This window comes from Quercus robur, chromosome 9, assembly GCF_932294415.1.
Source record: "Quercus robur chromosome 9, dhQueRobu3.1, whole genome shotgun sequence".
Lineage (NCBI taxonomy): Eukaryota > Viridiplantae > Streptophyta > Magnoliopsida > Fagales > Fagaceae > Quercus > Quercus robur.
In genome coordinates, this window is record NC_065542.1 from 34,178,868 (window position 1) to 34,250,956 (window position 72,089).

General features: G+C 35.2%; 4 protein-coding genes across 7 annotated transcripts; 2 read left to right on the plus strand and 2 right to left on the minus strand.

Moving 5' to 3' along the window:
* Positions 1–16,192: 16,192 nt before the first annotated feature.
* LOC126698176 (nitrate regulatory gene2 protein-like) lies at positions 16,193–23,602 on the plus strand. Of its 2 annotated transcripts, XM_050395202.1 has the most exons (6): positions 16,193–16,520; positions 16,759–18,325; positions 19,496–19,710; positions 21,396–21,619; positions 22,274–22,386; positions 22,558–23,602. In XM_050395202.1, exons 2-6 carry the CDS (start codon positions 16,831–16,833, stop codon positions 23,067–23,069), a joined length of 2,559 nt encoding a protein of 852 aa, XP_050251159.1. In that variant the 5' UTR covers positions 16,193–16,520; positions 16,759–16,830; the 3' UTR covers positions 23,070–23,602. The 2 variants fall into 2 exon arrangements, with proteins under 2 accessions (XP_050251159.1, XP_050251158.1); XM_050395201.1 differs by having other exon boundaries at positions 16,194–16,520; positions 22,274–23,602.
* Positions 23,603–42,590: 18,988 nt separating this feature from the next.
* Positions 42,591–44,741, minus strand: LOC126700996 (uncharacterized). The gene is made up of 3 exons (XM_050399146.1): positions 44,697–44,741; positions 44,004–44,279; positions 42,591–43,118 (listed from the first exon to the last, which is right to left on the minus strand). Exons 1-3 carry the CDS (start codon positions 44,739–44,741, stop codon positions 42,591–42,593), a joined length of 849 nt encoding a protein of 282 aa, XP_050255103.1.
* Positions 44,742–51,510: 6,769 nt separating this feature from the next.
* LOC126698177 (protein disulfide-isomerase-like) lies at positions 51,511–59,154 on the plus strand. 2 transcript variants are annotated; one of them, XM_050395203.1, is made up of 11 exons: positions 51,511–51,768; positions 52,893–52,923; positions 53,047–53,334; positions 53,443–53,631; positions 53,746–53,871; positions 54,716–54,853; positions 54,942–55,061; positions 55,377–55,494; positions 56,758–56,870; positions 57,871–58,100; positions 58,863–59,154. In XM_050395203.1, exons 1-10 carry the CDS (start codon positions 51,584–51,586, stop codon positions 58,093–58,095), a joined length of 1,533 nt encoding a protein of 510 aa, XP_050251160.1. In that variant the 5' UTR covers positions 51,511–51,583; the 3' UTR covers positions 58,096–58,100; positions 58,863–59,154. The 2 variants fall into 2 exon arrangements, with proteins under 2 accessions (XP_050251160.1, XP_050251161.1); XM_050395204.1 differs by having other exon boundaries at positions 58,868–59,154.
* A 4,639-nt stretch (positions 59,155–63,793) lies between these two features.
* On the minus strand, positions 63,794–66,564 carry LOC126698180 (two-component response regulator ORR9-like). Of its 2 annotated transcripts, none has more exons than XM_050395211.1 (5): positions 66,288–66,564; positions 65,964–66,085; positions 65,224–65,301; positions 64,545–64,618; positions 63,794–64,215 (listed from the first exon to the last, which is right to left on the minus strand). In XM_050395211.1, exons 1-5 carry the CDS (start codon positions 66,430–66,432, stop codon positions 63,972–63,974), a joined length of 663 nt encoding a protein of 220 aa, XP_050251168.1. In that variant the 5' UTR covers positions 66,433–66,564; the 3' UTR covers positions 63,794–63,971. The 2 variants fall into 2 exon arrangements, with proteins under 2 accessions (XP_050251168.1, XP_050251169.1); XM_050395212.1 differs by having other exon boundaries at positions 65,964–66,082; positions 66,288–66,556.
* Positions 66,565–72,089: the final 5,525 nt, after the last annotated feature.

Consider the following 72,089-nt stretch of genomic DNA (forward strand, 5'->3'; position numbering starts at 1 on the left):
AGGGGGAAATGTATAAAATAATAAATAAATAAATAAAAGAGAGGCAAGTTTACAACTTGGTTTCATATTAGATACAAGGTTTATAATTTTGTTAATAAAAATCCAAAACTTTTCCTTCTCCCAAAAAAAACTTGAAATCTAATCTAAAATCAGGTATAAACTCTAGACTTTTTTTATGTAATTTTGTTTCATATAGTTTTGACTTTGTATTTTAACACAATATAATAAAAACAAAAATAATTAGCAGTTTTTTTTTTTAATAATAATTCGATAATTATAATGGAAAATGAAGAGAGAGGATTTGAACCCTAAGAATGTCTCAAACATATCAGGATGTCCCAATCAATTGGACTACAACAAGGCTTTTGGCAAATACTAATAAAAGGTGAAATTTATTGTAACTCATGCATTTAGGACATTAATTAACCAAATCCTTGTAAATTTACAATGATCCTGTCATTGTCCACATTCCAGTTCCAAATGCTAGAAAGCCAACTACCCCTCCGCCTCTACTACTTGGCAAAAGGGTCATTTTTTTAGGATTAAGATCTTCTAGATTTCTTAGGATACTCTAGTAAATAAATTTCCTTAAATCTTAACTATTCTTTAATGATTTAGGGTGCGTTTGAATTGACTTCAAACTAATTCCGGAAATGATTTTCCGGAGAGAGAGAGAGAAGAGAGAGCCCAGATCAGAGAGAGAGAGGGACGATCGCGCCGACGAGCGGCGCGATCGACGATCGCGCCTCTTGTCCGACGATCGCACCGCGCCGACGAGCGGCGCGGTGCACGATCGCGATCGTCGATCGAGCGGCGCGATCGACGATCGCGATCGTCTCTCGTCGATCGACGAGCGCGATCGACGAGCGCGCTCGTCTCTCGTCGATCGACGATCGCGATCGACGAGCGCGTTCGTCGATCGCGATCGTCAACGAACGATCGCGATCGTCGATCGACGATCGCGATCGTTCGTCGATCTCGCCTTCGCGATCGTTCGCGCCGGCGAGATCGCGATCTCGCGAACGCGATCGCGAAGGCGATCTATCTCGCCTTCGCGATCGTTCGCGCCGGCGAGATCGCGATCGCGCCGGCGAGATCGCGATCTCGCGAACGCGATCGCGCCGGCGAGATCGCCTTCGCGCCGGTGAATCGCCTTCGCGCCGGCGGGTTTTCTGGATGTGTTTTCTGAGTTGTGTTTTCTGATTTGTGTTTTCCTTTCTTCTTTTCCAAACACTAGAAAATATTTTCTGGAAAATTTTTTGAAATGCAACCAAACACACAGAAATATTTTCCTTTTCCAGAAATTAGCATTTCCAGAAAATATGTATTTTCCGGAAAACGTTTTACGGCAACCAAACACAGCCTTAATGGTCTAAATTTTACCATGTCATCATTCTACTAACAATAATCTTAATTATTTTGTTTGCAACATTATTTTATTATTTTAAGAATATTGTCAGTGGAATGCTGACATGACAGAATCTAGACCATTAGATCATTAACGTGTGGTTGAGATTTAAGTAAATCTATTGATAAAGTGCCCTAGAAAATCTAGAGGATCTGAATCCTTTTTTTATATGTCTTTCATGAGGAAAGCTTGTCAGTCATAAAACCATGATTATGGTTATGAATGTAATTGTCACCCTGAAGTTTAATTTGAATTTAAACTTTAATTATAGAGTGGTTGGACACTAATCAATACGTAAACAAGTACTGGAGTTGGAAAAAAGATGAGAGACAAGGCAATATTGGATAGAGGGGGGGGGGGGGGAGTGGAGGGGAGTATAGTAGAGTTGACTGAAAATAAACTAATTTTGGGCCAAATCTACTCAACTCTACTCTATTTCCTCTCCCTCCCCTCAATCCAAACGAATCATTAGAGATTTGCTAATGCTGTCTTGTTATTACACTTCTAAAACTAATCTCATACTCAAAAATTATTCCCAAAGCATTTGGTTAGCCCAATTTTCGTAATTGATTACAACTTTTTATCATAAAAGTTTTTATTTTTTTTTAGTTACAATGGTTAATGGGATAGGGATATCTTAGATGTTTTCAAAATGTGTCAATTAAATTACAAAACTCTTGACTATTATAGAGTATTGAACACTAAATAGTTTTCAAATGATTCATCCATCCCAAATGAAAACTGAGTGATAATCTAAGCATAGAGCAATTTAGGGGTATCCGTTCGTACCTAATGGTGTTGGTTTTTATTTGTTTAACTAAAAAATACATTGTTTCACACATGACACACCTACCATTACTAATGCATTTTGGTATAACTTTCTAGAAGGCATTGGTATAAGTAACACAAAATGTTGAACACAAATACTTGAAATAATCTAAACAATTCTTTTACAACCACATTATTTGTCCCAATTGATCACATCAGAGTTATGGTAAAAATTTTGGTACAAAAGTTGTATCCTTAAACTTTTTGTAATCAAAATCTATTGCTACCTCAATAAAGAGTTTTGTAACTTAACTGACATTTCTTAGTATTTTCAACGAAGACGTTCAAATTTCAAATTCTTTTCTCTCAATGATCGAATTATAAAATAAAAATAAAAAAAACAAAAAAACAAAAAAACAAAAAACAAAAAAGATCTAAAAGATAAAAAGAAAAATTGATAGATGCAAAGTACAGGAATCTTATTCTCATTTCTGATACACACAGATGAGAAAGGAGCAACGGGAAATTTGTAAAGTTTTGGATAGGGTTATTGCATGGGATGCAATTATGGATAGGAAGGGAAGGGGTAAAAGTTAAAAAAGTTAACTTTTCTTCTTAGTTGTCTGATATAATTTTTTCTTTTTTAAAGGTTTTTATCTGGATCTCGAGGTCTAGCATGTCCAATGAGTTCCCAACTTTAATTTCAACTCTTTTTATCACGACTTGTATCACGACTTGTATCATGCAAAGGCTCAAAACTTGTATCACGACTCAAATCCAAGAATAAAGTTTATTTCTTTGTTTAAAAAAAAAAAGAAAAAAAGAAAAGGATAATTACATAAGAGGTCTCAAATTTGACTGTCATGTCAAATTAAAAGTGTTAAATAAAAAAAAAAAAAAAAAAAAAAAAGTAAAGTACACATAAGTCATCTTTTAGACCTATGTGTACACTAAAAAAATCTTTAGATAAATTATACTTCAAACTCAATAATTAGGGATGGTTATAAATTGAACCCCACACTTGCAAAAATTTTAAATTAATCCCTACATCTTTGAAAATGTGTTAATTCAAACCATACTCATAACTCATTCATGACAATTTTGGTAAAAGAAATGACACCGTCTGATTGTTTCCAAATATATGTGATGCATTTATTATATATGAACATTATTTCATTCTATGCCACATAATTTAATTATGTTAAAGTATTTTCCTTTTCTCAAAAAAAAAAAAAAAAATAAAAGTATTTTCCATAACAGCATCACACAAAATGGGTTTATACTTTATAGTTTGGATTGAAACCTCTTTGAATGTGTAAGGTTTAGTTTAAACTCCGAGGCTCTGCTTGGGAGGAGAGAATGAAATGGAATGGAAAGGAATAAAAAGAATAATTTTAGAATATTCTTCCTTTTTCTTGTTTGAGAGTTTTAATGGAGGGAATGGAAAGTTCATTCCCTTATTTGAGAGTTTAAGTGAGAGGGAATAAAATGGGTAGGAGGGAATACCCATTCCTCTCTATTCCCTTAAAATCTCAAATTTTCATTCCCCCAAAATTGGGAGGAATGGGAGAGAATGGATTTAGATTTAATGATTTTTTTACTAAAACTCCCAAAATACCCCTATATATTCAACCATTTATTTTAAAATAGGGGTCTAATAGTAATATTGTCATAAAATGATTCTATTCCATTCTTTCCATGTTGCTCCTAAACAAGATTACTTACATTTCATTCATTTTCATTCATTTATTTTAAAACATCCAATCAAGGTTACTTAATTTCATTTCATTCCATTCTTTTCAATTTCTTTCCCTTAGTTAAATACATTCCATTCCATTCCATTCCTTTCCATTCATTTATGACCATTCCATTTCATTCATTTATGAACTCCCAAGCGAAGCCTGAAAGTGTTATATTTAATTTGGAATCACCTTTAGGGTTCTTCATGGGAATCCTTTCTATAATAACTTGGTGTGTATGGGATGAGAGGATTGTATGCTCTCAATGAAATATTCAAATATTTGAAGAGGTTTGGCTACCCTCGCTTGTCAAATTTTTTTTTTTTGAAAAGGTAAATTACCCAAATCTTTTTACATGAGTATTAAGCAATATTGTTTTTGTGCAAAAAGATAAAATTGGCAACAAGATGGTTTTTTTTTTTTTTTTTGGGATAGTAATTAAGGATATAGAATTGAATAACTAAACAGAAGATATAAAATTATCAAAAAAAAAAAAAAGTATAAGGCCAATCGATACAAACTGTTAAATTACCGATTGTCCAAAAAACTTAAACTGTTAGGAAATGATGAATTTAATCACTTAACCGTAATTCTAACACTTTCCCTCACTTGTGGGCCTAAACTTCCACTTAATAAGTGGGGGCCCAAAAAGTGAGAATTTAACATTTTAAATGGGAGATAGAGTGAATATAAGGATCGAACTCAGGATCTTTTGCTCTGATACTATGTTAAATAACCAATTGTCTTAAAAGTTTAAACTTTTAGGACAATTAGTAATTTAACATCATCCACTAGTTAAGGCTTGTAGTGTTTCTATTTGTTTCTCTAAACACATGGAATGTTCATTAGTTTGTATCTAACATCTATTAATGTTTTCACACATAAATAAGTAATTTTATAAGATTTTCAATGGTGCCAAAATATCACATGTAAATCTCATGGGGAGAATTTTGTATTTAAAGAAGTCCTGAGTACCCCTGAGCGCAATTTCACATGAAGTTCTATGTTTTTTTTTGAAATGGCGGTGCAATTAGGCAATTACTCAAAACACATCTGATTCCCTTTTGGCAAAAGCAAAAAAAGTAAAAAGCCACGGTCTTTTATAAAATCTGGGTAGTTATCAAATCCTTGATTTTCCAAGCTCCATCTTTTTCAAGGAATACAATTCTATTTGACGCGTTTACGGTGTTGACAATAGAATCAGGAATCTAGAGACGTAAGGAATTTGATATTTTGAATTGTTGTTTGGGAAATTGACAGGTGTTCAAACTTCAAAGCTTTGAAATATTTTCATATTTTCTTGCCTTGACGTCCAAGTTTTCGACTACCCTTGTCTGTACGGTAGTTCCTAGGAATTTTTGAATCATATGAAGACATAAAAATACCCTTTTAGAAGAAATGCAAAAGACACGTTTTTATTATTTGTTCAAGTGAAAATTTATTTTTGGTTTTTACATTAAAAATACAATTTTATCTATATATATATATAGAGGTAAAGCTGAGAGAAAATTCAATTAAGTTTTAAATTGAATTTCAATTGTTATCTAATTTTACGCCACATGTCCTATTTAAGTTTTTTTAATTTTTGTTCTAGGTGAGTTAATGAAAGTTTAATATAAATAAATCTTCAAAAACTCAATAAACCAAAAAAGAAATAGTAAACTCATGTATATATCCAAAAAAAAAGAAAAAAGAGAGAGAGAGAGTATAATTTGAATCCATATATGTGTGTAATTGTAAATTTTTTTAATTGTACTGTACATATGCACGAATTATATATACACTAGTTGTCTATAATTAATAGTTTATCACTTTTAAAAGTTATGACAAAAAAAAAAAAAAAAGTATAAACAAAGTTGTATCTATTAAACCATTTTTTAAGACCCGATAATGAAAATATCAATGAGTTTAAAGTAATATGTGAAAAACATCCATGAGTTTAAAATCTTATTGGGAAAAAACAAACAAATCACCTATGGTTGTCCCATCTGTATCTATGACAATCAAAATTAAAAGAACCCTAACAATTAAAAAAAAAGGGGGGGGGGGGGGGGGTGGTTGTTCTCAAGCAATTATAATCAAAGCCCCAGTAAATGAAGAAGTGGGGGCCATATTAGCATTTCTATTTACATCAGATAAATTCTAACAACAAAAGAGGGAAGTAACTTTGAACAAAAAAAAAAAAAGAAGAAGATGGAAGTAACTAATATTGATAGCATCAATGGGAGGTATGAAACATTCACAGCAACAACCTTAAGAATTATATTGGTGATACCTTTTCCCATAGCCTCAATAACATTGAGTTATTAATAGTTACCAATTGTATGCTTTATGATTATATATGTCTATAAAAGTGTCCAATAGTTACAGATACAATATTTTTTTTTTGTCGAAAAAGGAGAATGATAAGCCATCATTTACACCTGCAGAGATGCAAGTTGTCGTGGTCGCCTCACCAAATTTTCAATGCGTTGCATATTACCTTGGGCATTGTGAGAAGGATCATCCCATCTATACCTTTCGGTTCCTTTTATTTTTTTTTTAGTAAATTCATTTCATTTAATTTGCTTTTCAACTAAACAAAGTAAATTTAAATTCATTTCACTTTTTCATCCTTTTAACGAAACATAAATGATGAAAAAAACTATTTTATTTTATCTTATCAACTTTTTTATTTTCTCCCTTTCATGTTTTTTTTTTTAAGAGATAATTATAACATGCTGCTAACTTTGTAATTCGAACTTTTTCTCTCCTAGGCCTCCAAACACTTTGTGTATAAGGAGTTGTCAATTCAGTTACAAAACCTTTAACTTTTTCATCTCATAGTTATGTGTGGAACTTTCATGTGAATTTTTTTCAAAATTATTATATAAAGTTACAAACACTTATTTCGTAAGTCTTTTGAATAAGACCTAGATTCTAATTAACTAAAATTGATAAAATCTTTTATCCTAATAATAAAGAGTAATGCTTTTATTTTTATGTTTTTGTTGAATATAAAGGGTAATCATGAATTTGAAATGAAACGTTTGTTTTAAGATATGATGAGATAAAGCAAAAGAAATTAATTATGGAATGGAATATGTTTTATTTTAAAACCAGCCCTACATATAAATGATGATATAATTATTCCTATTGTTTTTCCTAATTGATTCTGATTTCTTACTTGCATAAAGATTCACATACAAATATAGAATAAATATTTTTATACAATTTATCAAAATAACATTACTTTCGCACGAATGCGTTAAGATCATTTTATTAGAGCATTTACATCCAACTCTTCTTCCAATTCGTTTTGAGCTTAAATTAGTCAGCATCATAGTAAAAAACCTACACAAAAAAGCTCTCACATATACCTGGCTGGATATACAAAGTACTACAGCTTTTTGCAATATTTTTTCTTCTTTTTTATTCACCTTTTTCTCGCACTCTCTGTCCATTGGTCTCACTGTTTTTCTCTCTCCTGCATTGTGGGTTGATATCATGGTTTACAATGGTTGATCTAGAGCCAATAATGGTTGTGGATCGCTGTATTGGACGTTGATGCGTCTGGTGGTCGTAGGTCACTCAATGTAGGTAACCATGAGAGAATTTAGAAAGAAAATATATAGAGAATTGAGATGTTAACACTTATATAAACTAACTATAGATAAAATTTAGGCGTATTCTTAGGTACAAAACATCAGTATCCAATTAATTTTTTTTTTAATCTTATATTTTATAATTTAATATAATCATTTTTATTTGAATTTAATTAAAAATTTTAATGCCCTCACATCATTTGTACATTGTTCCAAAGATTTTAAATCAAATGAGCTATCATAGTGAAATAAAACAAACAGAGCATTTTAGGTTTGAAAAATTTGAAGACTACAACTAATCTAACATTTATTTTCACAATTATTTGAGGTTAATAGTAAATGATGAGTTCGTATAAAAGTGACGGTCAACCAAATACTTATGAAGAAGAGCATGAAATTAATTGTGTATTGAAATAACTCGATTAATATCATCTTATACATATCACCGAATACTCTTAAGATGATAATCACTCCACAAACACAAAGATTTTGTGAAATGAAAGAGATAGACTGCAATTCAAATATTTAGAAAGGATATACTTTATCTTAAAATAAAATTTTTATCTTGTAAAAAAAATAAAAACTCATACATCGTGTGTGTCACTATCTCACTTGAGCACAACTGCAGAAGCGGGGTCATTGTAATAAATGGGTTGTGTGCAATGCGCATGCAGGGTGATGATGATCACAAGATTCACAATTCTCAAGCTCACAATTGCACTGTTCAGGTCTTTATTGGACAGTAGAGTGTAGAGTAGGCCTTTCTCTGATCAGAATTCTGCCTAAATTGTCTAAAAGTCAAAAGTAGGTCCCTTCTCTCATTATCATTAATACCGCTTTCTTCATCGATCTACGTCATTTACCACATAAAGTTCTGCTACTTTGCACTTGCAGCCCAGAGTTGTAACTTTTATTTACGGCACACTCACTCATCAGGACACCACCCCCCCCACCCCCCCGGGGCCCGCGTGCGTGGCTCTAGTCTGACAGACCTCTTTTTTTTCTTTTCAGAATCAGGAGTACTAGCATGGGGCTCAAAGTCACGGCTAAAAATGACCTCCTCTGTTTGGTTCATGCGTGCAGGACCTGCAGGTAGAACCCATAAAATCTACAGCTACACCACATATTTGTTTGCTCTAACTTTTTCAGAAGTACTCAAAAAAATTTAGTATTGACAAAATAAAATATTAAGGGCAGAAAAAAAAACAAAATGTGAGTTAATGTGGGAGTGACAAACACTTAATTATAATCTTGTGAATTTGTTTGTACTAATACTAATATAGTAGAAGAACTCTTATGATTCTAATGCAACATATTATAAATGGTAGATCAATATAAAAATAATATGCAATCAATTATAATTTAGATATATAGTCGTAGAAAATGATGCAGTAAATATTGTGATCCAAATTAGAGATGGAACAACGTTTGGATTGAGGAGCCATGGCCTCTCCAAATTTTAAAATTTTTTTGACTTTTGTATGTATATAAACAAAAATTTTAAGCTATGGTCCCAAAATTTATACACATGGCCCCCCTCTACAAAAAAAAAAAAAAAAAAAAAAAAAAAAAAAAAAAAAAAAAAAATTTACAAATTGACCCATGGAAGCCAAATAGAAAAAATATCTGACCTACCCTTTTACCCAGTTGTCCCAAAAATAACTCAAAAAAATCAATCAAACAAATCACAAATCTAGATAACAAGAATACCCTTTAGGCAGTATAGTAGATCAAGCTCTTCCTTCTCTAATCTGGCCTCTCTATTCTCTGAAATCTTTCATCAGTCCCCTGCTCTACTCTTTCTAAGATTTGTTGTGTGAACCTGTGAGGCAGATCACTTTGGGTAGAGGGGTTTGTGGCACGTGTTTGCTATAGTGCTAGATGGAGTATATAGGTGTCAAATTTTGGTTCAAAAGATAAGTAACTAATAATAAAAAGTGTACTCATCCAAAAAAAAGAAAAAAAAGATGGTGTAAGCCATGTCTAAATAACACATGAAGAGTACTCATTCTACTATTTATTTAATTAATTTTGAGATACTTCATTATTTCCCTATCTTATAAATCCATTGTTCCAAAAATTAGACCCAAACAAAACCAAATAAACATTAATTTTTACATCGGATAAAATCTCATGACTCTTTAAGTCAAGAAATTATTTGAATGTTATATAAATGTAAAATAAATTCTTATAAATTATATAACTTTTATATGATTTGTAGATAGTGGGAAAGTCAACTACAATGTTTGATTTTTTTGAAAGAAAATACAAATAAATTAGAAGTCATTACTGATATCCTATTTTCTGAAAATCATGAACAACATTTTGAAGAATCGCTATTGATGAAATAAGTCTCAGTTCATTGCAACATGATCATAGATTCCATCCATAAATATGGGATTAAGATGTTAATGGACGTTATGAAATTCAACAAACTTATATTAAGCTTCCCCCCTCCCAACTTTGAATCCTAGTTCCGTACTTGGTTCAAATAACTAGATTAGAATTTCAACTCCTCCATCCCACTATCTCCTTACCAAAAAAAGAGAAAACATTATGCATGGATTTGGCTTATATCTTATGTTCCAGAATATTAAGGCCCCATTTGGTAGAGTATTTTAGCAATATGTTTTCAGTTTTTAAACAACATTACATGTATTTTCACACACTTTTTCACCCACATGTATTTCAAAAAAATACAAACAACATTACTCAAACTTCTCTACCAAACGGGCCATAAATCTGACATAAGCAAGTGTCCAAAATTAGTCAAATGCTCTTTATTGTGTATGTGTAGCATGTTTTTGAAACTTGCACTATTTGAAGAACCGAAAAATAAAGAAGTTTAAGGTTTTTAAGGTTGGATCGAGATTTAATTGAGGACAAACCGTATGTGTCATTTGATACTTAAATTGTCTTTATATTTATTAGTTTTTCATTTCTAACCAACAAGATGTGTGTGGCTCAATAGTTTGCACGTTAAACATGTCATCTCGAAAGTAAAACAAATGCTCTTTAAAATAAAAGTGGTTCAGCTACTTATAAAAGCCAATCAACTACTATAAAATTCAACATTAATAAATGCTATAGGACACTCATTAACCGAAAATAAACTAATAAAGTGTCATACCCAAAATCCAAACAATAAACAACCCTATACCCACAACCTTCCTTCAACATGATAAAATCTTTTAAGTTGTATAGTCCATATTTCCCAAATACCAATTACTAATAAATTAAGAGGTAAAGTATTGAACTTGAAAATGATTCTACTTTTCGAATTCTAAGGGAAAATTACACGATCAGATCAAATACCCATAAGCATAACACTTAATTAGGGTGCCAATGTCAAGTCTAAAGCAGTAAGCAAATGAAGTGAAACAATCCCAATCAACCCAAGTTCAAAATGGAGGGAGTCAATTCCACTACCCACTTTGGAAAATGCTAGTTGTTCAAACTTCAAAGTAAGTAGGGCCGTAAACAAGCGAATTGAGCTACGTATTATTTATTTATTTTGCTAAACGTCGTTCTAAGTATTAAGAATTTAGAAATATTATTCATTTAATTTTATTTTAAATATGATCCAAGCTTGAGCTCATTACCAAATATTATTACATGTTTATTCATTTTTTTGTCGGATAAGCTCGAGTTTATTCACAAATTAATGGATTGATTAATTTATTATTTTCTCATATAGTAACATCATGACCAACTATTTTATCCATTCATAAATCTATGGTGATTATAGTTGAAAATTTATTATTTTGGTTAATTATTTTCTTTTATGAATTTATAAAGAAATTTATTTACCAACTTTTTATTATAAAAAATTATATATAATTTTAACTATGATTTTACTATTCATATTATCAATAAAATACAAATAATAATTTGATATCGTATGAATGTATTTTCAAATTTACACAATATAATATAATCTCAAGTCTCTGTGAAGTATATTTTTAGACAATAATACATAAAAAATGTTACATTATATAAACTTAAATCAAGATCAAGTCTCATGTTCACGAGTATTATCATAAACACATTATTATATCTGAGCTTGACTTGTTTAATGGTAAAGCCTAAAGTACTTGGGCTTGAGCTTAAGTTGCTTATGAACTACTCTGCTCATTTATAGCCTTAATAGCAAGAAGACATTCAAAGACACAAACCCACAAGAAAGGGAAACCAAACCAAAAATGAGTAATTCATATATTCACTCAATGATTATACAATAGAATAGAGAAATAGAATGAGATGATGAAGGAGAGAGAGATAGACTATTTGTACCACCACGCACAAACACTTCTAAGGATATGAAGTTTTCTATATAAGATTGGGAAATTATACACTATTCAAATAATCTATTCACATATCGGAATTGGGCTTAGAATGAGCGAGATGTTGTAAGCTTGCAGGGAAATTGCTCAAACACTAAGTTTGAAATTTTTTTACTAGATAGTGTCACAAAGTTTGACTTTAATTAGACCATAGTCAAATTAGGTTAAATTACATCGAATTAACATGAACTGGATCAACACCGTTATAAACAGTATATGGAAAAAGTTTTAACTGGATGAGTTTCAAGTAAATAAATTAAAAAGGAGCCACTTGACCTCATAAACACATGAAAAAGGAAAATTTTGATCAAAACTAGTTTAGGTTGCTACATTTCCGTGCTTGTAACTTTTAATATCATTAGGATGGTTCAAGCATAGGCTTAATACTGTTAAAAAAAATTAGCATTGTAAACTTTCCAGTTACACCTAATTTGAGCCAAACTTAATTGAGTCATTGAAATTTCATATCAAAATTTTCTTATCAACTAATTAACTAACTTCCCGAGGCTGTAACATTTTGTTTCCTTGGGCCAACAATTGTATGCGTAGCTTGGTAATGGAGCTTATGGAGCTGAACTTTAGCTTGCTAAACCAATAAACCACACTTTGATCAAGCCCTTAATCATGTTTGGAAAAGCTCTATACATATAATCTATTCAAAATGCCTTATTGCTTAATTTTATGGTTCGTTTGGATTGAAAGAGAGGGAGAGGGAGAGGGAGAGGGAAGGGGAGTAGAGTAGAGTAGAGTAGAGTAGAGTAAATTAAGTAGAATTAGCCAAAAATTAGTTTATTTTCAGCCAATTCTATTTTCCTCCCTTCTACTCCCCTTTCAATCCAAACAAGCCCTTAATTTTCCAAGTGGCCAAATGGGTCTTTCATATGGTTGACCCAATAATATTTTTGACAAATTAATTAATCACATTAAATTGTTTTCTTTATTTCCTAATTGTGAGAAGATTGGATTAGTTCTCCTTGTATCATATTTTTGATTTTCTAGTGGTTTATTTGTACGTGTTATAACTTATAATACAATTTTCTTAGATGCTAAGATTTGGTCCCACAATACGTTACTAAACTTTATGCATGACAGCAATCAATTTTCACTAACACGAGTAAAAGGATTTGAAAAAGGAAAAAGAGAGAGTAGAAAACAAAAGTTCAATCAAAACAAAAGAAAGGAAAGTGAAAGTAGTAGTAGTAGATCGAAGAAGAAGAAGAAGGAGGAAAAGGCTCCCCCTTAAAGGATAAAGATGACAAGGCCGGGGTCAAATTTAACTTTGTACCACCTACCTAGTAAAGCAGGTATTGGTTGGTTAGAATCAGGCCAACGCATTACGAATTATGAAGCTACAAAAATGAGGCACTCATTGGATACAACAAGCTGCAAACCTATACTTAACAACTAATAACTATTTAATTATCTTAATTTTGTACACGTCCCTTTACACAAACAACTACCCCTTTTCCCTAACCTCTATTGCCTTATAAAAATATTCACATCAATCGCAACCAATTTTATACCCATTTTTTTAACAATTTATTTGTGATTGACGTCTCTGAGTGGTGAAAAAAAATGATGAGCTTATATAAAATTGATAAATAATTAATCATAATTTATTATATAAAATAATTGTGAAAATGAGAATATGATAACTCATTGTATTACACTCAACCCATATTTTTAGCTCTCTTGAGTCAAAAGAAATTGCACATGCATATATAACTGTGATAAACTAATGCAATAATGTACGTTGTTTTGTATACTTCTGTTGTGCGAGATTTACCAAAGTGCCCACGGAAGGAGTTGTTGTGATGGTGGTGTTAAGTTAAATTAATCAGCGTGCGTGTGTTTTACTCTTCCCGATCCCAGCTTTGAGCATGTTATGGGGGAGAAAACTAATTAGGGGTCATCATAATAACGACATTCTGCTTACCAAACAATATGCAAGTTCACATAAAAAAAAAGAAATTAAAAAAAAAGAAAAAAAGGGTGAGTTCTATCATGTTTCAAGAGCAACACCTACACTAGTCTCAAAAGGCAAAAAAGAAAAGAAAAGAAAAGAAAAAGATGAGTCCTTCTTTATTTTAATTAGGACGAAGGAAATTAAATAAGACACAAAACTAAAATAGGGAGATGATTTATCTTATCTTTTTTTTTTGGGGGGGGGGGGGGGGTGTATAATGTGGAAATTTAATCAACAGGATTACAGCTATAAACTTAGTCTCTTCTCTTGGAGTCTTAATGCTGCTAGCATTTCCACATGTGTGAGAGAGAGGGGATTTAAAAAAAAAAAAAAAAAATTAAAAGTTTAGATTTCCAAATATACATAGTTCCCTTTCAAGAATTAAGTTAATCCAACAAAATAGTTACCAACTAACACACACCTAAACCAACCCCCACCCCCTCCTAGAAAATTATCAGTTAAGAAATACCTAAACTTAATAGATGGATTCTTAATTTAAAACATTAATCACCTTAAGAAGGGTTGCTAACTCGACCACGGATCACCAGTACCTTGAGGTACCTTGTTCATCCACACATCTCTTGGAAATTTTTTTTTTTTTAATAAATTTTTGGAACAATCTTATTAATGATTTTGTTTTATCGACTACAAAATGCTTAAATATTGGGATTGGAAAATATATTTCTTTTAATTTTCTTTAATTTTCCTACTTATATGGTTATATTACTATTCTCAATTATTCGAATCAAAGAAGAAAAAAATATAAAGAAGAGAAAAAAAAATGAAGTTTAAATATATTTACATTTTTTTTGTGGAGAAAATCTACGTGTTTGGTTGTTGATATAGTAAATAAAAATAAAAATAATTTTAAATTTTTTTTCTTTGCAGTTTAGCGAATAAAACATTATATTGAGTATGTCGATAGAGTCAAATTAAAATATCTATTTTTCATGTTAATTTTTTTTTGCAAATTTTTATATTTCTTTATCATCATCATAGTCATCAATTCATCATTTTGTTATGAAAGATAATTACATATATATATATTTATATATAATATTTTGTTTTTGGAATTAGGTGCTAGGTAGGATATGACAACATAAATTTTGTTTATATAAGAGAATTTAGGGTACCCTCTTGCTTTCCTGGAAATAGAATGTGTAAGATTCTTAAGATTCAAAAGAATATTGAGTTATATTTGCATAGATGTTTGCATAAATGATTAAGTTGAAATGCATTTAAAAAATAATTAGTGTCTTTTCTTTTATATATATATATATATATATATATATTTTAACATTGAATATATTCTAGTTTTATTTTCACATATTAATTTAGTCTTGAATCTTTATATAAATCTCATTCTTAAATGGTGATTTTTTTGTTGTTGTTGTTCATTCTTTGGCGTCCTTTTAAATGAAAGATTAATTCCGTCATTGGTGATTGCCATGTTAGGTTGCTCTCTCTTTCTCTCTATAAACCAACCCCTCTAATAGGAAAAAGTATTTCATGAGACGGGTTTATGAAATATGTCTTTTATAACATAGATTAATTCTTAGATACTCCGAAATATGGAGAATAATGCTCCATCTTCTTACATTTATGGTGAGGTCTACTCATTAAAATATGAAAGAAGGGAGTACTATTTCTCCATATTTCGAGAGTACTTAATAATTTTCCCATAATATGTGGGATACATTTTTATGAGCCTTACACATATTGTGAGAGATAAATCTTATAAAATTGCGTCACCTCATAAGATAAATTGTGATCAAGTTAGAAGTGGGGAGGGGCAAGTACCCAAGAAATGTGGTTTTAACTGTCATCCCTGTCTAAAACATTGGTTTCTTGGTTTCAATCGTCATCCCTATCTCTCTAAAACATTGTGAAAGTTAGTGTAAATAATCTTATCAAGCTATTAATGAAAAATAAATAAAAAGAAGCATGCAATAACATGACAAATACATAAATTTTAAAATTAAATAATAACATACTCCTATAAGAATTAGGGAATCGTTAATTATTGATTGCCGAAATTAAAATATTCTCTTTTACGACAATTGAGGTCGTAATTATTATTACTATTATTTTTTTGACAAAATGTCGTAATTATAGAATGAGAAAAACGGTGAAATTTTGAGGCAGCGGGGTGGTAATAATAATATAAAGACAAAGTTGACTCGCAAAGGTCTGAATTAACTTTACGAGTTTACGGCGAACGAAAACAAAAAACAGAATCGGGGGAAGGGGCCTGAGTTGAAAAAAGAGGAACAGTGTCGACAAAAGCGCGTAACCAGTGGCAGGTTCCACGACCCTTCTTTTTTACCACTACTAGTAAATAGTACTACTAAAATTCTTCTCCTTCTTCTTTCTCTGTTCTTTATTCTTTCGCTGCTTCTAAATTCTTCTTTTTTTTTTCTCTCTCTCTCTGTGAAACAAATTTTGAAAGAGACAGAGACAGAGTCAGAGGCACAATACAAATCCCTAAAAACATCACAAATCTCCAGGTCTTTTTTAATTACTACTACTATTCCGAACCCATTAATTAATAAAATAATAACTAAATTCCAAAAAAGAAACAGAACTCATATATCTCAGTCTCAGAGTCTCTCTCAGATTCATCAATTTCAATTTCAAAAAAACAATACACGATTTGCTCTCTGATTCCCTCGGCGCATGGACGGTTCTTATTCATCTCCATCGATCTCAACGGTCAGATTTCCTCCTCCCCTCCTCTCTCTCACTTATTCTCATGCACCACTCTCTCTCTCTCTCTCTTCATCAATTACACCACAAAAAAATTAATTACTCACTGCACACATGGATATCAGCACCATCATCATCTTTGTTCTGCGCAACTCTGCTTGCTAGGGTTTATATTTACTACTCCTACTATAATTTTAATTTATTCCTTAAAAGCAATTTGGTTACAATGCCTTTGTGCAAACAGGGCTGGGCATTATGAGTTGTTATCGCAACAACAAACTCGACTCGTCGTTGTCGTCTCCGCGTTTTAGTTATCATGGGCTGCGGACCCTCCAAGGTTGACGACCTGCCGTTGGTCACTCTCTGCAAGGAACGGAGGGACTTCATCAAAACGGCGTCGCATCACCGCTATGCTCTCGCGGCTTCGCACGTCGCCTACTTCCAGTCCCTCAAGAACATCGGCGACGCCTTGCGTCAATTCGTCGACGAAGAGCTCGTCATCGGCACCGACTCTCCCGGTTCTCCGGTCCTCACATTGCCCTCCGACCAAGGCAAGAAGAAAAAGTCCAAAAAACTAAACGACTCGTCGTCGACTTCGATTTCTCTCAGCCACAGTCCCAAAGACGACGACGACGACGACATTGACATTGACATTCACGATTCGCATTTGCACTTATCGTCGGATTCGGATCAGGATTCCGGGTCGGGTCATATCCACATTCACGATCACACTAGCCCAGAAGAAGAACAAGAACAACAGCAGCAACCGGGTTTTTATTACTCACCTCCTCCCACGAATTATTGGGCTCCGCCTGAAGATTATCAGTACCCGTATCCTGCTGCTGCTCCGAATTGGGGTCCGACCGGGTCGACTTCTTATGCGTATTACATGAAAAGCTCCGCCCCGCAAGTACAGTCTGTGGTGATGGAGGACCCGGAGAGATACCCGGTGTCAAATGGGCAATTTTCCGATTCGGGTTACGGGTATTCGGGTTATGGGAATAATGGGTTTTTCGGGTTTTCGATGGGTGGTTCGCCGGCGAATGATCCTCGGAATAATCGGGATCAGCAACCGAGTAAGCCGGCTCCTCCGCCTTCGCCGCCGAGGGTTTCCACTTGGGATTTCCTCAACGTGTTTGATAGTTATGATAATAGTGGTTACCCGGCTTATTATCCCCAGGCCCGGTTCGGATTCGGGTCGTCCACGAGTAGTCCGGACTCGAAGGAAGTGAGGGCAAGAGAGGGGATTCCTGATTTGGAAGATGAAATGGAGCCAGAAGTAGTTAAGGAAGTTCATAAGGAGAGGAAGAAGATGAAAGAGGAAGTTAATATGACTAATAGGAATGTGAATTTGAATAATAAGAATAATAGGAATAAGAATAGGAATATGAATGTGAATGCTGGTGAAGGAACTTCAAGGGGTGTGCCATTGCCATCACATGTTGGTTCAGGAAGCTCAAGCACAATACCATTACATAGTAGTGGTGATAGTTCACTACACTCGAGCTCGGCCCAAGGAAAAGATGTGAAGAGTAGTAGTCCTGATACAATCGTGTCGATATCATCCGAACCCGAGTCTTCGGGAAAGAAAGGAGTGAGATTTGGTGTTGATGAAGCATCCCCGATAGATGCAGGGTCTTCCAAGATAAGTAGCTTGACCACATTGTCGAACCATGGCTCGAGGGACCTTCGGGAAGTTGTGAGGGAAATCAGGGATGAATTTGAGACTGCCTCTAGTTATGGGAAAGAGGTTGCCCTGTTGCTTGAGGTGGGCAAGCTGCCTTACCAGACTAAAGGCACTGCACTTAAAGGTATTCTAGTAATTGTTCATCTTAGTAGCTTATCATATATTTCTTGATTTAGTGTTCAATAGTTTTGTGTGTGTAATTACATTCACTCTAGAGCATTTTTGGTTTCTGTTGTTGGGAATGTCATTTACAGGTTGCTTGTCAAATGCACTGTGTTAGCTATCAATATTTGTTAAGAGAGTTTATTTAGATGCTCTATTATACTAGTGATCACAAATTCAAGTAGGTTGGAAAAACTTTTTCGTCTCTGCACTGCACCTTGTTGGGCTGCATGGGCAAGATCATGTAAGTAGGTCAAAGAAAATGGCTCATTCTCCTGAGTAGAAATTATGTAAATCGAAATTTTGTATAAAAAAAAAAAATCCACATGTTTGGTATTTGGCCTCAAAATATTTGAAGCACCTTCCTAAGCTATTTACATAGAGTAGTTGCTTATGTTTGTTGCATTTTATTTTTAATTCAATTTCTGGTACAGTATTGCTAATGGTTTAGCCACTTATAAATTAAATAATCTTCTTAATTTTACTAACACTAGAGCCTTGGCCTAGACTATCATTTTGTTGAGACTGGTTTGCCATTTTTGACCCAGTTCTACACACCAATTCATCTAAATTAAATTTGATAGCAGTAGGGGCTTAAGATGAATGAATCACTGGAGGATTTTAATTGCAAATCAATTTGGGAAGCAGATTGAATCATTCACCATATCAAGTAGAATAAGATAAAACATGCACAATTGACCAAAATACATTCATCTGCTGAGCACTGAATATATTTGTTGAAAACATCATTTGTATGGGTCTTCTTCCTGTTTTCCTGACCCCATAATATAGGTGGATTGTCGTGTAAGCAACTATCTAAATCTTTTTTTTTTTTTTTTAAATGAAAGGAAATAAGATAAGGTTTTTCAGATTATAATTCCCTGACAATGAGATTTTCATCAAGAGTACTCATTTATAAGATGCGGGAAGACAAGACCACCACTGTGCGACATTCTCACATAAGTTGAATCATTAAGCATGAATGTTATGTGAATATTAGTATTTTTTTAGGAAGTCAATACCATATTTGCTTCATGGTTTTTGTGGGCTAATGCCTATCATATTCAAAGTTTGAGTTCTCTTGGGTGATGAGGTTTAATTTTTAGCTCCTGAAACTTGTGTCTTTATGTAGTGATCTTTTCTAGGATCTGCTATCTGGTTGCACCATCCATGTTTTCTTCACAACCTCCGACCAGATCATCAGTAAGAATATCTAAAAGGACTATGAAAATGGCGAAAGCATACTATGGGGAATCTGTGAAGGACTTCAACATGAAGCCTGGAAACCTTTCATCAACTTTGGATAAACTTTACGCCTGGGAGAAGAAGCTATATAAGGAAGTTAAGGTATGGGTGCATTAAAATATACATTAAGGCTTTCACCTGTTAAAAGTCTGTAGAAGAGTTTGCTTTTTGGAGACCTTGTGTATCCTAGTTGTTTGAAGGTGGATATATCAAATTCCGATCTTTTTACTTCCTTCCACTATCTTCTCTTTATTATTCAATTTAGTTAAGGATGGTGGGTTAATTTAGGCTTTGAGATTGGGTTTTATTCCTTTATAGATGCATTCCTATAGCACTTGTAGAAGGAATTTCAAGTTCATGCGCATGCCCGCATGCACACACACACAAAATACACTGATAGTATGATGGGCTTTTGTGATGTTTAAATTTCTTGAGTAATTCATGAGATTTTCAATATTGTGATACTATTCTTAAGCCGCTATGCATTGAAACAGTCCCCTTCTTCCTTTTTATTTATTTTAATAATAAGTAAAGAATGAAAACTTTCCTCTCAAATGGTAATACTTTTAAAGGAAATTGTATCTGGTACAAATATCTCTTCTATCCCAATAAGAGTCCACAATATCAGAGATTTATTTATTTTTGATAAGTCCACAGTATCAGAGATGATGCCAAATGCTTCTTGATCGTTACCGCATAGGTTCATTAGCAACCTTTACTGGCATTGATCTAAAATGATGAATTCTATCATTCAAAATTTTCTTAACTGATCTTTATCAGTTTTCATGGTTTGTTAATCATCTACTCTACCTTGTGAAATTTGTTCTCTCATTCTCTAACTCAGACACAAGTGCACAAAAAGCCCACTCAGACACTACCTATTCCACCTAGCCCTTTCCAACCCTCATGTATGTATGTATGTATGTAGTTATTATGTGGTACTGGTCATTGGTTTCAAAATTTGAAATCATCAATTTGTTTCTTTAGCTCATTTTCACGTCTTTTCTTTGTTTTTTTAATAGCACCATTTGTTCATGTTGCACTTGAGCGTGATATTGATTACACACTGAAGAAGATATTGTTCTGAGTTTAGGATTTTTCACGCATGTGTATGTGTGTTGCTAAGCTTAAAAACAGTCTGGCCACAATGGTTAGGGAAACTTCTTCAATTTCCTGGCAAATGTATATTTTTCACATACTCACTTTGTCTTGAGTGGCTCAATCTGCATTTTTCCCTGTCCCACAATGATTAATTTCTCACATTACCCTTTGTTATATATGAATATATGTGCCTCAATCTGTGTGTTGATTGCTTCTAAAGGATTTAAATGTTAGTTTTTCCTTAAAAGTTGTGCATTTGGAAACTGAGCCACTCATTATGGAACAGGAGTATTTGTTCTGGGTTGTTCCTTTTCAGAGTTCATATTCATGTTCTTTTGTAGAGCTTTTTGGATGTATGACTCAAAAAATCCTACACTAGATTTTATATCAATGCATTTGTACAACGACATTTTTGGGTAAACATATGTCATATTTGCGTTCAAGTGATTGTTTCTCACTGGTTTAGAATAGTTTAAAATCTAATCCAGATCTGAGGATATTATAATTATGTAATATCAAGTAAGTCCTTTAAAAAAAAAACTGAGATGTCAAGTATGACCTGGACATTTCAAGGCTTCAACGATTCTTTAATTTATAAAATCGTTCCATTAAGGATCCATGCACTTTAAATATTTGTTCTTGCTCTATAACTTTATCACATGTTTTATTATTTGCTCTAATTCTAGGATGAAGAAAGGCTGCGGCTCACTTACGAAAAAAAGTGCAAGAGACTAAAATTTCTAGATGACCGAGGAGCGGAGACCGGTAAGATTGATGCTGCTCAGGCTTCAATAAGAAAGTTGCTGACAAAAATCAATGTTTGTATAAGAGCTGTTGATTCTATCTCAAGCAGAATAAATAAGTTGAGAGATGAAGAACTCCAGCCCCAACTCACTCAATTGATTCATGGGTATGAAATTGCTTTCCCTTTCGGTCTAGTTAATGGTTATCATTTTGGTGCTTGGTTAGTACTTCTTGCATGGATACACAATAATGGAAAAGTTGTGAAAGGGTATTCCTATACATGTCTGGCCTGTGTGCATATCTTCCGAAGATAATCTTCTCACACTCATCTCCTTTTTTATTTCTTTTTCCTAAATTTTATAGAGAATAGAGCTCAGAATGGTTTTTTGGAAATCTTACTTTTAAAAGGGCTAATCTTGTTATACACTAATAGTTAGGGGTTTGTGGTGATTATCATACTGACAAAATGATCTTCCTATTTTTATTACATTCTAAAATGTTTTGTTTCCATACCCTGATGAAGTCTTGACTAACTGAAGTTTTTACTGAGATCTCATTTGAATATGTATTTACCTCTCACCAGCTGGGAATTGGTTGGTTATTTTTGAAAACTATTAATGACTTGCTGGTGAGTGGTGATGGATATGTCAAAGGCTTGCAAATCATTTACATGCCCTTGGTTTCTAGGTGGGGATTTTGTAGAAAAGATGGAAAGATTAAAAGATTATCCACTATTTTGTGGGAAGTGACAAGCAATTGAACTTTATTTGTATGCTACGTTGCTTTCATTTGATATGATTAGTAGCCTTTTTATTTGCAGATTGATAAAAATGTGGAAGTCCATGCTTAAGTGCCACCAGAAACAGTTCCAAGCTATCATGGAGAGCAAAGTTCGCTCTCTTAAAGCGAACACAAGCTCCCACAGAGATTCAGGTTTGAAAGCTACTCTTGAACTTGAAATGGAGCTTCTGAATTGGTGCTCCCGCTTTAACAATTGGATTAACACCCAGAAATCTTATGTCAAGTCCTTAAATGGGTGGCTTTTAAGGTGCCTTAACCAAGAACAAGAAGAAACACCTGATGGACCTGCCCCTTTTTCCCCAGGCCGAATTGGAGCTCCTCCAGTTTTCATAATTTGCAATGATTGGTACCAGGCAATGGAAGGAATTTCAGAAATAAAAGTAGCAAATTCCATGCATGGATTTGCCGTAAGCTTACGCCAGTTATGGGAAAGGCAAAATGAGGAGCAACGCCAGAAGATTGAAGCAGAATTTCTCTCAAAAGATTTTGAGAAACAGCTTAGAACCTTACGCATGGAGACAGGGAAGATGGAGCTTGACCATGACACAGTGTCGGATAAAACTGCTGTGTCAAAGGTTCCTTCCGAAAGTGGAATTTCACCTTTGGATGATTTAAAGGTGGATTTGGATTCGATGAAGAAAAAACTTTATGAAGAGAGAGCCAAGCATAAGGAAACCATTAGATGGGTTCACGATGCAGCTTCTAATAGTGTAAAAGCAGGTTTGGTTCCAATTTTTGAGGCTTTGGAGAATTTCACTTCGAAGGCTTTGAAAGCTCATGAGCAGGTCAGACTTCCAAATGCTGGTGGTTCTTAAGGGAATGTGTACTTCTATGTATTACCTTCAGACACAGAAGTTGGGTCCTAATTGGGAGTGAGTCCGGCCTCTTTATGTACAGTTGTTGCCATGAAATCATGCACGTTTAGAATGGTTAGGTTGTCAGGGAGAGAGAGAGAGAGAGAGGTGTTATACAACTGAATGTTAGGCACAGTAGGAAGCAACTTTGAGAACATGCTGAAAAGTGAGGGCTTGTAGAATTGGTAACAATGTGAAATGGTTGGTAGAAAAAAAGTTTGTGTGGTGGATCCTTGGAAATGCTTCGAACATGTTACTCATGTTGAATTTTGGTTCTGCAATAACCCCTAAATAGATAGGTAGGAATTTTGTACAGAAATTTATTTATTGGTTGATTGGTTATCGGTGGCTGTATTGATTGTTTTTGGAATGTCTAGGAGGAGGTTATCAATTAGGTTTACTGGATAAAAGTATTGAATGATCTGTCTCGTAATGAATATAATCTTATTATGAATTATCTATCTTATAATGAATGGAAGTCTGTTTTCTCATTACCAATTGATTACCATGTTTCTTCTACTTTGCTGGCTGATCCTTATTTTTCTTTGGGGAATTTCTAGGTCATTATTAAAATTTAGTTGATTGTTCTGCCACTCAAAACTTGGGGCACCTGGTTCTGTTTTAGTGTTTTGGATGTCAAAAATTCATGGTTTTAGTTTGGTGGTGGGATTTAAAAAAAAAAATTAATTAATTCTTTTTGAGATCAAGCGGTAGATGATCTTTGATATAATGAAAGTCTGTATATAAAATGTTTTGAAGGCATGGAGGGCTTAACTCTAACCAAATCAGAGGGCCCTCAATGACTTGAGCATGCTTAGCTAAAGCATCAGAAGCAACATTGCAAGATGTACTAATCCTAAACAATGACACTTCTAGAAAGTTATCCATCATGCCTTTGACATCCTCAAGCTAGGATCTTTACAATCAATCTCCACCTTCCAAAAGCTTGCTTCAAAGCAGAAAATAAATGCTTTGTGTAGGACCAAAACATGGAGGAGATTTGGGTGAGGTGGTGTATTCATAATGTCACAATACGCAGCCAACACCACTCTCCACTCCTTCACAATCTCAGACCACAACACCCAATATCCATTGATGTTCGTTCATGAGTCTCACCCCTGCAAAATTAAGCTTGGCCATGTCTTGTGTGGTGAGGGTGTCCAGACAGCTCATATCCGGAGATGAGAATTGCAGTCGAACATCAGCACATAAATCTTGAAATGAAACTGGATTTGTGTTCAGCTTTGCTAGCGACAATTGGCACTCTGCCGGGACAGCTCTTGCAATTGGACAATCCCACAAATACAATGAAGACTCAAGATCTTCCAGGCATAACTCACATGTGATGGATGATATGATTCCTTTCTTAAACAGTGCTCTTCGAGATGGAAACCATCTACCAGATTTAATTGTCACACTCCCACCATTCCTAATCCTTTTATCCCATGTTAATTACCTCCTTGCCTAGACCAATACTTCACCAAATATATGAAGAGGTTCTTGGGACTGGAGCATCTATAAAGGTGGAATTAGGAAAATACTTAGCCTTATAAACTCGAAATACCAAAGAGTGAGTATTGTGAAGCAACCTAAACCCTTTTTTCGCCAATAACCCCATCCCACCAAGACATTTTTTTTTTCCTATTTAGCTTATCCCATCTTAGCCAATGAATTTTTCCTCTCCTTCTCCCATCTCCCCCACCAAAATCTAATAATCATTGCTTGTATCTTTGTGCACATCCCATTTGAAATTTTGAAGCAGTTCATAACATAATTAGGGAATAGCTAAGGCTACTACGTTAACTAAAATCTCTTTGCCAGCTTGTAAGAGGAGCTTTCCTTTCCATTCTTGAATTTTCTTCCAGATGTGGGTTTTAATATCCTCAAAAACATGTCTTTTATTCTGTCCAATTAAAGATGTTAAACCCAAAAATTTCCCAAAATTTGTCATTGTAGATACCCCCAACAAACTTGGTAACCTCCATCCTCATCGATGGCACAATATTGTGGCTACAGAAGAGATTGGATTTCTTATAGTTGAGCTTCTAACTCGATGCTTGTTCACAAATACTCAAAATATCCCTTACCACACAACAATCCTCTATATTGGTTTTGCAGAAAGCAAACTATCATCATCAAACAATAAATGAATAATCTGTATTCTCCCTCTACTAATCATTACACATCGAGGGGGTGTTTGGTTCATTGTGATGTGTCATTGATGTGATGTACATTACGATGATATGACATTAATGTTTTTGATTTATTTTATTTTTTCTAATATTACCATAATTAAAAATTACAAAATATATCACATTATCTTCTTAAACAATATAATGTTGTATTTTTATATTGAGATTATATTAATGTAAAATTACAATAATATAATATTACAGTGTAATATAACATCACGACGAACCAAATGCTCTCTAAATGAGTTGTTTCATTTTAGCATCCCTATTTAATGAATAAATGCCCTCAACACAAGAGAAAATGGTAAGGCACAGTCTCCTACTCGGTCTCACATAGCCATGGGGTTTGCCATTAATCACAACTGAATAGCAAACTGTCCTTAAGCACTCCATCACTAATGCAATCAAACTAATCATTTCATACAAAACTAAATAGAAAACTATTTAAAAGATTAGCTTGGTTTATTTTGGATTTTGGAACTCAATTTATTTATTTTTTGGTTAGATTAGTTTGGTAGTTTGAGACTTAGTTTTAGTGAAATTGAAATACTAGTTAAATTGTAAATTGTAATCAATTATTTGAATAATGTATTTAAATAGTTGAATGAAAAATCCAATTTATTTTTTTGTTATGTTTAATAAAATGACCTTTACTTATTTAGTCATTTATACATATATGGATTAGGTTGGTTTTAGAATTACTGAAAGTTGGGTTTAAGATCTCTCAACCTAAAAATATTGAAATAAATTGAAAAATAACTAAAATCCAACTCAAGCAGAGCCCTATCACTCTCATACCTTACTATAGGGATGATAATGGGGGTAGAGTTAGATCAGTTCATGAGTGTTCCATCCTTGCCCCACACATTAGTGCATGTTGCCCTACCCCACGGGACCCCACCCCACGTCTATTACAATCATATTAAATTAAGCTTAAAATTGCAATTAAATTGATCACATCAAATCAAACTAATTTTTACTAAGAAACTCAATAATATATATCAAAGTATTTAACATGACAATAAATTTTTTTTCTTGAATATCCAAGCATTTTACTACTTAATAATATTGGTAAATACTGAGTTAGTTTTTTTTTTTTGGAAATATAAATAAAATAAATGATATTTTGTAAATATATGCCTCGGGATATGGGGCAAAAATCTCACTTCATTTTGCCCCCACCACCTTTGTGGGGCAAAAAAAATCCACTTGGAACGGGTTAAATACTAAGAAGTTAGAATGAATAAGTGTGGACGAAATCAAAATGTTTGGTGACCTTAGCTCCATTTTAAGACTATCCCATGATAAATATATAATTTCAAATTCTCTTCTAATTTATGCATTGTGAATCTAAGTGATGTGCAATTAAATTAGTTGTGTAAGTGAATTCGGTTTAAAAAAAAAATGTATTAAATTAAATTGTATGCAAATAAATAAAATATTTTATTAATAAGCTTGAAATTATATTAGTAATTGGCAAATCACTTTGAAAATTTTAGTAGAGTTTAAATCTTCACTAACACTTAAACTTAAACCCAACATGTAACATCAAGTATGCAACACAGCGTTTCTCTGTCACTAGTGAAAGTTAGGGCTCCTAACTTCTCCTAGGCTGTAGAATTTTTTGTCCCTTCTTCTTGAATGCTAGCTTGTCCCTTTAGTAAACTTTTATTTGCTTTAGGCTTGTGGGGTTTTTTCTACGTGGGGTTTGGGAAACACTGTCACTTTGTCACTTGTCTTTCTGATGGAAGAAATCACGGAGGGTTGGGGTCGTTTATCCCTACAAGGTCCGAAGGAAGATGGTTTCAGATTACGCTCTGAGATGGGATTTGAGGAGTTCATTTTGGCTACTAAATTCTTTACCAAGTGAGTTTTAAACACTGATGCTATTGCATGAAATTTTTCACAGCTTTGGCGTTCACGCAATGGTTTTAAGGTTAAGGATTTGGGAAACTACATTATACTATTTATCTTTGATAATAAACTTGAATCAAATAGGGTCTTAACCAGCCAACCCTGGAGTTTTGATAAACATTTGGTGGCTATCCAACGTTATGAAAGAAGTTCACATACACAAGATTTTATGTTTTGAAAGAGTTCTTTTTTGGGTCCAAGTGTATGATATTCCTATACGGTTTATGAATAAGGTGGTTGCTGATGGCATTTGCTCAGGTATTGGGGAGGTTTGTCTTTCTGACCCTTATGAGATGGAGGGAGGGAATTTCATGAGGGGTCGAGTTGTAATTGATATCTCCAAACCCCTCATGCGTGGTTGAAAAATTACTCTTGAGGATGGTTCTGTTGGGTGGGTTTCTTTTAAATTCGAGAGGTTACCCAACATTTGTTACTAGTGTGGAAGTTTGACACACGGGGACAAAGATTGTGATTTGTGGTTGGATAGCGAAGGTACATTATCTGTTGAAGATCATCAATATGGAGCATGGATGCTTGCTCCTTTGTTCAAAGCTACTGTGATTGTTCCTGGTTTTTATGCCAATAGAAGTACATCTCAGAAGCAAACCCCTGGTGGCGGTGGTAAGCCAGCTAAAGCGCAAAAACCACTAGAAAAATAAACACCTCCAGCTGCCCCTCTACATAAGGTAAGTCCTGGACCTTCGTCTGTTTTTAATGCTGATGCTATTTTGGTGGAAGATTCTAGGGATTGTGAAGATTTTCCTCCGGGATTTGAGGGTCAACAACTTGAAAAAGGAAGTTTTGCTAAGCAATTAAAAGAGATTAATGATGAGTTGTCAAGATTTGATGATATGGAAGGGATTGATACAAATCAGGAGGTCTTACCGTTTAAGGAGTCTTGCTCTGCAAATATTCTGGATTTCTCTAATACTCACGTTTTTGCTCCTCCCAATATTTCAGCAAACCATGGTTTTTCCCCCACTGAAAAAGTTACCAGGTCAGTTGAAAATTCATTAAAAGATATTACAAATTAGAAGGGAGCTCCTAGCCAGGTCATACATCCATCTGGAACTAAGTAGATATGTATTACTCGGCCTGATTCAGGAAGTATTGAAGCTGTGGGAATTCTTATAGGTAACAAAAGGTTTCAACATCAATTTCTAGATCACTGTGGTATACCTAAGAAAACAAAATTGGTTTCCCAAGGTGATAACGAAAACAATATTAGATTCGCGGAGGCTGGTTTCTAGCCCCGCCAGGAACCATGAATCTCTTATGTTGGAATTGCCGGGGGTTTGGGAACTAGCAAACAGTTCAAGAGCTCGGAAATTTAGTTCGGGCACAAGATCCTAGAATTGTGTTTTTAACCAAGACATGGCTGGATAAAGCTAGGCTAGTTGGTATTCGTGATTCTCTTTAATTTGGTCATCATCATGGTGTGTCAAAAATAACTCGTGGTGGTGGTTTGGCCCTATTTTGGAAGGACTTTGATTTACATGTTGAATCTTCCTCACAAAATCATACCGATGCTTTGATTGATAAAGGAAAAGATAATGTTTGGCGTTTTACAGGCTTCTATGGAGTGCCTGAAACTCATCTCAGATTTGAGTCGTGGGATCTGTTACGTAGCTTACATAGGCAGTTTGCAGTACCATGGCTATATGCAGGCAACTTTAATGAGCTCCTCAAGTCTCATGAAAAATTGGGGGGTTGCTTACGACCCTATGGTCAGATGGAAAGATTTCTGGAAGCTCCTGATGAATGTGGTTTGTTAGATTTGGGATTTGTTAGTAACAAATTTACTTGGTTGAAAAATTATCCAAATGGAGGGATAGTGTGGGAACGGTTGGACAGGGTTGTGAGCACGGTGGAGTGGTTCGACTGTTTTCCAGTAACAAAGGTCCACACATTGGCATGTACTTCTTCAGATCACAATCCACACGTTGGCATGTAACAAATTTATTGAAAAGACTCAAAGACCTTGGCGATTTAAGCAGTTGTGGCTGTCATGACATAGTAGAAAGGGTTTCAAGGATGGCATCTTCGGATTCACTTATGGCAGATGTGATGTCAAAAATTGAAGCTTGTCAAAGGCAGCTAACACAGTGGAGTAAAAATTCAGTTTGTAATGTGTCTAAGACGTTGAAGGAGAAGACTCATTTGTTGAAGAATGTCGAAGTAGCAGTAGCTAAAGGTAAAAAAATTTGATTTTTACCTTAATCTAAAATCTGAGATCTGTGATTTGCTTCAGCTAGAGGAAAAGATATGGCAGCAGAGGAGCCATGATCACTGGATGGTTTCAGGGGATAGAAACTCAAAATACTTTCACAATCGGGCTTCTCAATGTTTTCGAAGAAATAAAATCTTTGAACTTCAAAATTTGGATGGAGTTTTAGTGTCAGGAGATGATAATGTTGCTGCCGTGGTGGTTGATTATTATTCAAAGCTCTTTACCACCTCTGACCCGTGCAATATTGAGGAGGTTGTGCAGCTCACAAAGTGGGTTGTATCAGATGAAATGAATTCCAATTTGATTGGGAATTTTTCAAAGGAAGAAGTAGAGTCAGCCCTAAAGCAAATGGCCCCTTTGAAAGCCCCGGGGCCTGATGACATGCCCCTTATATTTTTTCAACATTACTGGGCAAGCATAGTTGATGATATGGTCGAGGCTGTTCTGTCATGCCTTAATTCAAGAAAAATATTACTAGGTTTGAATCACACCTTCATCTCTCTTATTCCTAAAGTGAAAAGTCTTGAATTTATTTCTGAATTCTGTCCTATTGCTTTTTGTAATATTTTGTATGAGCTTGTTTCTAAAGCGTTGGCAAACAGATTAAAGAAAGTCCTGCCTTTTATTATTTCTGAACCTCAAAGTGCATTCCAATAAGATAAAGCAATCTCAGACAACATTCTTATGGCATTTGAGACTCTCCATCACATGAAGTTGAATAAAACGGATATTTGGGTGGGTTGGATTTTAGAGTGTATTTGATCAGTTACTTATTTTGTGTTGGTAAATGGAAATTCAAAAGGACATATTATTCCAACAAGGGGGATTCGTCAATGTGATCCCCTTTCTCCTTATTTGTTCCTTTTGTGTTTAGAAGGCCTAAATGGTTTGATTGAGCAAGCAGTAGAGGGTAAGGATGTTGAGGGGTTCTCTCTTTGCAGAACCAGTCCAAAAATATCACACCTTTTTTTTTTTTTTGGCAGATGATAGCCTTCTTTTTTGTTGGGCTTGAGTGGAGGATGTCAGAAAAATCCAGGAAATTTTAGCAATATATGAGATAGCCTCGGGAAAAAAAAATTATGACAAAACTACTCTTTTCTTTTTTTGTTTTTTTGTTTTGTTTTTTTTTTTTTTTGTTTTTTCCAGTAGGAATGTATCTTAGTCGGCGAAAGATTTAATAAAACATTTGTTAGGGGTTTCGGAAATAAAAGAGTATGAAAAATATTTAGGCTTACCAGTTGTGGTTGGAAGAAATAAAAAGGCGAGCTTAAATTACATTAAAGATTGAGTTTAAGGAAAATTACAAGGAGGAAGGAGAAATTACTTTCTCAAGCCGGAAAAGAAATTCTTTTGAAGGCGGTAGTCCAAGCTATTCCCACCTTTGCCATGAGTTGTTTTAGACTCTCTATTGGCCTTTGTCTAGACATAGAAATGCTTATTCACAAATTTTGGTGGAGGCAGAGGGTAGATAGGCAAAAAATCCATTGGAGCAAATGGGAAGTATTGTGTAAACCAAAAATGGAAGGCGGACTCGGCTTTAAAGATCTTTGCAAGTTCAATGAAGCTATATTGGCTAAGCAGGTTTGGCGGCTGATCCATGATACGGGGTCTTTGTTTAATAAGGTGTTTAATTAAGGCTAAGTATTTTCCCAATTGTACTATTTTTGAAGCTAACTCTTCTTCAGGTTCTTTTGCTTGGAAGAGTATCCTTTGTTCAAGAAATCTGATTAATAGAGGGGAGAGATGGAGAATAGGTAATGGTTAGTCTGTATTGATCTTCCAAGATGCCTAGTTGTTAAATACTACAGATGGCAAAATCTCTTCGTCTTCATCTATCTTGGACCCTAATGCTTACGTGAAGGACCTGATTAATCAAGAAGCAGGTTGGTGGAATACCAATCTTATTGATCGATGTTTTTATCCACCCGATGCTCTTCACATAAAATCTATGTCTCTATGCTCAATCCCTCAACCCGATTTACTAATTTGGCCTAAAGAAAAATTGGGTAATTGTTCTGTAAAATTAGGTTACAAGCTCCTTTGTGAATGGCATGATGTTGAATCCACCAGACCTCTAGTTTCTGATCAGTAAAAGTGTTTTTAGAGGGGTGTATGGAAGATCAAGGTGCCGGGGAAGATAAAGCACTTTATGCGGAAGGCTTGCTCAAATTCTCTGCCAACCAAGGAAAACCTGGCGAGATGAAAAATTCTGTAGGAATCCTTGTGTTCCCCCTACAACAGGGTTTCAGAAGATGTGTTTCATGCTTTATGGAGTTGCACCAAACTTCATTCAATGTGAGCTTTGGAATTCAGGTGGGTGGATAGGTCCAGAATTTCTTCAGGTTCTTTTTTTGAGTTGCTGCAGGTGATCCATGAACGACCTCAGTCAGTGGCTTTATTTGCTGCAATAGCGTGGTCAATCTGGTACCACAAAAATAAAGCTCGCCTTGATGACGCTTCTTTGTCGCTAGAAAAAATTTCTGGTTTTGCTCGAGATTATTTCCAAGATTTTAAGAAACTAGTCAAGGTCCCTCCTAGCATTTGTCGAAGTGTCCAAAAGAAGTGGTGTCCTCCTGTTTTGGATTTGGTGAAGATAAACTTCGATGGAGCAATGCTTGGTGAATCTGATGAGGCGGGTCTTGGAGTAGTGGTTTGAAACTCTAAGGGTGAGGTATTGGCTACCAAAAATGAAAAAAATTAGAAAAAGCCGTCTCAAAAAGATAGTTGTCTACTCTGAAAAAGTTTGTAAAATAATAGAATGAAACGGAGCCTAGTAAGTAGCACAATTAACGGGGGTGGGGGAAATGCAAGTTTTATGATAATGGACATTTTACAAAATAAGTTATAATTTGGGAATTTCCATGAAAATCCAGCAAATCCATTTTTCTTAATAAAATGACAAGAATGATTAAAAGAATGTAGCACCAAGCTTTTTCAAAGTATTCCAACATGAAACCACGTATTATTTATTGTGAGCTATCAAAACACCCTTTTAAAACTTGAAAATCCAATCCAAGGTCACATGACAAGCAGCCATAAAGATGTTGGGTATGCCATAAAGACTTCAAGTTATGCCATAAAGACATCAATCCGACACAAAGACATCAATTCGCCACAAAGACGGGGTGCCAAGATACCAATGTTACAAAGACTACGGCATCTAGTTGGGTAATCACTGGTTAATTACATGTCATGGCCCAAGGGTAAAAACATGAAGACCGCACAGTTTACATGAAATCAAAACACGGTTCAATTTCAAGTATTTTCACAAAAACCCTTGAAATACCCAATATATTCACAAGGTTCTCAAATTTTCCAAAATCATTTCTTGTTAATAACATTTTCTATCAATTTCTCAAATATCACAAGTCAGGATAAAATATTTTTAGAATTTGCAGATAATGCAATAAATCCATAAAATCCATTATCAAGAATTATATCAAAGATGCTTATCTCTTCCGTACTAACAAATCATGCATTTCCCCATATGCAATCTTAAACATGATGTGTTTTTCATATATAATCATATATAACAGGATCACAACACAATACCTTTTAAAAAAACATAGTTCCACAAATAATTTTCCAAAATGTGTTTGACCCAAAAACAAAGTTTATGCAACATAATTATTTTCCAAAAAATCCCATTAAAAGCTACTTATCTTGCAACCTGCAAAAAGACCTAATTCACCAAGCTCCAAATAAGATTAGCTAGAGCCTAAACAATATCAAGCAAACTTATCACAATAGGCGTAAAGCTTGACATTGCATCTAGCTATGAATTAGAAATTGCTAACTAAGAAATTAATTAGGCAAGCCTAGCATTTAACCTCACAAATAATGTATTCCACTTCCAAGTTTCTCAACAATTTCACTACAAGGCATAGACTCCAACTTATCATCATGTCATTCCAAGCTTCACCTTTACCATAAGAGATCCTAACACTTTACGAATTTCTTCCTCAATATACATGTCATTTTCAAGAGACCCACAAAACAACAACATATATAACAATACCCACCATTACAAACCCCAAATGTAAATCCTCCACTAGCTCCAAATACACAATAAAAATTAGATTTATCAACTATTTCACATTAGAAAGCCAAAACTCCCAAATCTTCACCACTTAGCTAACCACCATTGCAAAAACCATAAACCCACTCATCAAATACATTCACGTAGACCAAAACCCATACATAAAAACACATAAATATCATTTCTAATGCTCATAAATCACATGGGTATTATTATTAAAGTTTAGATAAACATCACCTCAAGCAAAAGCGTATAAACCCACAAAAAGATTAGAAATTTTTACTTCAAATAATAGAGGTGAGTGAGCCTTACCGTTTTCCTATGGAGTTTCTAGTGATCTTGCCAGAAAAAATGGTGGTAGAAGAGGTGAGGAGTGGTACCGGTTGGAGAGTGAGGGAGTTATGAGAGAGGAGTGTTGTGTAAAAAGAAAAGAAAGAAAACAAAATAGGAACAAGAGGGATAGCTGGCCAAAGAGGGAGAGAGGAAGATATTTTGCAAGATGTGTCATTGGGAATGGGTGGGGTAGGCACATGTGACACTAAAAAAAATCTGGCCCTTTTCTTTTTTTCTTTCTTTCCTTCTTTTTTCTTCTTTTTTTTTTTTTTATTATTAAAAAGGTGGGCTGGGGCATTACACCAACCACGGTGGAAGTCTTGGAAAGTCTTGTTGCCAAGTGAGCTGTGAGCTTTTCCCTTGAGTCAAGCTATAAAAAATTAGCGATTAAAGGGGATTCCGAGTTGGTGATCAGGGGCGTTAGGGTGTGGGGTTTGGAAAAATTCTCACGGTGGTCATCTCATCAATGATATTTTATTCTCTGTAAACTCTTTTCAGAGTATTTCTTTCTCTCATGTTGTTCAACAAGGTAATGCAGTTGCACATGCCTTAGCCCAAAGAGCTAAACAGTCTTTTCCTTTTCTTGTCTAGAAGGAGCATGTTCCTCCGGATGTGTGGTCTTTTGTTTTGTCTAATTTTCCTCATTCTTGATTAATAAAGCAAAATTGCATCTCTTTCTTTAAAAAAAAAAAAAAAAATTGTAATGATGCCTTAATAATATATATATTTTTTCCTTTTCTAGTTATGGTCCTAATATCTTAAGTATAGTTTTCAAAATCAGATTGGATTGCCTGGTTCGATTGGGCATGAGTCCGATTTGGTTCTTATTGAAAACCTAAAATTAAAGAATGTAACTAAAACCGAAAATCGTTGCTTTGATCGTAAAAATAGTGAACCCTTTGTTGAACCAGTTCTTGAGCAGTTGTGAAGGAATAAAGTAAGCATGGCTTTTCTCTCTTCTCAAGTAAGTCCCACCCCCACTCTTTGATTCGGCTACTAACAACACCACCCCGAGACCTTTCTCTTCTTTGATTCTCAAAAAAACCCAACCAGTTTGGAATAAAAAAACTTAGATCTGGAATGAAATGAGTTTTGAAGAAAATCTCATGTGTGTGAAATGAGATTGAGGAAACTCAGATACATGGGAGTGAATGAAATGAAGGAGAACAATATTTTTGTTGGATATATATATATATATATATATATGTATATATAAATTGGCGCAATCACGACTTCTAAACCTAACATTTATTAACACTAGGATAAAATGTAAAATATAGTAATATACATCAAGCGTAATATTTATTTATTTTGTTTTGTTGTTGATTAAACTCCATACTACTCTGTAGAAGAATACGTGGCCACAGAAACATAACTTTGAAACTCTCTTTCTCTTTTTAATTTTTTTACATCACTATTATAAGGGAAAGAGTCTGGCCTAAAATTAATAATTGGAATGATACTTTTTTTGTGATAAAGTGTGAATTCCAAATTTAATTCAACTTCTAACATTTTAAAGAAACTTGGACTAAGTTATCTAAGAACAAAGTTTGGTTACAAACTTAATTGTAGCCTAAGGCTACAATTCTTACTAAAAATTTATATAATTTAAAATTTTAATTGATGAATTACATGTTTTTTATGTACTTAACACACATGTCAAATTTTATGCTATTAGGTGTTATTTATTGTCAAATTTTGTGCTATCAGATGTTATTTACTATTTGTTCCATAAACTTATTGTAAGGACCAGACTTGAGTTTCTAGCCCAGCACGTGGACGGACTTAGGCCCAAGAAGCCCAAAACAATGAATTTGTAGAGGAATGGATTGGAAAACTGGGTTTTAGTTGATCAAACAACGATCTAGATAGGCTTGATGACAAAAAGATAAAAATTGACAATTATGAAATGAAGGCGAAATTCGAGGACAATAGTTCCAATATAATGTTCTTAGATCACATTACAAATTTGATTGTGGATTGATACAATATTTCTTGTCTCTCTTTTCCCCCCCTCTTCTCTTGTTTTTCCCTTCTTCTTTTATACTCTCCTCCCTTTTCACCTCCACCGTCCACCTGTATGTTAGATGGTTAGGGCTAATACTTGTCCCATCAGCCATTCTCATAAGTTCTCAAGTAGTAGCTGTAAGGCTGAAATACACTATTCATGTATCACTTCTACATTAATGCGGCCAGGGGATTAGCTGCAGTGCATTTAATGTGGAGGCAGCAGTTTTCTCCCCAGATATTTTGGGGCTCATCCTTATCTTATTTCTCTACAGTGCTTGTCTGCCCCAAATGAATTTTAGGGATTGTCATCCTTATCGTCAATCCATTTTCCAGGACCTCGGCCAAGTTCGGCTAATGAAGTTTTCATCCTTGGCACACTTTCTAGAGCCTTTAGGACCAAACCCCACCTTTTATTCATCAGGGCAATCTCCTTTGACGAAGACATCTCATCCTCGGATGGATCTTCATTCTCGGCTTGGGTCATAGGCCCAATATATGAATAAATAATGAACTTCTGGGCCCAAGGACCTATGAGAGATAGCGCCCTCGGCCTGTTTTTATGGGATGTTAGGCCAAACCCATGTGAATAGGTGGAGTCGTGTTATTGCCTCTTAAAATGGAGATCCGACTAGTTATATTTTCCCCTTTAAATTAAGGGTTTTACAATGGAGTCGCCACTTATTTAATTATTGGAATAAATAAGAAAACCAAAATTGGAAAATTCCTCATTTTATTAATTTGTAATTAAATTTACATTGATCATAGGAAAATTACATAGTTTTGGTCCTAGATACCATCTAAGATAAAGTACATGGCTTTATTTCCTAGTTACAATCTAAAAATCGAAAATTACATGGATAAGCATTTGATTTACTAACCCTTGATCTAAGCTGGGAGGCTGGGAAGGTGTTAGGCACCCATCTTGCCCAGTGAAACCGGTCTTCTAGACTATGGTGACCAACATTCATATCACATCATCCAATATGTTATCAATCAATTTGTATGTTGAATTTAAAGTGTGTGTATGTGATAAATCCTAATTCAATTTATTAAGCATTACATTTAGATTGAAAGATAAATTCTAGTAAATGTGTGTGGATGGTGATATCCTAAATTCAAGAATTTAAAAGAATTATTAAACATACATATTTTTCATGTTTTTTATGTGTATTTAAGATCGAAACTAATGTTATACATGAACATGTGATGAACAACCAAGAACATATGAAAAACACATAAGAACATGTAAAAACATTCAAACATATTCAAGAGAATTTAAATAGTTACTATCATGTTTTAATCTTAAATTCTCATCATGGCTACACAAAAAACAAGTTAGGGAAATGGATTATACCTTCACGCGAGATTCATATGGTGGAGGAGGAGACTCTTGGTAGATGTCCTAAGGATGGAGGAAAAGAAGAGTTACGAGAGGAAGAGTGAGTCTCACTCAATACTTTGAGTTTCAGGAAGACCAAGATATGACAAGACTATTCAACTTCACTAGAACTTAAGAGAGGGGAAGAGAGGAGGTTTTTTTGTGCTTTGAAATGAAGGAGGAGGGTTTATATAGTAGTGATGGAGGAAATATGAATGGAGGGCTATTTAATAAGGGTTGAAAAAGAATCATGAACCTAGACCTCATTTTAGCCTTTGGGGAAATTTGGTGCATTAAATGTGGAGATTGATGAGAGTGAGGAGCAAGCAAAGTTCGGTTTTCCCGTAGCTGCTGTAACAGCCTGTAGAGTCAATTTCGAAAAATCATATCTGACTCAATTCTGATCGGAATTGTCTCATTCTTATGCTCAAATTGAAGCCCCAGATGTCTAGTTTATGGGAAAATTAACCTCATTCATAGATTAAAAATATTCTGAGCGACATCGATGAAATGGTGAGCAGAGGTCATTTGTTAGAAAATGGTTTCAGTATAATTAACATTAATAGGTCCCAAATTAGCTCCCAATTAACATTAAATGGCTCCAATCACTCCCATTTCAGACTTAATTGGTTCCAAATTTACTCTAATTAAAAGATAATTGCACAAATTACTCATTAAATAATTAATGTTTAACTATCTAGTTAATTAGGTGTGTGCAACCCTATCATATAATGTAGTCCTAACTAATCAAATTATGACACATCATTGATCTCAAATTGATTATACTTATAACCAATTGAAATTAATTGGTCATAATCACATATAGCAGACTCAATTTGTGATGGTGCATCTCAGCCATTAAAACTTGATTTGATGATAACTTTCAATCTGGTGGTCCGATTTGAGCTTATGACCAGTCGATTTGATCGTTACAACATCAAAATCATTTTGGTGAAATAAGATTAAGGATCTAATGACCAGAATTAAGATGCATATTTTTAAGGTGAAATTACCCTTTTACCCTCCATGTGAGGTTAAATGTGGATTGCAAAATAGGGTGTCAACAGGACCCTACAATAGCCCCTCGAAGTTCCCCTTTCTGGCTCCTCGGGAAGAAATGAGGATTTTGATGTCTCTAAATTAGCTCCATGCCTATTTCGCTCTTCCTCTGCTTATGAAGACACATTTTTTTCTGCCTAAAACGTGCTTCTAGCGCTACAGCATTTGAGGCATGTCCTTATTAAATTTTGGCGACTCTTTGTCCTCGACGTTCTACGGCATGATGCGAATCGTAAGGTTGAGGGCTTCATTGGGAATTAAGTGGGAACTTTCCCACTTTCTGCTCTCTCCTTGGAATAAATACCTATTAAATCAACTTTTTTTCCTCACTTTAGCATTCATTTCGTTCTAGCGCTCATACCTTGAACCTGCACACTTATTCAACCTTCCTGAGCCCTTATAAATACTAAGGACCCGTCCGAGGACACCTTTACTCTTCCCGTAAGTCTTCTTAAACTTTTGCTCTTTAATTTTCTACATCCTCCTCTTTTCTTCACGTTCTTTCTTTTTCAATCTCTTTAGTTTTCCCAGCCTCTTCTAGAAATGGGTAGATTTAAGAGTTTAGTAGATTCCGAGGAGGGGATAGAAAGCTTTAGGGCTTGTTATAGTATTCCTTCAGGAGTAGGAATTAGATACTGTGATGAGATCTAATGGCACGAGGATAGGCAAGTCGGGGAGGTAGTAATCTCGATGATTGCATTCATAGAGGGAGGGATGAAAATCCCCATAGGTGGAGTCACTAGAGACTACCTTAGAGCTCATAGGTTGGCTCTCATTTAGTGTACCCCTAATATGTTTAGGATCCTAGGCTCCGTGGATGCCCTCAATGAAAAGATGGGTTTAGGTCTAACCCACCACGATGTCAATTAGGTTTATAATCTTCACCGCCTAAAGGGACAGGGATACTACTTGAAATCAAGGTATCCCGAGGTTAGGCTCATTCAATGCCTCCTCGAATCCAACAAGGGGCTGAACAAAGACTTCTTGATCTTGTTAGGGGGATGGAGTGATGGTCTCCCTTGCCCGACGAGAGAAGGAGAACCAGGTGGGGTACTAGGCCTAGGGTATTCATCTATAAGTCCTTTCTTTGATTTATTGTATTTTTATATTTGACAAAATTTTATTTCATTGATGGATTTGCAGACAGACGCGTTGCTGAGTCGAATTTCAACTTGGTCAACAAGGATAGCCTAGACAAAATCCTTAAGGCCAAGGTATTTGTGAATTTGAATGGCCAGTTATGAGCAGCTCATTTGATCCTAGAATACACGCCAATCTCGTCCAGCTTCCAAGCTTCGAAGTGCATCATAAGAGCTAGAGATCCCCGCCTACATCGGATAAGCGTAGCTGCTCCAGGTTTCCCTCTTCCTGGCCCTAAAGTAGAGATCGAAGAAATCACAACCCCTATTCCTGAAGGTATACCAATAGTAAGGGCCTCGTCGCTACAACAGACAACCAATGCGACCACTTCATCTTACCCCTCCAGCATACAAGAAGAAGAAGTGGTAGAAGTAGCTGATTTCAAGGACGAGTTTGAAGTTTTCAACTGAGTATTGTCCCTGGAAGCTTCAAATCCTGATCTCGACCCTCCATTCTCACCAATAATTAATGAGATGGGGATACAGCACAAACCAAAGTCCAGTTTGCTTGACTTAATAGAGTCTCAACCTGGGAAGGCTGCCCAGGCTAAGCTTCCCACTCCATCCCAGACTAGACTTCCCACTCCTCCACCTACCTTGGTCTCTCAAGTGGCAGAACTAAAGAGGAAAAGAGAACCAAAAGGGAAGGAGGTGGTCGGAGCTGGACAAATCCTTCCTCCCCGAAAGGACGAGGTTTAAAGAGCCCCTAAACAAGCTAAGACAGGCCAAACTGGAGCCGAGAAGAGAAGCGATCCTCAGATGGGGCCCTCAGCCTAGCTCCCTGCCCCAATGTTGGATGGGGAACCTCTGCTTGCTGATGCTTCTATCCGTGATTTTTAAGGAGGAATGGCCTGCTACGTTACAAACACGGTGGAGCAGGCTTTGCTCCTCCCCGGGGATATGGCCGAGCTGCGAGGCATGAGGAGACATGTGGTCTTTCTTAGCCTTAAAAGATACCTCGCCATGGTACATTCTTTTCCTATATCCTTAGTTTATTTTCTTTATCTTCTTTCATTAATCCTTGTTAAATTCTTTGGCAGGCTATTCAGGCCTCCTTCCGGGCAGAGGAGATTACCAATTCCTGTCATAGGCAAATGGAGGAAGAAGAGGAGAGGCGCATCGCCGCCGTGGAATTTTTTCAAGTAGCTGATAAGAGCCTCCAGGAGCTTAAAAAGAGGCTACAAGAGGAGGAAAAAGAAAGAAAGTATGGGGCCGCCGCTCTTGAAAGCGCCAAAAAGCAGGCCGAGAGCCAAAGGCTACCGAGGAACAGTTGACCTCTTCCAAGACCCAAGTTGCCGCGCTAAAAAAGAAATTGGAGGAGGTTGAGAAAGCTAAAGCTCTAGTTGAAAAGGCCAAGGATAAGGCAGAGAAAGCCAAGGATGAGGCAGAGAAAGCCAGAGATGAAGCAGAGCAGCATGGGTACGATGTTGGGGTGGCTGAGACTGAGGACGCCCTTAGGGCCGAGGTCCTTGCCGTTTGTAGGACTTACTGTGCCCTGGTATGGGATGAAGCCCTCAACCAAGCTGGGGTTGAGGTTTCGTCTATACTTAGGAAACTAGAAAGTATTTACTATCCCTTAGCCATTCGTCCTTCAAGCTCTTCAGGCTCCCAGGCTGATCCTGTGTCCTCAGAGGCTGGTGAAATTCAGGGCAGCCCATCTAAAATTCCTCCTGCAGCTAACACTTCCTCAAAGGGGGCGAAACTGGCCGAGGACGCCTCAGGAATGAGGGATGCCAATAAAGAAGCAGTCCAAAGCATCGAACTGCCTCCCCCTATCCCGAAGGACCACCCCCTGAAAAAAAGGACTTCTCAGGGTATGGAGTTGGTGTTGGCAACTCTTGCCATACCACCAAAAGAGGATCACAAGGACAAGGGCCATAAGTCTACTACGGCAGCAAATACCTAACTTCCTAAGGATACAAAAGAGAAACTTGTAATAAAAATGAAAAAATAGGTCACTCCCTTCTTTTTATTTTTTATTTTTGTTGGCAATCTACCTTTTTGTACTTGATCTGCCTTATTTAAGGCTTTTATTAATGAAACTTATGAGTATTTTCCTTTTTCTTCACTGTGGTTTATATATTGGAGTTAATATGATTTTGGTTCTATCTGACATTTAACGAAAGCAGTGATAAAATGGAATTTCCCTCATTAATTCACACAAGGGACATAAAATTTCGCCCATTTCACATGATCCGCAGCCATAATAAGTAAAATTTAACAAGTCTATCACCTTGGCAAGGGATCATTCCAAATTCCGAAACATACTTTACCACAATATTTGCACATAGTTCCAGATATGAATTGTTTCCCTACTTATTGGTAATTTCCAAGGAGCAAAACGATAATTATCTCTTTAATGAATATGAATAATCCTACAAATGCTTCAGGTGACGCTTATGAGCATTTCATTGTGACTCTCGTTGTAGTGAAAATCATTACAATTCAAAGTGGTTTTTCTTGACACTGAGGTCATCAATAAGGGATACTGACTTACCTTAAATTTACAATCCAAGGAGTCTTCAATAACTAAGGCTTTGCCCTGACCCTTAGCAATTTAAATAGAAAACGCTGATTTAACCGAAATATGTGGTCCGAGGATTCAGGCACATGCAAGGTTCACTTTGATACTTTGATAGATGCCAAAGAGCATTAATTTTCCCAAAGCAGATGGTTCAAGGAACTAGGCAAAGCTAAGGTTCTGTTTAATACTTAGAATAAATAAAGTTATTAATTTTCCCAAGGCATGTGGTTCGAGGATCCAGGCATATCCAAGGATCAGTTTGATACTTTGATAGATGCCAAAGAGTATTAATTTTCCCAAAGTAGATGGTCCGAGGAACTAGGCATAGCTAAGGTTCTGTTTAATACTTAGAATAAATAAAGTTATCAATTTTCCCAAGGCATGTGGTTCGAGGAGCCAAGCATAGCCAAGGTTCAGTTTGATACTTTGATAGATGCCAAAGAGTATTAATTTTCTCAAAGCAGATGGTTCGAGGAATCAGGCATAGCTAAGGTTCTGTTTAATACTTAGAATAAATAAAGTTATCAATTTTCCCAAGGCATGTGGTTCGAGGGGCCAGGCATGGCCAATGTTCAGTTTGATACTTAGATAGATGCCAAAGACACATAACAAGCCCAAAATGGGGTGGAGAGAATCTCCATTAATAATAATATCTCCTCAGGTTCTATACATTCCAGGGGCGTGGTACTGCCTTTTCTTCTAGATCTTCTAGATAATAAGCACCAATCCCAGCCACTGATGTAATACGATAGGACCTTTCCCAATTAGGTCCCAACTTCCCCCATGTTGGGTTCTTGGAAATCCCCATAACTTTTCTTAGAACCAAATCTCCAGGTGCCAGTGGCCTTAGCTTCACGTTAGCATCATATCTTTGTTTGAGCTTGTGTTGGTAATAAGCTAATTGGACCCTGGCATTTTCTCTCTGTTCTTCAATTAAGTCCAGGCTCTTTTCCAACAGCCCTTCGTTGCCGCCCGGAGCGAAAGAACTTGTTCTAAGTGTGGGGAACCCAGTCTCCAAAGGAATGACAGCTTTGGCACCATAGGTCATTGAGAAAGGCGTCTTTCCAGTAGATCTACAATGTCTAGTCCGGTAGGTCCAAAGGACATGTAGTAATTCTTCTACCCATTTCCCTTTTGCGTCGTCTAGTCTTTTTTTGAGTCCACTCACTATAATCTTGTTGACAACCTCAGCCTGCCCATTTCTTTATGGATAGGCCGTAGTGGAATACCTATTCTTTATTCCCAAATCGCAGCAATACCTCTTAAAGGTTTTATTATCAAATTGAAGCCCATTATCTGAGATAAGGGTATAAGGAATTCCAAACCAAGTGACAATATTCTTCCAAACAAATTTTTTGGCGTCCACATCTCTAATGTTTGGTAGGGGTTCAGCTCGACCCATTTAGTAAAGTAATCCGTGCCGACCAACAAATACTTCTTATTCCCTGCTACCTTAGGGAAAGGCCCTACAATATTTAAGCCCCCACTAAGTGAAAGGCCAAGGACTGGTCAAGGGATTAAGGACTCCTCCAGGTTGGTGAATGTTTGGTGCAAATCTTTGGCATTGATCACATTTCTCTACATAGTCTTGAGCTTCCCTTTGCATGTTTGGCCACCAATAGCCTTGTGTGAGGGCCATGTGAGACAGAGATCTACCTCCCGTGTGGCTTCCACAGATTCTTTCATGCAATTCTTCTAGGAGCAGCTCCACTGCTTCAAGGTGCACGCACAACAGATACGGGCCAGAAAAAGATCTCTTATACAGTTTTTGATCCTCGGACAGCCAGAACCGAGGTGCTTTTCTTCGCACCATGTCAGCTTTGGATTTACTCTTGGGTAAAACATCTTCTTTAAGGAACATCACAATAGGGTCCATCCAGCTAGGCCCCACCTTTACTTGGTGAACTTGAATCACATTCCTTACCTTTTTAGAAGGTTTGTGCAAGTCTTCCATTACTCAGGGTAAGTCCTGTGCTGAGGAGGTTGCCAATGTGGCAAGAGAATCCGCATGTGCATTCCTACTTCTAGGAACTTGTAATAAAACAAAAGACTCAAATCCAGATTGCAAGTGTCTAACCTGGCTCAAATACTCCTGCATTCTAGGATCCCTTGCCTCCAACTCCCCTTGGACCTGACCTACCACCAGCCTTGAATCAGAAAACATCTCCACTGCTTTTCCACCCATTTTTTGAACCATGGTCATCCCTACTAAGAGGGCTTCGTACTCAGCCTCATTGTTTGTAGCCGAGAATCCCAATCTCAAGCATTTCTTGATTGTGATCCTTTCTGGGGATATTAGGACTAGCCCCACTCCAGATCTTCTGTAGTTAGCTACACCATCAACGTAAACCTTCTAGGACAAAGGTTCTCGTAAGGAGATTATGCCAACCGATTTTTCATCCATGTTTTGCTCTTCTAATTTATCTTCTGATGGGGTCTCGGCGAACTCAACTACCAAATCGGCGAGGACTTGACTTTTGACCAAAGTGCGGGGCATATATTTGATATCGAAAGTCCCTAGAATCATGCTCCACTTCGCAATTCTCCTTGTGTAATCGACACTCCGAAGCAGGGATCTGAGCAGGAGTTGAGTTAAAACAACAACCTTGTGTGATTGGAAATAGTAAGGGAGCTTACGTGTGCCATGCACCACCGCCAAAATTGCCTTTTCAAGTGGTAAGTACTAGACCTCAGCTTCATGTAATGACTTGCTTATGTAATAGATTGGTTTCTGCACGCCACAGTCGACACGAATCAAAACTAGACTTACTGCATGAGTGGCCACAGCAAGGTAAGCGAACAGAACCTCATCCATCTCGGGCCTTGACATAATTGGTGGTCGAGAAAGGTATTCTTTCAACTGCTGAAAAGCCCAGGCACATTCATCGGTCCATTCAAACCTTTTCTACTTATTTAACAATTTAAAGAAAGGTCTACACTTGTCAATTGACCGAGAGATGAACTGGTTCAGGGCAGCGGTCATTCCCGTAAGCTTCTGGATCTCCTTCAGATTCCGAGGTGGTTGTAGGTTGTTGATCGCCTTAATCTGGTCGGGATTGACTTCAATTCCGTGGTGTGTGACTATGTAGCCCAAAAACTTGCCCGACCCGACACCAAAAGAACACTTGGAAGTGTTAAGTCATAGTTTGTGCTTCCTTAAGATATCAAAAATATTCCCAAGATCATTAACATGCTTGGACTCCGCCTTACTTTTTACTGCCATATTGTCGATATAAATCTCAATGTTTTTTCCTAACTGTGGTTTAAACATCCTGGTCATCATCCTTTAGAGGTAGCCTCTGCATTCTTCAAATCAAAGGGCATCACTTTGTAATGATAGTTTCCTATAGCGGTGACAAAAGCTGTTCTCTCTTGATCATCTAGGGCTAGAGGTATCTGATGATACTCTTGAAAGGCATCCAGAAAGCTTATTCGAGGGTGGCCCACAGTGGCGTCCACCAACTGATCAATCTGAGGCATAGGGAAAGGGTCCTTTGGGCAGGCTTTGTTCAAGTCTGTAAAATCTACGCATACACACCACTTTCCTATATTCTTCTTAACCACTACGGTGTTAACCAGCCATTCAGGGTAAAAAACCTCTTTAATAGCCCCGGCTCGCTTAAGTTTCATCACCTCATCCTTTACAGCATCTGAATGCTCCTTGGATGAACGCCGAGGTGGTTGTTTCTTGGGGATGACAGATGGATTGATATTCAAATGGTGGTAGATGAAGCTCGGATCCACTCCCAGAGCCTCGTAAGCATTCCAAGCGAATACATCAATGTTGTTCTTAAGAAAAACTACCAACTCTTCCTTCTCCCAAGATGGAAGCTGAGCCCCAACCTAAAAAGTTTTTTCTGGATCGTCACCAATGGGGAATTTCTCCAAATCCTCACATTTGGCATCCTCGGCAGGCCCCCTCATTGGTAATTCTGGAGACATTGACTGCTATAAACCTTCTTTGATTATGGCCGAGGATTCAGCTGCTAGTTGATGCAAAATTGCAGATACGAGACACTACCTAGCCATAGTTTGGTTCCCTACTAATTCCTCAACCTAGTCTCTAGATAGATACTTAACCTTCTGATGTAGAGTTAAAGAAACGGCACCCAAGGTATGAAGCCAAGGTCTGGCAACAATGACCGTGTAGGGGGAGTATGCATCCACTACTATGAAGTCCACTTCCACTACTTTTGAACCGGCCTATACTGGTAACCTAATTTGACCATTTGGGGCAACTAGCTTTCCATCAAAACTCGCCAGAGGCAAATTGTAAGCTGTCAGGTATTCAGGTTTCAAGTTCAATCCTCTGTATAGGTCGGGATACATGGCTTCTACACAACTGTCTTGATCCACCATTACCCTCTTCACATCATACCCCCCCTATTTGAAATGTGACCACTAAAGTGTCACGATGTGGTTGGATAGTTTTGATCTTGTCTTCATCCAAGAAACTCAATGATGGTCGGATCTCTAATTTAGCTCTCTTCGGCTCGGAGTTTGGGTCCTCGGCTAGCAACCTGGCCACAGACATCACCTTGGCAGGTTGAGAGCCAGTCCTTCCAGGCGCAGCAAATATGACATTCATTGTGCCTAATGGGGGCCTTGAAGAAGCACTCCCCTAGCCCTGTGACCTTGACTGGTCTCCTTGTCCATTGAGTCGGTACAGAAATTGTTGCAGCTTCCCCTCCTTAACCAATTGTTCCAAATGGTTCCACAATGTTTGACAATCTTCAATGGTATGTCCTCAGTCCTGATGATACTGGCAATGGAGGCTTTGGTTACGCCTTGAAGGATCTCCACTCATCTTATGCGGCCATTTAAAATACGGCTTGTTCTTGATCTTCTCTAAAACTTGATGCACCGGTTCTCGAAACACAGTATTTACTACTTGTGGGGTTATAGGTCCAGATTATCCAGCAAAATCTCGCCAGGGTTTGTTATTGTTGTAATGTTCCAACCTGAAATCTCTTCTTTCTTAAGGGATAACCTTGCCCTTCCCCTTATCTTGCAATTGGTCTTCCTCAACCCTTTTATACTTGTCAATCCGATCCATTAGTTGATGAATACTGATAACAGGTTTTCCTGTCAAAGACTTCCTTAGACCGTGCTCTGCAGGCAAGCCGAGCTTGAAAGTACTGATGGCCACGTCCTTAAAATCACCTTCTATCTCGTTGAACATCTCCCAATATCGGTCCGAGTATGTTTTCAGAGTTTCACCCTCTCTTATGGACAAAGATAGCAAAGAAGCCAAAGAACGAGGCGCTCTACTGCACGTAATAAAATGGGACCCAAACGTTTGGGTGAAATCTTTAAAGGAACTGATGGATCCTGCCTTCAGACCATCAAACCACCTCATCGCCATAGGCCCCAAATTGGATGGAAAAACCTTGCACATCTAGGCTTCGTTCTTAGAATGTATCACCATCTTTTGATTAAAGTGCCTAACATGTTCAACAGGGTCTGTTCTACCATTATACAAGGTGAAAGTGGGTTGAGTGAACCATCGAGGAAATCTTCCTTCCTCAATCCAACGGGTGAAGAGTGATTTAGAAACTTGGTTGAGTGCTTTATTTATAGCCTCATTTACCAGGCCTCTCGAAGATGAATTGCTGTTTCTGCGACTACGGTATTAATCTTCGTCATACAAAAAAGATTCACTGGGGGGAGTTCTTGATATTTGCCTATAGTCTTGATCCTCCTCATCATCACAAGAGTAGTCAGAATTGGAGGGAGCTTGCCTTCTGCGCTCGTGGCGTAAGCTTCTCTTTAGGTGATCAATCTCCTTCTGTATGTTTCTGGAATTTTCCTCATAAGAGATATGGTTTTTACCTCGAGACTGACTTTTGTTGGTGTGTGTACTGCGCACACTTCCCTCCTGGTCTCTCTTTCGCTCAAGTTCATGGAAATGATCTTGATGCTGAGAGCCCATAGATTCTGCTGGATTTGGACCTGATCCTACCATCGTTGAGCATCTAACTCACTATCGCACTAGTAATTCCCCACGTACGGCACCAATTGTAAGGATCAGACTTGAGTTCCTAGCCCAGCACATGGACGAACTTGGGCCCAAGAAGCCCAAAACAATGAATTTGTAGAGGAATGGGTTGGAAAACTGGGCTTTAGTTGAACAAACAACGATCTAGATAGGCTTGATGACAAAAAGATAAAAATGTACAATTATGAAATGAAGAAAGAACGTCCTCGGCGAAATTTGAGGACAATAGTTCCAATATAATGTTCTTAGATCACGTTACAAATTTGATTGTGGATTGATACAGTATTTCTTGTCTCTCTTCCCCCCCCCCCTTTTTCTTGTTTTTCCCTTCTTCTTTTATACTCTCCTCCCTTTTCACCTCCATCGTCCACCTGTATACTAGATGGTTAGGGCTGATACTTGTCCCATCAGCCCTTCTCATAAGTCCTCAAGTAGTAGCTGTAAGGCTGAAATACATTATTTAGGTGTCACTTCTACATTAATGCGGCCAGAGGATTAGCTGCAGTGCATTTAATGCGGAGGCAGCAGCTTTCTCTCCAGATATTTTGGGGCTCATCCTTATCTTATATCTCTGCAGTGCTTGTCTGCTCCAAATGAATTTCAGGGATTGTCATTCTTGCCGTCAATCCATTTTCCAGGACCTCGGCCAAGTTCGGCTGATGAAGTTTTCATCCTCGGCACACTTTCTGGAGCTTTTAGGACCAAACCCCACCTTTTATTCATCAGCACAATCTTCTCTAATGAACTTTTGGGCCCAAAGACTCTACACTTATTTTTTATACATAATTTTAAACTATAAAGACTTAAAATTTAAATATTTTATTGATGACATAGATATTAATTTTTGATATTTTGAAAATTTTGTAAGCATGAATGATATAAGAAGAAAATATAATCAAATGGTGGATTTGTCAAAATTCATGTTAAATAATATATATATATATATATATATTGAGTGATGTTGTAGTCTTAGACTACAACCAAGTTTGTTGCCAAATTTTGTCATTTATCTGATAAGTTCATGTTTAAGAAGAAGTAAATAATCGTCCTTTTCATCTAAATTAATTGTCTTATCCTTGACGTGATGGTCATTCTACAAGTATAATTGCTTGTAAGGTGTAGGGGGGAAAGGGCCAGAGTTCAAGTTTATAGAAGGGAGTTTCACGCATATATACACTTAGATTAGGCTATAATAGAATTTCTATCTTGTATAAAAAAAAATTTGAATGACTAATTTTTTCCAATTAAGGTTTTATGTATATCCAATAAATTAAGGTTTTATGTATATCCAATAAAAGCCATGTATTTTGCTTAAAGAAAATTATTAAGCCGTGTATTATATTTTTTGTGGATTTTAAATGGATAATTAGATTTAAAAAAAAACAATAGAATTAGAGTTCCACGTAAATTTGTTTGTTGCAAGTTCTTGATGATGGGATCTAGATTATTACCAAAAAAAAAAAAAAAAAAAAGTTGATAATAACAAAGAGTCTTGAATTAAAAGGAAAAAAAAAAATGATTCATTGGCATGATAGATGCAGTAATGAAATCTCAAAATCAAGTATCTACCCCAAAAACAAAAAGAACTCAAGATCAAAATTAAGAACTCATTTGCACAAATGCCGTAACGAAATAAAGGTAATAATCTAACTTATTTGTCACGCATATAAATTTTTTTTTTGGAAAGAAAACAGGTGTTGTGATTTTTTTTTAGAAAGTAGTTTTAATCTATGACATCAATGACAAAAGACTTTATCTATTGAGTATGTATATCCAATAAATTAAGATTTTATGTATATCCAATAAAACCCAAGTATTTTGCTTAAAGAAAATTAATAAGCCGTGTATCATATTTCTTGTGGATTTTAAATGGATAATTAGATTTAAAAAAAGAAAACAAGAGAGTTAGAGTTCCACGTAAACTTGTTTGTTGCAAATTCTTGATTATGGGATCTAGATTATTACAAACAAAAATAAAAGTTGATAGGAACAAAGAGTCTTGAATTAAAAGGAAAAAGAGGATTCATTTGTATGATAGATGCAGTAATGAAATCTCAAAATAAAGTATTTACCCAAAAAGCAAAAAAAGAATTCTCAAAATCAAAGTTATGAACTCATTTGCACAGATGCCGTAACGAAACAAAGGTAATAATCCAACTTATTTGTCATACATATAATTTTTTTTTTGGAGAGAAAACAGACGTCGTGATTTTTTTTTTTTTTAGAAATAGTTTTCACATTTGACGTCAATGACAAGAAACTTTACCTATTGAGCTAATTAGAACCCATAACTGTGACACAACAAATACGGTAATTTAATAATAGTATTTCCATACTATTCTGTTTTATAAAAGTCCTAATTTCCAAAAAGTAATTGCACAAGAGGTCTTGAGCCATGTAAGGAAAAATAGTTTTATTGCTATTCAAAGTAACCACACACTCTTGATGCGATGGTCATTTCACAAGTATAAGTGCTTGTGGGATGTGGGGGGGGTAAATGTCAGGGTTCAAGTTTCCAAGAGGGAGTTTTATATACATATACACTTAAATTATGTTAGAATAGAATTCTATCTTGTAAAAAAAAAAAAAAAAAAAAAGTATTTCAAACCCATTAGATTTCCCGTCGGAATTATTATTAGTTGAATGCACCATGACATAAAAGGTAGGATATGGAAATATACATAAAGCGTAATTACTTGGTGCATATTAAAAAATTGTCTTACTTCAACGTAAATTAATGGTCTAACTAATTAACAATTAAGGCTTTATTTATATCCAATAAGCCGTTTATTTTGCTTAAAAAATTAATAAGCCATATATTGTACTTCTTGTGGATGTTAAATGGATAATTATATATATTTTTAAAAATAGTGCGGACAAAATCGAAATGGTGGGTGACCTCAGTTCCATTTTTATAGTCTTCCTGTTTCTCAAAAAAAAAAAAAAAATTTATAGTCTTCCATAATTTTATATGTATATATTATATGGTTTTTGAGATTAGTAAGAAATATTTATTAAATAATCCCCACCCCAGCCCCCATAATCTTAATACTAATTGCAATGAAATTAATACTAGTTAATACCCTAGACAATCGTAGCCGTTTCTTGAGGTCAAAAACCATTTAACCAAAAAAAAAAGAAAAAAGAAAAAAGAAAAAAAAAAAATCAAAACCAAAGAAAAAGGTCAAAAATGAAAAGTCGAGAAATTGTGTACGCAAGAGCAAGAAAACCAAAGGCGACGCAGAAGCGGTCAAATCGAAACGCAACCTCGTCTTAAAAACTAAAAAGTCACACTTATCCGACGTGGCGAAATCTAATTGGTCAAGCTTACTCAACCTTAGCACGCCTTTCAGTACTCTAAAACACACACACACACTCTGTACTCTCCCCATCTCAAAACGACACTTACCTAAATAGCATACGTGTGACGAGCTCCGACCAATAAAAACCCTCCACGTCGACAATCGACCACCCTTGGAGCGAGTAGATTCGTCACACCAGAACTCAGCGCGAGTAGGAAATGAAAAAAAAAAATCTCACGTGCTTGGCACTTCCATGTTTGTCTCGCTCCTTCTCTACTCTTTTGCTGTGCCTTAAAAAACCCCCAAATCTCTCACTCTTTTTCAGCACAAACGCGCGCACACACAGAGAATTCAGCAATGGCGATTAGGGTTTCGATTTGCTTTTTTCTGTTTGCTTTGACGATCTTTGCTTCTTCGTCGTTTACTAGAATCAGCGCTGAAGAAGCGGAATCGAAGGAGTTTGTTCTCACCTTGGACCACACCAACTTCTCCGACATTGTTAGCAAGCAAGACTTCATCGTTGTTGAGTTCTACGCCCCATGGTATAATTACAATTCTAGTTTTTTCATAGATCTGCGATGTAGTTCTAATCTGTTCTAATTGTTTCCATTTTTTATTTGAATTCTCAAATGTGATTGGAACATTTCTGAATCAATTTTTCAATTTGCTTTTGCATATGAATTTAAGACTTGGTTTTTGTGAATTTATGCTCAAGTTGACTGCTTTTCCTGCATGTAGTGTTTAGATTAACGTATAATATAATGAGGATTTTAACATTTGATTTAAATCGGAAAGTTAAGATTTTTTTTTTATACATACTTTTTGTCTTGATTATTTGTGACAATTTTAGATTGGAAATGTTAAGAAATTAGGGGAATTATAATCTCAAAGTAAGAGTTGGTTTTTCTGAATTCAAGATCGAGTTGACTACTTTTTCTGCATATAGTGTTTAGATTAATTTATAATATATTTATATATAAAGAGTTGAGGATTTTTTTTATACATGCTTTTTGTCTGTATATCTGTTTTTAATATTTGGGTATCTTTAAATAAAAGAGATTGGATCTGAGATTGAATCTTGCCTTTACCAAAGTTAGTTACTATTATACAGATATGATCACAGGTCCAATGGGCCCTTTAAACTATAGATGGTCAATGCTTCCAAGCGAATTCGAATTTGAAGTTCTAATTTTTTTTTTTTTTTTTTTGGGTTTGAAATTTGAATTTATATATGAATATTTAATTTAATTCCATCAATTCGATATGGTAATTTGCTTTGGTGAAAATTGAATCAATTTTACTATGATAGCTATCATTGATTAGTTGGTATTATAGTAAAGTCAATTTTAGCGGACTTTTGTGTATCAATTACAGGCCATTGGTTATGAGGATTCAATTTCCACTATTTTGTATGCAATGCCTATCTTAATTTGATGCAATGTTTATGTAGAAGTTACATGCTTGAGTTTCCAATTTATGTGTTGTGTATAGCTAAATGTATACATGCAATGATTGAATCAGAAAAACAAAGTGGTAAAGAAATGTGCTTATAAGTTTGTACATAAGGGTTGTAAATCCTTCTCTCCATCTCTCTCTTTGTCTGTGCCTGTTTGTTTGGTCTCTTTTTTAATTTTAATGTTTACCTTTTTATTTCCTTTTCTTCTAGGTGTGGCCACTGTAAGAAGCTTGCTCCAGAGGTAATAAGTCTTTCTAAATTAGTGTGTTTAAATATGATTTTATTCCGCATTTTGGATAGTATCTGAGGTGGTAACCATGTTTTCGTTCATTTAGTTGACCACATAAATAACCTTCTTTTGTAGTATGAGAAAGCTGCATCTGTATTGAGCAGTCATGACCCTCCAATTACTCTAGCAAAAGTTGATGCCAATGAAGAAGTAAACAAAGAGCTTGCAACCGAATTTGAGGTTAAGGGTTTCCCCACAATTAAAATTTTGAGAAATGGAGGAAAGCATGCTCAAGAGTACAAAGGTCCGCGTGATGCAGATGGTATTGTTGCTTATTTGAAGAAACAGAGTGGCCCTGCATCTGCTGAAATAAAATCTGTGGAAGATGCTACCAGTCTTATTGATGACAAGAAGATATTCATTGTATGTGCTCGATGCTATGTGCTTTTGTTTGTTTGTTTGTTTTCCCCCCTTCCCCTAACCCCCACCCTAAATTGTAGTCTTTAAACACATATTTACATATCCATACAGGTTGGTGTATTCCCAAAATTTTCTGGGGAGGAGTTTGAGAATTTCACAGCTCTTGCCGAAAAATTGCGCTCTGAGTACGAGTTTGGTCATACTTCAGATGCCAAACTCCTTCCACGTGGGGAATCATCAGTGACTGGGCCCATAGTTAGGCTGTTCAAGCCATTTGATGAACTTTTTGTTGATTCCCAGGTATGGATTTAATAAATTTCAGAACAGATGGTTTTGTCTTTTTTATATGTTAATTGCAGGTTTTTTTTTAAAAAAAAAAAATACTAATTTGTTTTAATATGTACACGCATGCAGGACTTCCATGTGGATGCTTTAGAGAAGTTTGTTGAAGAATCCAGTTTGCCTGTTGTGACTGTCTTTAATAGCGATCCAAACAACCACCCCTTTGTTGTCAAATTCTTTAACAGTCCTAACGCTAAGGTATTTGATTAATCAAGAAGTATATTTCCTTTGTCTGCTAATTTGGTTTTGTACATGGTAGAGAACCCACTGTTGCTGCTACACTCGACATTGTTGACTCAGTCCCTCTCTTTCTCTCTTTTTTATTTAATTTTTTAAGTTTTAAGTAACAAATATCATTAAATGGGTAGAGGTTATGAACTCTCACCTTACATGCATGAAAATATGTGGTGGGGATAGGTCTTATCTGATGGGATGAGTAACATCAGTAAGAAAGCACAAAAAAGAGACTCAAGTAAGATCCAAAATGAAGGCTCTTAACCTGGCTCCACAACATAGACTCTACAACAAGGATCAACTCAAAAATCTTTATGAATTTGTGTATTCTTCCTTTCATATACACAGAAATAGTGCATAGCAACATTTCTCTCCATTCTCCCCAAACCTCAATATAGTTTTGGATTTTCTTCCTTCATTTTAGACACCTACTCTTAGGAAACCTTTAGGAAGTACCACAAATGAAGGGGATTGGGTTTTATTTATTTATCCCAGTGTGGGTTTTACAACTCTCTCTCTCTCTCATTAACTTTATATTTATTTCTTCAATGTTGTGTTTCGATATGCATGGCAATCCTTTTCTCACTGGGGTTTGGGTTTGGATTTTCTCTAATTTGGAATTGTTGTAATGCTTGCTGGGTTATCATTTCATTGGGACACGCATTTATCTTGCATGTCCGTTTTCTGCATTTTGTCTCTTTCAATAATTTATGTATGATTTTCACTTATAAAAAAGAGAGTATAATTTCTATTTTCTCCCATAGATACTATTGATCATCTTCTAAATAGAAGTTTTGGAAATTGGTAGGCCATGTTGTTCTTGAACTTCAGCAATGAAGTTGCTGATCCCTTTCAATCAAAGTATCGCGAAGTTGCTGAGCAATTTAAAGGAGAAGGAATAAGCTTTCTGATTGGAGATCTGGATGCTAGTCAAGGTGCCTTCCAGGTTAGTATGTTTTCATCCTATAACTGGTTTTGGTTCTTTGCTCAGTATGTTCCTTTGATATGGTAAATGTTTTGGTTTGTATGATCAGTATTTTGGACTTAGCGAAGATCAAGTGCCTCTAATCATCATCCAGAAGGATAATGGACAGAAATATTTGAAACCAAACTTGGAGCCGGATCATATTGCACCTTGGGTGAAAGCATACAAGGTGATCCCTTGCTTTTTTTTCTTCATATACTGCTCTTGTTGTTTTTAATGGTGATATCTTTTTTTTTTTTTTTTTTTTTTTTTTTTTTTTTTTTTTTTCATGTAGGATATATGTAAAGCAAAGTAGCTTTTAGGATGGACTATGTTCTTGATAACGTTTTCCTTTATCCAGTGATAGGATATAGTGTACATAGTTTTCCCTTTTTTTTTTTTGGGGGGGGGGGGGGGGGGGTGCTTGTTTGTGGAAAAAATGTTGGGGGTGGGGGTGGGATTGGAATCCATTTAATTCCATTCTGACTGAAGGACACAATTGCAGGATGGTGAAGTCCCGGCATATAAAAAGTCTGAGCCTATTCCTGAATCTAACAATGAGCCTGTGAAAGTGGTTGTTGCTGATACCCTACAAGACATAGTTTTCAACTCTGGAAAGAATGGTGAGTAAAACTAACTTTATTCATGTCATGTATTGGTGTGTTAGTCTGCTTACTCTGCTGCTTTGATGTTTGGTGTGGCTAAGCATCCCAGTTCTTTAGTGCTGTACCTTTTGTTTTTAATGTACAATTCTATTTCTTTTCTGTAAAATAGGATTATTCTGTAGTGGAGATATTTTAATTGAGGGAACAACACATGCTGTCTTAACCTTGACTGTGTGGACTAAGGACAGCTTTTGAATTTGGATTGGATAAGCATCCAACAATTAATGCCAATATTTTTTTGGACCAAATTCCTCTGCCTCCTCCATTAAACAAGGTTTGGAGGGTGCATGATTTGTATTTACCTATAAAGAGAATTCAAAAAATTGCTCTATGCAGAGGTGTTTGTTTTCATCAATAGGATATATTTGTTCACTTGATCCTTATGGCATGTGGACAAAATCTCTAATTGGATCAATATAATATCTGATGCTTTCCAAATCATGCTATTTTAACCTGTGTTAAACGTGGTGCTTTCTGTTGTCAACTTGTCATCAAAATGATTTATATTATTCTCCTCATTCCTTACGCATCGCATTTGTAAAGCTTTGTTGTATTTCTTGCTTCCGTCCTGTGATATGATTCCTAATCATGTTCTTCTCTGTGTCTGTTTGCGTTGGTTAGGGGAGGTAGGGTGGGGAGGGGAGGGGAGCTACCATAAGTTTAGGAACTGTGAAGACATCTAAGTTTGCTGTAGTATAAAAGATTATGTTTTTGACTAACCTTGGGAAAATGTCGGGGAAAGATCTGTCGAAAACATAATGATTTTGATATGTTGTCTATGGATGTCTCTGCATTGTTTTGTGAGTGAGTTAAAAATACTCCTTGAATGAAAAATTATATTCAAAATCTGCAATCAGTGAAAGCCCAAATTTTAAGGTCATTTCCTCAGTACTTAATTTGCACATAAGATTGTCTGCCCCTATAAAATAGCTGTAATTTTTTTTTCCTGCTTTTACTTCCTTTGTGATTTAAATTGGTGGATTGAAAGATTTATGATATCCACAGAACTTCTACTAGTTAGTTCTATTGTTGTGAAGTTATGATAGTGGAGGATTTTGTTTAAAGAATTGAATTGCTTTAGTGTACGGGCACCAAGAAAAACTGATACACACACACATGCATCAATTAATGTTCTGTACCTTATTTTATGCTTTGTGAATTATTTTGTTCTTGTGATTATCATGTGGAAATTATAGTCACATTAAATGTTTCACTTTGCAGTCCTCATAGAGTTTTATGCTCCTTGGTGTGGGCACTGCAAAAAGTTGGCTCCAATCTTGGATGAAGTTGCTGTCTCATATGAAAATGATGCTGCTGTTGTTATTGCAAAGCTTGTAAGATCTATTAACTTGTTTAACTTTAGGAATACTGTTGTATGCATATTATAAGTCTTTGTTATCTACACAATCTGTGCACAAATGTCCGCTTAGATTTGTAAATTGTTTATAATTGTAAATTTACTATACTAGCGATGGTTGTATAACAAACTGGTCTAGAATCTTGCTTGGCAGGACACAGTATTAAGCTTACAATACTTCAAAAGTTAGGATTGAATTCACTGAGCAAAAAAAAAAAAAGAAAAAAAAAGATCCGAATATAAGAAATGATAGAAAACATACATCAAAGCGGGGAAGGTATAACTGCTGAATAGTATGATTTAAGGGGGGTCACCACATTTGTTTTTATCAATTGCGCACACAACAAAAGATTTATTCAAAACATTGTGTGTATTAAACTTCAGGATTATTAAACCTTTCTGCTCAATAATCATGCAAGGATTCAATATCTTCTTGTCTCCTTCAGTGTTAGTGGCATTCTTATCATTATTAAAATTGTTGGCCGAACTGATTTATATGCATTATACATCTCCAGAATACAAGGAATCCGCTTTAGATTTGTAGTATCTTTTAAATTTGTTAAGAACAATTTATTAGAAAATATTGGCCAAACTGATTTATATGCATTATACATCTCCAAGATACAAGGAATCTGCTTTAGATTTGTAGTATCTTTTAACTTTGTTAAGAAAACTTTATTAGAAAATATTCAAAGTTTTAGCAAACTAGGCATGCAGCTATTCTGACCCTTTCCTTGGTCTTAAATCAATACTTCCTTCATTGAATTTGTATGGATGAGACTCAACCTGATATGTTTCCTCTGTTATCTGCTGTCATTGTTTATTTTTTTTCTTGCAGTAAGATTTGCTGACTGCTCAGTTGACAAACTCTCCTCACCCCTCCCATTTGTTGACCTAACTTTGTAGAAATTAGTAATAATCTTTATATATGGTTGGCTGTACAATATGTTTTGATACTATTTCCTGCCTCTTCCTAGGATGCAACCGCAAATGATATCCCAAGTGATACCTTTGATGTCAAAGGTTACCCAACTTTGTACTTCAAGTCTGCAAATGGAGACCTGTTGCAGTATGATGGTGATAGGACCAAGGAAGGCATCATAGAATACATTGAAAAGAATCGGGATAAAACTACCTCACAAGACAAAACTACCTCAGAAGACAAAACCAGGTCACAAGACGCATCAAAAGATGAGCTCTAAAGAAGGTAATTGTAGCTGTGGATCTTGAACCTACAATCTCACTGTCCATCTTGCTCTTACAAGGAGTAAGGAGGTGCCATTTGAGCTAGTGCTATTGGCATTTTTCTTTGTTCTTATTATCTATTCTCCTCTTTTTGTGGCTCCTCTTAAGAGTCTGGCCTAAAGAATTTATATTTAAAAAGTGGGTAAAATGAAGAATGGGGGTGTGACTGTGAGGGCATAGATATAATGCAAGAATTATTAGGTCTAGGGTTTGTTTGGGACTGAAAACTTTTTATTGAAAGTACTGTAGCAAATAGTACTGTGGGATCCATGAATAGTATCAAAAAGTGCAGTGGGGTCCATGAATAGTTGCAAAAATAAGCTAAATAGTAAAATAAGCTGACTTTTTGATTTGAAACCAAATGCATGCCTAATATGATAAAGGATTAGATTCTTGGGCTGGTTTTGGAGGATTTATCTGTTACAACTTACAATAGATGCTCATGTTTGCCATTAAATATTGGAGATGCTTATTTATTTATTTATTCTAAATTTTTTTTTTCATGCTTAGTAATTCAAAAATTGAGAGAAATGGATGAGGCCGTACCTCAAATGAATTTTATTTAATCTTGAAGATGATAAGATGTATTACCTGGCCGATCATTATTATCCAATCTCTGCAAGTTGACAAGTTAAGCTGAAGACCTGTGTGTGCACGCGCGCGCGTATATACGTATAGTCTGATCCTCTCTTAATGGAATTTATTGATGTTTTCTCTCATGCAGGACAGCCTATTAGAGTCAAGAGGATAGAGACATACACAGTCGCACATGTATCGTGTATAATGGCTCTATACAAAAATGGTTGCATGATTCCAATGCTTGATCTCCCCTCCCTGCTAGTTACTCTTCTTCTTATGACTCTAAAATTCTGTTTCTATGAATAAAATGGGAGTAATCTTTAGTAGTCTGTAGCTTGTAGTAGCCTTTGGGAGCATAGTTTACAGTGTAACAGTTTTGTGGCTGTAGAAACACCTTTTATCAAAGTTATAAATTAAGCGGGAACAGTTTAATTTCAGATGCCAATAGTTCAAAACATTGGTATGTTCCTTCCACCCCGGCCCCCAAAAAAAAAAAAAAATGGTTTTGTTGGAATTATTGCTTTAAATGATGCTCTAAATGATTGTGGAGCTCTGAAAACGGAGTTTCACCGAAGCAGCCGCTTTCCATATATGAAGTTTCAAGTTGATCAACAGTTAAATCTCATTCTGAGTACAACTAATCTTGCCTGGCAAGAAATTCCTTCGAGAGTCAATGACTTTAGTGTCATTACTCTTGAGCACAGATCCTAATGAGATTGAGATGTGCATCTTAGCATCTCTACCGGTACAGATCATTTGTAAGGGTCATCTACTCATCTCTACCCAAAAAAGATCATTTATTAGGGTTCGGTCCGGTAACGAGTATTTTAGCAGTGGATTAAGGCTGAGTTTTATTTATTTATTTTTAATAATTGATCAGTGTTTTTTTTTAAGTCAGGAAAACTACATATTTGGTCTTTAACTCTTAGGCTATATGTGACATTTTAGTATTATGTCAAAATGGTCCCAACTATTAAGTAATAGATGGAAAATACTGATGTGGTTGGTCAAGATAAAATGTAATTTTCTTGTCACATTGACTATTAGACTGCCATTGTGTTAGAACATTTTTCACTCTTCTTTATATATGTGTCTATTTCTTTAAAAAAAAAAAAAAAAATACAGACTTTCAATTGCGCTAATGCTAACAGAAAAACAAAGCAATATAAAATAAAAATACTTTTATCTCTGTGTGCATTCCACTTTCCACAAAACGAAAGAAGAAAGCCTGTACCATAACACCACTAACGTATCAATGGTAGGAAAAGGCAGAGGTACTCCCAAGCCCCTCCTCCTCCATTGTCCACTTGGGCCTCTACACTGCTCAAATGGATCTCCTTTATCTTGCTCACCATCTTTAACAATCCACCACAAATGATTTTCCAAACAAAACAAAAACCAAACCAAAGCTCTGCTCTGTATCTCTTTCTCTTCGTGGTTTCATTTTAAGTAGTATTTGCTATGGTTTTTCTGATCTATTAATGTTACCTTATATTATATATGTTGGACTTGACTATGGTTTTTGCTTCCAAAAGAAGTATTGGTATTGGCCAAAAACCATACAACTTGAACACTGATTACTGCATTCCTTTATTCCATCAAATTTCCATTGAAATCCATTTCAAATCGAGAGAGAAAGTATGCTAAAATCGGAGTCACCGTAGGGACTTGCTGCCTATCTTCACCTTCTGGCATCGCTGTCATGCCTCACCGTTGTTCCTTATTCACAAAACTCTCTATTACGGATTATGAATTTTTGATCATTCCTCACTACCCAGTGAAATCCTGCTTTACAGAGTTAGGGATTATGGTCCCAAATTGAGTTTCACGTGTTTGCACATGAGGCTACTCACTCATAGGTTTTTATTTTTATTTTAAGGTTATGTTGATGTGGAAATCCCAGTAGCAGTCTATGTGGTAAGAAAATTATATTTTATTTTGACCGTTAGTCACGTTAACATTTTCCATTCATTACTTAATTGTAAGAACTATTTTGACACAATACTAAAATGTCAGTGACACAATTGAAAGGTCAAGAACTAAATTGACATATAACTTAAAAATTAGGGACCAAATATGTAGTTTACCCTTAAAAGAAATATTGCTACCCACTTCAATGGAACACAATTGATATTAAATATTTTTTTATTTGCTTTTGTTTCTACCAATGCAACGAGACACAATTGGGGATAACAATTTTGCCCCTCCACATTTCACCCAACATGGGTTTTCTCTACCACACAAAGGAAGGTGGTGGTGGGGTGGGAATGAGACAAGATTTTAATCCTGTATCACGGGATGGCCTGATGATGGGTTCAGACTTTTTAAACTTGCCTCACCTTGCCCCATCCCTTCCCTAAGTTAATAAAGGTTATAATTGTAAATTTTTCATACTAATTTTTTGAGCTAAAAACGATAGAAAAGCTTTATTAGAAACTAATGAAAGAGTGCAAGTAAACTAGTTAAAAACTAGCACTGGGGGGAACACCAACTACTGCAGTGATGTCCCCAAAAACTGGGTCTCCCAAAGACCAAAAATACAATGAGAGAAGGAAGTCTAGACCACTCAAAACTAAATATTAGACACCTTTATAAACCCTACGCAGCCATTAAACTTTAATATTCCTCCAACAAGCCATTAGCGCTCACAAAAATAAACTTTCGGGTGAACCTGGACCTGCTCAAAATAATACATATTTCTTACATTCCAGATCACCCAAGCCGTGGTTGCCCATTTCTCCAATTCAATGGAACTAAGCTTCTGCTGCATCTATTTGAAAAGGAGGAAGAATTCGCTAGACTCATTCCTACACTTCTGGATCCTGCCTTTAAATAGAGCCCAAACATTACTCGCAAATGGACACTCCCATAACACATGGCTAGTTGTCTCGAGGTGATGGCAGCACAACTCATAGATTGCTTCAACCTTGACCTTCTTGTGCAAATTCTCCCGTGTGGGTAAGCATCCTAAATAGGTCCTCCATAGGAATGTACGGACTTTTGGTGGAACTTTAAGCTTCCATATTTTCCCCCAGGTGGAACCGTGGGCTTGCACTGATGAGTGTTCAGCATGATTAAGGTGCTTCAGGCGGAGAGCCACTTGATAAGCTGTTCTGATTAAGAATTTCTGTGCTCTATTCTCCTTCCAAATCAGCTTTTGTCCTGTGAATTTTGGTGATTAAGGGGTAGAGCCAGTATTGCCTCACATGTTCAATGATCGAAAGATTCAAAAGTAGTAAAAATCTTTCCCCTTATCCCATTGCCGAGTGTCCTCATCTATTAAGTCAGACTCTCATATCCATTGATGGTGCATTCAAGAAGACAGGAGAATGGGGTAGCCAAGAATAAGTTGCCACTAATATCTTTCGGCCATCTCTAATTTTCCACCGTAAACTTGCATGAATGATGTCTCAAGCAACCAGTAGGAAACACCACACGAACGATAGATTACTCCCCAGTTCAGCATCCAAGAAAGAGCTATTCAGAAAATACCTTGCCTTGTACCCTTCATAAATTTTTCATACCGTAAAATCCTACTATTTAAACAAATATATCAATATTAACTTATTTTATGCTACCCAAAAAAAAAAAAAAAAAAAAACACTTATTTTATGCTACCCAACATGGCTCTCTACCTCTATTTTGTTATTTGTTATACTATGAATTTTTTTTTTGGTGATATTTATTAAACACTTCGATAATATTCTTATAGTTTTTGCTAAAAGTTAGTTTGATTTGATGGGGTAAATTTAGTTGTAATTTCAAGTATATTTTTACTAATGAAACATGTTTTATTAAAAAAAAAATTGTAATAATTGTGGGGAAAATTAACAAAAAGTAGAGTTTTACGGGGTAGGGCAGGTTTTCGCAGGGCTCCAAGGAGCAGGGATAAGGCAAGAAAATTTTTCTCGTCATGTGGGATGAGGATGGGGCAAGACAAAATCATGCGGGCGGAGGTGAAGACCTTATCCTTCGGCCCCGCCCCACTCTATTGCCATCTCTAGACAAAATTGATTCCTCAATCTAAGTGCGATAGAACCTTTTAACAAAGGTCAAGGTTTCTCTAGTTCATATAAGCCCTTTAAACTCATCCTATATCTTATTAAATTTGAAATTTAAAAATCTAACCATTAGATTGTATGTCATTTATGTTTTTATAACACATGTCAAATTTTGTTCAAATCATGTGTTGTTTACTATTTAATTAATAAATTTATTTTTCATACACAATTTTTAACTGCAAAAACTAAAAATTTAAACATGTTATTGATAACATAGTTATTGATCTTTAAACTTCTTGAAATTTTGCAAGCTTGGAGACATCTAATAAAAAGATATAGTAGGAGTTTGAACAGTTTTTCTTTAAGCTAATTTGGAGAGAAACGTTTTCCTTTAACAAAAGCCCATTTATAATAGAATTTCGTTAACAAAAAATTAACATATGTATTTTATTTTTTGAAAAGTGTGTGCTACAGCTTATAATTAAGCATTTATTTAAAAGAAATAAATTTTAACCTGTGCTCTTAGAGCACTTATTAACAGGACCCTTTATAATATATATTTAGAATTTTCTTTAAGTGGCTTTTCAACTAATTAGATAATTTTGTCATTCAAAATGAATTTGACATGCTCGATTATGTTATCAAGAGTTATTTGTTACTTTCAAAGTAGAGGGCATATACTTTCTCCTCTTATATAATTGTGAATTTTGTCATGAATTTAATTGATATGACGATTAGTGTATTATCATGCGAGAAATAATGATTAGTGTGACTTATCGTGTGAAACGGGGAGTATTATGTCATATAAAATAATTATATATATATATATATTTTTTTTTTTTTTTTGATAAACCAGAATAATTCTTTATATGTGTGAATGTCATAGCTGACTATTATGTGTAATATGTATGTCTACTCGAAAAACGGAAAAAGTTTTGTGCAGTTTTTCACTTTGTCATCTTTGTAAAACATTGGGTATTTTTTATCCTCGTTCAGTCGTTCTTTCCATTATTTTCTAATGGGTTATGTTTAGTGCACACTAAATACACTACTGCAAAAAAAAGTCGGTGTATACTTTGTGTGCAATAATGTGCCACTTTTCTTTAATTATTGAGATCAACCCAAACCACCTCTTGTATAGAAACTGCTTAACTGTAAGAAATGGAAATTCTTGGCTACAAAAACTTACTGAAACATATTCCTTAATCATATATATTTATATGCACCACCCAGTACTTGTGCTACTTTAGTATTTACACCACAGCTAATTCCTTCGGTTTAGGTCTTCTCTCTGATGGCTCTGGAGACATTGCTATCCTCTTGCTTATAACGTTGTTGTTCATCTTGACAACGTTGTCATTATTACCAGTGTCAGTGGAACAGTTGGTGTCCTCATTAGAATGTACTAAAGATTTCAAAAGGTGTGGCTGAAGGTTCTTCAAGTCTGATAGCTTTAGAGGCTTCAGAAGGAATTCCTCTGCCCCTTCTTGCAAGCACCTGTCAATAATAGATAGTTACATATCTAGTCAAGGTCCTAAATATGTCCAAGAAATGAGATATGAACCTTATAATAAAAACAAAAGAAATGAGATACGAACCCTTTATTCAAAAGAAATGACAACAACTACGAAACAAATTTTTTCCACACAATAGTTGTATGTTTGTGATTGATATTAATAAAAAATAATGTTAGTAATGACCCATATATGCAAATAAAGTTGATCTAGTTTATTACTTTGTCACCTAGCATTTGTGAAGATTTTTGTCCCAAATATTATTTCCGAAATAATAAAGATAAAGATGTATGAAAAGAGTGAGAAACTTACATGCTTATTCTAGAGGGTACGTTCTCTGATGAGATGACCACTACTGGTACGTCTTTCCAAGAAGATGAAGATCCCTGCATGTGTAAGCAAGACTTTTGCTTTAGCCACCAAATAAAATACTAAAAAAAAAAGTAAGACAAATAAAGATTTTGTAAGATCCTTTGGATTTTTTAATTATTTTTACTACTATTTATTTACCTTCTCCCAGTGAAATGAACCAATTATGTTATGTGTGTTTTCAAAAATCCCAACTAAACCCAGTTATTCAAACAAATAAGTGTCATAATTCATATTACAGTGCAAAATCTGAGATTGACATAAAAAAATTGCGGGAAAATAAATCTTCTCCATTTCATTGGAACACGAAGACATTCATAATTCATATATTAAAATTACAAATTTAAAAATATATAAAGTAAGTGACATGTCATTTATAGAGCCTTATTTTTTAGGTATATGTCCTTATCTCTAAGCATGGTTTGTAGAGCTGGATAATTTCCATAAATTATAATGACCTCTTTTTTGAAAAAGAATTCAGCATTTCCTTAAATAGTAAGTAGAAACACTTGTTTTCCTCTCAAATCCACTGCCTTTGCTTTTCCAAAAGTTCACTAATTATTGTGAGCTAGGCAGGTATGTAGATTAGTCTAAAGAAGGAATCATGAAGATAGTGGCTAACCTTGACTGTTTTTAGCAAATCATAGCCGCTCATCCCGGGCATTGAGTAGTCTGTAATGATCAAGTTTACTTTCAACCCCTGCATTGTTCAAAATATATTATGTTATTATTGGTAGATTACATGGAAAATTCAAGGGTCTCAGCAATAAATATTCAAAGGGGTCAAGAATTCATAATAATTGAAAATAAAAGAAAAAGAAAAAGATGAGCAATAGCCATCAAAGGGACCAAGAATTATGTGGCAGTTTAAGAATCCAAAATAGATCAGAAGGGGAGAAGAGATTAAGCATTTAGAAGAAACAGTTCGTTAAGGGAGTGAGGAAACCTTTAGATGAAACACATAGACAGTGTCATTGTTTGCTTAAGCCTAGCTAGCTCTTAATAATTAAGGTGTAATGGCATTTCAACATTTTTGACTTTACATATATCTGCTGCTGTTTTGATAGGCTCATATTCTTAAAATACGTCAAACGTCAAAGATTAGAGGGAATATTATGTTTAACATATAAAGCTAATTTTCTTGGTCTAATTCCAAACGGCAGCTTTAATTTTCTAGAGACAAAAACTCATGGTTAAAACTCTTCAGTCTCACTATAGAATAAATGGGTTTCTGCAATGAAAAAAAAAAAAATAGAAAAGCACTAGAATGAGAATCATGCAATGATGATTCAATTTTACCAGCTCAAATAGTATTGCTAGAAAATTAAAGCAAATTAAGAAGAAAACAATATACTCTCACACCTCTTGTTGTGGTGATTGGGAAGAAGATGATGAAGCTGTAGAGTCAGCTGAGTTACTCTGGTGGGTATCAAGCTGGTTCAAATATTCAAGAGCTTTATCCCCAGATTCCACACAAGTCACTGCTACAACAACGATTACAAGAATTAATACTAATATTCATGAACTATGAATAAATAGATCGAATATAATCTCTATATTATCAGAACATACATCCCATAATTTAAAAACCAAAACTGTGTTTGCATCTAAAATTTCTAAAACTATAACATTTGTGCAGGTTGATCAGTAGGGTTGTAGTTATAGATAATTATATATATACAGTACCTTTGCATGAACACTCTCTGAGAAGCCTCTCCAAGAGCTTCCTCTCAAAGGGACTATCATCAACTGCTAGCACATGAAAATGCTGTTGTTCCATTTGTTGTTGGGTGTCTGCAACATCTGACTGTAACTCCATTTGGATATGCATGAGAGAGAGAGAGAGAGAGAGAGAGAGAGAAGTAAGAGGAATGAGAAGTGTGTGTGTGTGTGTTTTTGTTTCATAGGTTTAATTATAAGTAGGTGAGGTAAGGTGAGAAGCAAGAGTCCTTTGCAAGTGTCTGGCTAGGTCCTAGGTGTGCTTTTCATGCTGGATCTCTTCCTAGATTCTCTACACCGCGTTGGTACAACCACCACTCATCTCTCTATCTCTTTCTTCTCTCTATTTTTCTTTGTCTTCATTTTGTTTGATTGCGTGGAAAATCATAATATATCTATAATACCCATTTGGTCATCATGATAATAGAAATTTTGGATTTTGTTTTTTATTGTATTCTGTTGTGTTAAAGACTTTGAAAAAGGTTGTGTAATTAAACTCATTAAACTATATGAAAATAAAAAGGTGGTATTCTCTTTCTCTCTTTTTCCTTTTTTGAATTTTAAAATTCACCTAGGCTTTGCATGTTGGGTTAAAAAATTAATTGTTACAACTAAAAAAATATCCTATTGCTTTCTCCTAACCTTAATGTCATCAGCCTAGGAGTTATATAGGCGATGTAGGATGTGACCCCTGATTTAAGAAGCAGCATGTGTATGTTTTTTTTAGACATGGCAAAACGGATCAGACCCGTTTGACCTACAATCCAATTGACCCATTTAAAAATGACATGTTTTGACCCGCGACCCGATTGACCCAACCCAAACCCGACCGTTTTGTCACGTCTACCAATGTTGAGTAGATTGAGATTGATGTGTAATTTTTATAAAATATTTACTTATTCTTTTTTATTTAATATGTTATGTACTCCATTATAGTTTGTCACTTGTCACCTTCATTTTCTCTTCCTACTTTAAATAGATCGAAGATTATACCAAGATTAGTTTCTAGAAAGTTGGAACAAGAGTTGCACCAAATTTGGGTATCAAGTCAAGTGTTTAGTGGTAATTGGTAACAATATCACCAGTGAGAATTTAATTACAGTTAAGGAACTCATAAACAATTAACAGATTGCATCTATTTCAAAAAAAAAAAATTTGTTTGAAAAATACGGGTCAACTCGACCTGACTCGCGACCCGATTGACCCGTTTAAAAATGACCCGTTTTGGCTTGCGACCCGTTTGACCTGCAAACCCGATTGACCCAACCCGAACCCGACCCGACTCCCCCGTTTTGCCATGTCTAGTTCTTTTTTTTGTATGAAAGAAGGGTTGTTGTTGTTGCCTTTTTTTTTTCTTCTTTTTTTTTTTTTTTTTTTTTTTTTTTAGATACATTTTTAGTCCCTACATTTTACATCTTTTCTATTTTGGTCCCTACATTTTCATTTCACCACTTTTAGTCCCTAAATCAATTAACGTGTTTCATTTTGGTCCTTACTGCTACATTTTACATCTTTTCTATTTTAATCCCTACATTTTCATTTCACCATTTTTAGTCCCTAAATCAATTAACGTGTTTCATTTTGGTCCTTACTGTTACTCACTTAATAGAAATTGTTGATGTGACAAACAGAGTACACTGTTGGCACATTAAATGCTGATATGGCCAATAAAATAATATTAAAAAATGTCACGTTAGCATAAAATAATAATTAAAAAAAGACACATCACCACCCACATCAACCTTTGATTTTTAAAAATTAATTTATCAATTTTAACAAAATGAAAAAAAAAATAGAAAGCAAAATACACATGAATTCAGATCTAGTTTCATCTTAAACATGAACAAGAAAGAACACAAACCCAGAAAATTTAATCACAATAACACAAACCCAGAAAAAAAAAAAAAATTTACCGACAAGAACATGATACTAACATAAACTTTTCTTGCATTTTCTTACACTTAGAACCAAACACAAATTACTAGCAAAAACATCCAACCAAACACCACCAAAACTAGCAAAAACATCCCCAATAACTCCACTGAAAAAAGGAAAAAAAAAATTCTCGGTCCTCAAGATTTCCCCTCTCACGTCTCTACCTCTCAATAGAAAAACACTTAAATTTCCAGCCAAAAATACTCATGAAAAATCTATAGAAAAGCCACAAAAAAACCCATTGAAAAAACCAAAAAAAAAAAATCCAACACGAATCTCCAAAAATATCTCTGTAAACTCATCAAATAACCCAAAAAATAAAACCCAAAACCTCAACAAAATATTCCCAAAATTTCGCTACAAATCCAACAACAACAGAACAGCAAGCACAACCTAAATGAACGAGGGGTTGCTCACCATGGTCAATCTTCCACCACAAGGTCCGATCTGCCACCGCCACCATAAGGTCCGAAGACATCGCTGGGAAGAGCGAAAGGGCCGGGTTCATCGCTGATCTGCTTCAAATCACTGCCGATCTTAGCCCCTCTCTCTTTAAACCCAAATCCAAACCACCGCCGACCTTAGCCCCTCTCTCTCTACCCAAATCCAAACCACCACATCTCAGCCTCTCTTTCTTTAGACCGAGATCAAAGCCATATCCCAAAAATTACAACCTGAACTTAAAGAGAAAAAGAAATGAGAGAAAGCAAAGAGGGAGAGAGCGGAGTTTGAGTGTTTGACCCGAGAGAGAGATAGGAAAATGAAAATGAGTTTGAGTTTTGTGTTTATTGATAATGTTGTGTTTGGTTGACAAGAAAATTTAAGAAAAATCGAGATAGTTACTACAAGTTTTTTTTCTTAATCTTTAAAACTGAAAAGAAAAAAGGTTCTTTGTTTTTTTTTTTTTTTTTAATTTAAATTAGAATTGCAAAATTAAAATTGATTTGTTTTTAAAATTTTAAATTAAAATTTGAAGTGGCATGTTTTAAATACTAAATAATTTTTTAATATTATTTTATTGGCCACGTAAGCATTTAATATGCCAACAGTGGACTCTATTTGCCACATCAGCAATTTCTGTTAAGTGAGTAACGATAAGGACCAAAATAGAACGCGTTAATTGATTTAGGGACTAAAAGTGGTGAAATAAAAATGTAAGGACTAAAATGGAAAAGATGCAAAATGTAGGAATTAAAAGTGAATTTACGCCTTTTTTTTTCCTAGTATATAAATGTTGATTCACCTTACTCCCAAAAAATAAAAAATTTTAGTAAGGCATAAAATAAAAAGAATTAATAATGTAAATTAGATGAAAAAAAGATGGAGAATGGTATTTTCTCAAAAGAAAAAAAAAAAAAAAAGATGGAAAATAGTACATTAATTAGAATATGGTTCTCAGCAAACTCGTCTATAAGCTCATCAATGTCCGGCTTGAATGGAGAAAAATTCATTTGCATTCGATATTTCTCAAATTTTGAGTTTAAAAAAAAATGCTGCAAAAATTTGGTTTAAAAAGTAGTACACTAGAAGAAATGAAAGATCATTCTCAAAAAAAAAAAAAAGAAGAAATGAAAGCATAATGATTTTTTTTAGAACAAATTTATATAAGCTAGCGAAGCAAACAAATTAAGACACAGAACTTAATTACAGAGAGAGAGAGAGAGTGAGAGAGGTTCTGGAAATTAAGATGTATTGCTAAACTGGATTAGATTATAGTAAACACAGTTAGTCTGAAACAGTACCGTTTAGTTGAACATATAAACTGAATGTGCCTGTGAGAGAGACTTCAATAATAATAGTCTCACCTTTTGCAATATACATACTAAACTATGATATTGGAAGCTGGGGCTCTTACTGTTAAGAAATGAAACTTTGTTGGATTTGTTTTTTGTATGGCAATATATACATGCTGACATCAAAGCTATTGGAGCAAATAATGTCTCATTTATGGGTAGTTTTCTTTTCTTTCTTTTCCTTTTTTTTCCTGAATTTTTATGGGTAGTTTTCTGCTACCATGTTTTACAAGTGTCACATTGAGGCTGCTCAGCAAGTTGCCTAAACGTCAAAATTTGATATCAATTCCTGAATGTGATATTAATTTTTAATGTGCATTCTAACATTTATATTAGTGTCAATATTAGTACTAATAGTACTAGTTTTTATTTATTTATTTTAAAGAGTTGCTCTTAATGATAACATTTTATCATTAGATCAAGACACCAATTAGTTTTTGATGTAGGCGAGAATTGAACTTCAGATCTCTTATACAACCATTAGAGACTTTACCAAATTTTATTTTATTTTTATTTTTTTTGTAAAATGAGAGACTTTACTAGTTGAGCTAACTAGAACCTACGTCAAAATTAATACTAGTTTAATAAATAAGTATCTGTTAATTTACAAGAGTGTTTGCAATATACACCTTAAACTATGAAAGAATAATTTGCTCTGTGCACTACTTATTTGGACTCTAATTTGGGTGGTGGGTAGATGTGGCAAATTATTCTTGAATTAGAGTATTAAGTATAAAATTTTGAATTTTAAGATAGATATTACAAATACCCTTATACTTAATGGTGGATAACAACAATTAATCCTTAATTCTATAACCTATATGAATATAAGAAAATTCATTGAGAGATGATGTAGTTAGTCTTCACATATAAAGTTTTAAAAGGAAAAAAAAAAAATATATATATATATATATAACCATATATCTATTAGGATCCATTAGGGTTAGCTTTTAAATAAATAAAAAAATAAAAAAAATTAGAGCTGCATTAAGAAAAAAACAAATTAAAATTTATTGGTGAAAAGTGAAAACAAATTGATCTTAATTGGTCATTGTCATCATAACATACAGCAGCAACTTATGAATTCCTTCTCTTTATCTAAGGTTTTTTTGCATTAGGGTCTCATTTCAAAAAGAAATTTCCTTAATGTGTTTGGCAAACATATAGAGATATGTATTTTGCTCTTAGCCTTTTGGCTTAAATTTTTGATTTGTTACTTTCACAATTTCTTTTGGAGGTTCTTAAATTCCTTTTCCTTTTGACATACTAGCCAATCATTAATAATAATAAAGAGTTGATGATGTAAAACTATATCACACAGCATAGAGAGAGGTGTCTAGACAGAATTATTCTGTCTAACCATGTAATCAAATGTGGCCAAACTCATGACAAAACCTTTTTCTCTTCCTTTTTTCTTGTTGCAGTGTCTCCCAAGCTCTCGAATCCATGGCTTGATATTTGGTATAAGTATTCAAGGGTGGAACTACAAAGAGGACCGACTTACAAAAAAATGCGACAAAATATTAAGAGAGAATAATACTGACCACAAAAAAACAGTAATAATGAAGGAATTCAATGTTAAATTTTGAGCAAAGTTCAGAGTCACTGTAGAGCTTTGTGGAGCTTAGTTGTGTTTGATTCGTTTGATGACCCGACCCGATCCGAAATAATGTTGTGTGGTTTTTAATGGAAGATTTTCTAAGGCTTAGTCCATGGAGCGAATACTTGGGCTAACAGGCCCAAGTCGAAGCGCTGAAAATTTTTTGGCTTGTTTTGTAGCTCATTGTGAATACTGTGCGTAGGATATAGAAACCGTTTTTGGTGATTAGAGTTTTGTCTTTGTTGTCGTCTTGAGAGAGTGTGAAAAAACTGTAATCGCACTTTGTATTTTCTCTGATAATAATGAAATCTCTACAATTCCGTGGACGTAGGCAAATTGCCTAACTTTTAGTCTTACGCATATGTTTTTTCTTTAACGTGTGTTTTCTTTATTTATTTTTTTTTGTCTCTTACAAGTCGAGAATTCTGGGTTAATTATCTA

Bases quoted from the DNA above. Each gene is read 5' to 3' on its own strand.
- LOC126698176 (XM_050395201.1), top strand. From the start codon at position 16,831: ATGGGCTGCGGACCCTCCAAGGTTGACGACCTGCCGTTGGTCACTCTC. The intron at 18,326-19,495 runs GTATTCTAGTAA...GTCTTTATGTAG, and splicing joins TAAAGGCACTGCACTTAAAG to TGATCTTTTCTAGGATCTGC. The intron at 21,620-22,273 runs GTATGAAATTGC...TTTTATTTGCAG, and splicing joins CTCACTCAATTGATTCATGG to ATTGATAAAAATGTGGAAGT.
- LOC126698180 (XM_050395211.1), bottom strand. From the start codon at position 66,432: ATGCATATCCAAATGGAGTTACAGTCAGATGTTGCAGACACCCAACAA. The intron at 65,302-65,963 runs GTGTGAGAGTAT...TGAACAATGCAG, and splicing joins CCCAATCACCACAACAAGAG to GGGTTGAAAGTAAACTTGAT. The intron at 64,216-64,544 runs GTAAGTTTCTCA...TATTATTGACAG, and splicing joins GTACCCTCTAGAATAAGCAT to GTGCTTGCAAGAAGGGGCAG.
- LOC126698177 (XM_050395203.1), top strand. From the start codon at position 51,584: ATGGCGATTAGGGTTTCGATTTGCTTTTTTCTGTTTGCTTTGACGATC. The intron at 53,632-53,745 runs GTATGGATTTAA...ACACGCATGCAG, and splicing joins AACTTTTTGTTGATTCCCAG to GACTTCCATGTGGATGCTTT. The intron at 56,871-57,870 runs GTAAGATCTATT...GCCTCTTCCTAG, and splicing joins CTGTTGTTATTGCAAAGCTT to GATGCAACCGCAAATGATAT.
- LOC126700996 (XM_050399146.1), bottom strand. From the start codon at position 44,741: ATGGATGAGGTTCTGTTCGCTTACCTTGCTGTGGCCACTCATGCA. The intron at 44,280-44,696 runs GTAAGTCTAGTT...CCTTTGTCCTAG, and splicing joins TTGCTGTGGCCACTCATGCA to AAGGTTTACGTTGATGGTGT. The intron at 43,119-44,003 runs GTTAGACACTTG...AGAAATGGGCAG, and splicing joins TGCAGGAGTATTTGAGCCAG to GCTGAGGTTGTCAACAAGAT.